We start from the raw sequence: 72089 nt of genomic DNA, 5'->3' as shown, positions 1-72089 counted from the left end.
ACCGCAACCAAAGGGCTAGTGCCTTGAACCCCAATGTACTTGGGACAACTGCTGTCTGCCCGTGCACCCCCCTCATGCCTACAATGTGCACGGGCCCTCTTGGGGACCAGGGGTATGCCTCCTTGGAAGGCGCTCCCACCCTAGTAGGCCTTTCAACTTCCTCCGCAGGCATCATGGGAAGCTGCAGCTTCAAAGATGCAGTTACCTGGTCAATAGCATCCATCCTAAGCACCAAGGCCTCCAGCAATACCTCAGTTTGCAAGTGCTTAGCATTGTTCTGCGCATTCCCAGACACGATGCCAGCCAATAGAATACAGCTCAGACCAAGCAGATCCCAAAATTGGCAGTAATATATTCCCTAAATGCAAAGCAAGCTGACTACTAGTTGGTGAAATAAAGTGAAGCTCCAAGGCCCATAAAATGTGCAATACTAAATGCCAGCCCAATCCTCTACAAAGCTCTGAGATAGTAGCGTTTGACCTTCAATCCCAAGCATTAGCCAGCAACTCTGCAAAGTGCTTCCAAAAACATACATTGCACTAATTCAGACCAAACACCGCCTAAAAATGCAAGTGCCTCAAAACACACACTACACTAATTCAGCCCTGCTTGACAGCAAAGCAAAGGATGACACCATCTCAAAATAACTGCCTTCCAATTAATGCCTTCAGCACCAGGGCCCCTCCCAGGGCTGCCACTAAGTTAAAAACTCTGGTCAGGTGAGCAGGAATGCTCTAAGCCATGCGGCCCCCAGGCAGGAGACAACTCCTAATGCAGAGCGTGAAGCGGAGCGTATCTGTATTGGAGATGAGACCTTCCGGACGCCATTGGGGGGCAGCGGTGTCTTTGTTGAGGTGCCGAGTGGGAGCAAAAGGCCCGCTCACTGCCCCATGGCCCCTATTATGGGTAGGGCCGACATGTGCACAACGTTTGTATGACCTGGAAGCACTACAAGTGCTTCTGGTGTAGCATGGGCACCCGGACCAATCGCTGTGCTTCTCACTGAAGGGTTGGAGACGAATTGTGCCTTCGCTACCCATCCTCTCGGCCCAGCGTGACCCGCCATATGTGCGACTCCCCCGATATAGACGAGCCTGGTACATAATTAGCCTTTTTTTCTACATAATTTAGTCAACACTGCTGCATAAGTCAGATGCTGCATACTTTGAGAGGCCCTTTCCGTATGCAGCCATTTAAAGAGGTGACAATGTTGCCCAGATAGTGTAAATATCCCCATCTGATGGACCAGGGATAGACATTTACCTGTAGCAAGAAACAGGTCTCAAACGTTTGAATGTAATTAAAACACAATTAAATGATTCCTTTATTGTCATTTTTTAAAACATTCACTATTAGCAGAAATACATTTTCACATCAGAGACACTGTTCTCAAAGCTGCATTTATGTCAATGCTGCACCCAGACTTTAGAAGAATTACACATCTTTTTTAAAATCCCAAGTTTTGAATCCTAAAATTCCTCCTAGTGAGACATAGAAAATTAATATGAAATGAAGTTTGTCTGGCAGAGCTTTTTTGCAGAAGAATTGAGTGTAGCATGATTGCCACATAAATTTCCTTTCCCCGCTTCGTAATTGAGTCATACCTAATTGGGTCCTCCACTGCCAAATTATTCTATCAGTACTGACCATAGTAAATGCTTTAGAGACGTCTCAAGAGTGACAGTGGGGGAATCCACAGGTATGCACTGGTCACAAGCCTTCTAGATCCCAAGGCCACAGTGGAGTGTGCAAATTCTCAAGGAAAGAATCTAGGCAGAAGGAGACAAACCAGTCAGGCAGGACCCAAATCAAGGAGACTATAACGTAATGCTAATTTCTTATGAATAACATTCAGTCTTTTACATTGAGAATTAGCATTGCCAGGCAGATTTAAGGCTTTTGTTGCAAAGGCCATCCAGGAGCGATAGAGAAAAAGCCTGACATAAACTGGCTCTCTTATATGGATATAGGGGGTCATTCTGACCCTGGCGGTCCATGACCGCCATGGCGGAGGGCGGCGGAAGCACCGCCAACAGGCTGGCGGTGCTTCCTGGGCGATTCTGACCGCGGCGGTAAAGCCGCGGTCAGAAAAGGGGAGCCGGCGGTTTCCCGCCGGTTTCCCGCTGGCCCAGGGTATCCGCCATGGCGGCGCTGCTTGCAGCACCGCCATGGGGATTCCGACTGCCTTCCCGCCAGCCTGTTTCTGGCGGTGTCCACCGCCAGAACCAGGATGGCGGGAACGGGTGCCGTGGGGCCGTGGGGCCCCTGGGGGCCCCTGCACTGCCCATGCCACTGGCATGGGCAGTGCAGGGGCCCCCCTAACAGGGCCCCACAAAGATTTTCACTGTCTGCTTTGCAGACAGTGAAAATCGCGACACCCCCACTGCACCCGTCGCACCCCTGCAACTCCGCCGGCTCCATTCCGAGCCGGCTTCATTGTTGAAGGGGCTTTCCCGCTGGGCCGGCCGGCGGTCTTCTGGCGGTCGCCCGCCGGCCCCACGGGAAAGCCAGAATGGCCGCCGCAGTCTTTTGACCGCGGAGCGGTCTTTCGGCGGGAACCGCTTGGCGGGTGGCGACCACCGACCGCCGCGGTCAGAATGACCGCCATAGTCTGTACAGGCCAATCCAAAAGTGACAGAGGAGTAGTCCACAGCATGTATTGGTTATTGGCAGCCCAATAGATGCCCTGTTATGTCTACTCCAAAGCAACAAGCGAGCACCCAACAGCATGAATTTATTATAAACAGGCAGGTTACACACTGCGTTTGAGTTTCTGCCATATTTTCATTGTGTTTATTTGGATAATGTTACATGTTCATTCAGCACTTACAGGGTTAAACAGTCTGTATGTTTCTGCATCTTTAGTTAAGAAAGAACAATGCCTTTACTTCTTTTGTAAAGTTCAAATAGTTTAGGATGCTTCTTGTCACTGCTGTGAGTAAGTTCCATGGTTTAGCTACTTGTAGAGACAACAAAATTACCTCAATGCGGTTATTGTATGGTGTGACAGACAGTTGAGGACATAGGGGGTCATTACGACCCTGGCGGTTGACGGAGAAGTGGCGGTTTTACCGCCAACAGGCTGGCGGTAAAAAAATTGGAATTATGACCATGGCGGGTACCGCCATGGTCATCTGCCACTTCTCCGATCAGACCGCCATGGCGGAGACGACCGCTGGGCTGGAGACTTGGGTCTCCAGCCCGGCGGCTGTCACAAGACTGCCGGCGGTATCATGACCAGGCTTACCGCCATGGATTTCATGGGGTTTGGAACCGCCATGAAATCCATGGCGGTAAGCACTATCAGTGCCAGGGAATTCCTTCCCTGGCACTGATAGGGGTCTCAGCCACCCCCCACCGCCTCCCCCTAGTCCGTCCCCAACAACCCTCACCCCCCTGCCACCCTCCAAAGGTGGCAGGACCCCCCCTCACCACCCCTGCCCCGAGATCACAACACAGACACACACCCGACATGCATGCAGGCACCACCAACACACATTCCCGCACACACACGAACAAACATGCCAACAGACACACACACAGTCATACACGCACACCCTCATTCAGACATACACGCACACATCCATACAGACATACATACAGACAGACACGCACACATTTCCATTCACACTACACCCTGCATGCCTACACGCACTCACCCACCCCCTCTACATACTCACACGCACAACCCCATGCACCCACACATCACACAACACCCCCCCACCCCCCTCCCCTAACGGACGATCAACTTACCTTGTCCGTTGATCTTCTGGGAGGGGACGGGATCCATGGGGGCTGCTCCGCCGCCACCACACTGTCAACAGAACTCCGCCACGCCGAATCACAGAACGTGATTTGGTGGGCGGTGTTCTGTTGACGTGGCGGTAGAGGTGGAGCAACATCCACTTCCCCGCCGCCCGCCAGTATGGCTGCTGGCTGCTGGCGGCTCTCCGTCCGGAAAAGGACAGAGGGCTGCCAGCAGTCATAATACGCTGAGCGGAAAACCGCCACCACTGGTGGTCTTCAGCACGGCGGTCCCTCTGCAGTCTTGTCAAAAGACCGCCGAGGTCGAAATGACCCCCATAGTCTAGTAAGTAAGTACAGGGGTTTTATAGAGCGCTTAAATGCCGGAGGCCTTCTTGGTGCTAGTATCCCTGACAGAACAGTAGCAAATTGTGGCAAATTAGTTAAACAACTTGGGGGAAGAGCCAAGACTTCAACCCCTTCCTAAATGTGCTAGGATTTGGTTGAGATCTTAAAGACCATGTCAGAGAGTTCCATAGCCTGGAAGCACAGAAAGAAAAACACCTGACGTCCCACCTGGATTTCTAATTTTCAGGACAGCAATTAGATTGGCCAAACCGGACCTAAGAGTATGTCTGGGTATGTACCACTTGAAGGACTTTTGAAAATATTCAGGACCAGTCTGATGGAGGACTTTGTAAACCACACAGAGGGCCTTAAAGTTGATCCTTTCCTGAACCTGGAACCAATAAAGGCTTTGTAGCAACTGCGAAACTGACCCAAATTTTTAAATCCTCAAAAGCAGTCTAGCGGCCACATTTTGAAAGGTCTGTAGTTTATGCAGTAGCCGCTGTTGACAGCCTAAAAGTAGGGCATTGCAGTAATCAATTTTGGAGGTAATCAGTGCTATAATCAGTCTTCTGAAGATCTGGAGGAATGAAAGGAAAGATATTTCTTAGGCTTTTGAGATGGTAATAACAAACTGACCTGGTTTGACTGCCTTGTTCTGAGAAGGATAGATTCCTGTCGAAAATGACTCATAGATTTATTTACCTTATTTACTGGGGTCAGGAGTGAGCCTAAATTTGATGGCCACCATGTAGTAACCCAGAAGGAAGATTTATTGCCAAAGAGCAATACCTCAGTCTTGTCTGAGTTTGATTCAAGATAATATTTCTCCATCCAGCATACAGCCTGTGCCATACAGTCCCTGAAGTTTTTGGCCGTTTTCTCCTCATTGGCAGATATTGATACCACAATTTCTGTGTCATCAGCATAAGAGATGACAAAAAAGCCGAAACCTCAAATAAGAGACAGAGATATAATCCCCAAGGGCCACTACTTGCTCTCTGTCTTGAGGAATGAAGAAAGAAGTGAGAGAGCAGAGTTTCTAAAGCCCATGTTCTCCAAACCGTTTAAAAGAAGAGAGTGAGTGATTGTATCTAAGGCAGCCGATAGGTTCAAAAGGATCAATGCCGCCTTCCCGCCCTGATCAACCACCCTTCTTATTTTTTCAGAGGCAACCAAAAGGGCCAGCTGTATGCTCTGGCTAGCCCTAAAGCAGTTTTGAGAGGAATCCAGAATGTGATTAGAGTCAATGAAAGTCAAGTCAATAATTCCTCATTAATTGCCTTTTCAAGGATCTTGGCTGGAAAAGGTAGACATGAAATGGGACAGTAACTTCTAACGTCTTGAGTCGTCATGGTCGGTTTTCTAACTAGAGGGCGAATCAATGCTTTCTTCCAAACTGCTGGGAACTTTCCTTCTAAAAATTCTTATTCAATAAATCTGTGAGAGGTACTGCTACAGTATCAGAGACCGGATGCAGAATATGAGGGGGACAGGTGTTAGAAGGGGCCCCAGATTTAGTGGATCGAATAAGGTTGGCAACCTTTGATATTGAGAGTGAAGAAAAACTTTCAAAAGTTTTAGAGTTCCCATCAGTGTATGCTTCCTGCATTATAAGAGAGGTCTCAAGCCAAGGGGGACACATGGATATCGTTGTACAGTGTGAGTGTACCATCATTGTGGTGCCAGAATTCATTTGGCAATGAATGATGACACCACAGTGACAGCTGTGTATGTGTGCAATATGCGAGTTGTGCCAGTGTGTCCCCAGCCAGGTGTGACACAATTGTCTACCCGACATATGCCTGTCACAGTGATTTTAAAAAAAATTACTGTGACATGTATAAGTCTGCAGTGGTCCTGACCTCCACTGCAGTGCCCACCCAATGTACCCTGGCAGGGCATATTTGCAACTTTTGAGTCCGGCGATGGATGGGTCCTGACTCTCCCTGGGTCAGTGGCCGCAGTGACGGTAGGTGCTGTCCAGTTGTGTCTGGTCAAAGATGGAGGTGGAATGGGGAAGAAAGGTGAGTTTTCACCCCTTCTCGCCCCAATCCCCTGACTCAAAAGTGGAGATCGGGCTGCCACTTTTTTCTTGGTAGTAAGGCACACCCAAATCTTCACGTCAGGAAGAGTGTCTGAAGTCCCTCCAGCATCCACTTTGCCCTCTCCTGCGGTTGACGCGGGCGGTGTTTCTTGGCAGAGACGGTGGTTCAAATGTGGGCTTTCGTCTATTTGATCGTCAACATCTAAATACTGTGGGCAGACGGTCACAGCGGCAGATGGGTTTTCATCCAAAAAGTCAACGGCGGAACCGTTACTGCCAACATCTAAATCAGGCCCTATGTTTCTATTAAACTGTGATGAATATTAGACCAATATTAAAGTCTAGTAAATCTTGTGGATATTTTCCAGCGTTCCCTTGAGCTTGTGTTTTTTGTTTATGATTAATGGTTCCTGAGCAGAGGATAAGAGGTTGAGTGCTACACGTAATACATAAAACAACTAAACACTTGTACAGCCATTTGAGGACAACACTGCTCTTTTGTATATGTGTTGTCATATTTTGTCAGTGTTCTGTTTAATTTTCCTGCCATTGTTGTAGAACATCTAGTTCTATTTTTAGCTTCTTCACCTTTCCATTCATCCAATTGGTCCTCTGTCTGTTCTTATGGCATGTGGATGTCTTCCCTGGTATTTGTCTGTTGAAGCCTTTGATGACCCAGTGGTAGAGCTCTTCCACTTTTGTTATTTGGTGGAGGATTGATGAGGTAGACGTCTATACCTGACAGGTTCAGTTTATTCCATTATCATTAGTTATGTTTATTCATGTGGCAGCTCTGGGTGGTAAGCTCAAAAGGAAGGTGATGAAGTGATGATCTCTCCAGATCAGGTTTCTCCAACTAGTAGCTTGTGAGCAACTGGTAGCTCTCTAGCTACCTGTAAATAGCGTTCCTATGTGCAGGTCTGCCTACTAATTTAGAAGATCTTCCTCTGTGTAATTTATAAAGGCATACCAAAAAGGAGAGTGCCTATCTGAGTCACAAATGTGTTTATTTTCAGATGTCATAAACTGATATTTGGAGAAAAATGGCACAAGATCCAAAATATATTTAATGCTGATATGTCAGTAATAACGCATGTGGCAGTGGGGGTTTTTACAAACGTTATTACCTTGGTGCAAAAGGCATTGCAGCTTTGGGTGTCATGTATTACTTGTGTAGAGGCATTCCATATTGACAAAGCCTTGTTTATATTCCTGCTGGTAACCATGCCTGATGCACTAAGATGATTGGTAGTATAATCTTGCATATGGTGGCCACTAATGAAATCTGGTGTGGTCACTATTGCAACATTTGTAGCTCCCGATGCGTTTTATGGAATAGAAGTATCTCTTAATACAGGAAGGTTGGAGACCACTCCTCCAGATTATGGGAATGTTTCCTGATATTGTGTTAAGTCTTGGCACAGTGAAAATTATGAACAAGGTGTGTCCTGTATATAATTTGGTTCAGTCAAACCAAATATTCAGGTTTTCTGATAAGCAGAAATATTTGTTGTTTGCAGTGAATTTCATAACAGCATGTAGTAAGTATCAATTTTATGTGTGTTTCTTTGGCAACAGTCTATAAACCAGTAGAAATGTGCCTGGGAATCTATGAGAGAAGAGCAATGGACAAGACGAGTTTTGCATTCAGTTTTCATAAGACAATTGCAAGCCAACGTCCTGTTGTCTTGAGTGGTTTGGGTCAGTATTCTATACCATGGTGGTATAGCATAATGGCAGACTGCTAGGCATCATTATGCAGCCATGTTTCTGTGAGGAACAAGAGGTCTAGAGTTGAGCCTGGGATCAGGGCATTGATAGCTAAAGGGTTCATGTGCTGTGATGAGAAAGTGGTACAAAATGGACTAAGGGTAGTAGTAAGGGGTGTTGAGGAGTAAGAAGGAAGGTAGCAATAAGGTAGAAATAGAAGGACAGTCTTCTTGCTATTGGAGGTATAAGAAGAAAGCTTTCACAATGTTAGAGGAGGTAGGCGAACAAGTGGAAAAATAATGATTTTATAATGAAGTCAAATTAGGAGGAATTAGATGGTGAGGAAGCAACAGTGTATCCACTGGTCAATCACTGTGTGACAAGTACTGGAAAGTAAGAAGGAGTCAAACAAAGCTAAACTATGGCCCTCATTATGACATTGGCGGTAAATGCCACTTACTGCTGTGCTGATGGCTGCCAACTTACTGCCGCGCTGGCGAATATCCGTTCACCATATTATGACACACACACCAATCCAACAGAATACAGCCACATACACAAATCCGCCAGACCAAAAGTCAGTGATAAATTGCTGGTCTCAAAATCCATGCCGCTACGGCAACAGAACAACGCCCATCACATTATGACCCACGAATCACCACGGCGGACATTCAGTGGTGGAAAGTCATTGACGGTACATACCGCCGCGCTCACAATGGACACCCATAGACAAAACAACACCACATTGGAAAATTCAAACAACACACCCCTGACACCCATACACACACCACACACACACCAACACCACTATAAAACACACACCCACAACCCTTTACGAATATAAATCACTGCCACCAGACAGACACCAAGACCACTGCGACAACTAGACACACACACCACTCACACCCATACACCCCTCACTCACTCCACATTACACACCCCAAAACATTACCCAACACACCCTCACTAACACACATCACATAACACCCATGGCACCACAAAGGCACCCCCGTTTCACTGAGGAGGAGTAGAGGGTCATGGTGGATGAAATTGTCAGGGTAGAGCCACACCTATTTGGAGCACAGGCGCAGCAGATATCAATAGCAAGGAAGATGGAGCTATGGTGGAGAATCGTGGACAGGGTCAACACCGTGGGACAGCACCCCAGGACAAGGGACATCATCAGGAAGAGGTAGAATGACCTATGGGGAAAGGTATATTCCATAGCAGCAAGACACCATCTTGCTATCCAGAGTACTGCCGGTGGACCCTCACCTTCTCCCCCACTACCCACAGAATGGGAGGAGCAGTTACTGGCAATAGTGCAGCCCAAGGGCCTGGCTAGAGTTGGAAGAGGACTGGACACTGGTGAGTCAACTTTTAACAATTATCACCCCCCATACCTGCATGCCATCACACACCCTCACTCTCACTCCCATCACTCCACTCCATCCCACACACTCCATAACATCACACTAATCCCAATGCCAAGCCCGGCATGCTGTACCAATGCATAGACAGCCTTCACAGCTTTGCATGGCCACTCATCACTAAAGCATGCACACCATAGGGAAACTAACAATCCCACAATACATCAACATACACAAACAAAAGCTGGCAGGGGAACAACAACCATAGAGGGGAAGCTAGGGAAATACAAATGACAGACACCTGAAGCATAATACATCATTAACATCCCCACAGGTACCACAGCTAATATCACCAGAGAGGAGGTGCCATCACTATCCAATCCCCCAGCAGAAGAGGCCCACAGTGATGAGAGTAATGCTGGACTTCTGGATCTGGACAATCTACCTGGCCCATCAGGGACCACTGGACAGTCGGTCACCGAAGCTCGGTCACAGACCACCACAGAGCCTCCCCTATCAGGAACAAACATCACAGCACCCACCCAGTGTACCCACACCTCTGTCCCCAGGACATGTCAATCAGCAGTGTGCCCACCTGTACAGGGAGCCCAGGCCACACCTCGCACACAAGACAGTCAGGGACCTGGGATCAGTGGCAGTGGGCACACAGTTCAGGGGACAGAGGCACTGGCCAACAGGTACACTGGGAGGACTGCTGTGCGCCAGGGGAGCAGGGAACCAACTCTCCAGGAGGCACTCTCCAAGATCCTGGGAGCCTACCAACATTCCCAGGACACAATGGGCCAGGTCCTAGATAGCGTGCAGGAGAACAGGTGGCTGCAGGAGGGACAGTATCAGGGGATCAGGGAGGACTTGCAGGCTATCAACAACACCCTGATCTCCATAGCAGGGGTGCTGGCAGACATGGCCAACATTATGAGGAAGGCAGTGTCACACTAGCGGGCCCCTACCACTAGCCAGTTATCTGAAAAGCCTTCCACTTCCTCTGCCGCTAGAGGCCAGGAAGCCCTACCACAGAACCAAAAGGCCACCAGCACCCCTCCCCCTGCAGAAGGTGAACTACCCCGCAAACGTTCCCTGCAAACCAGACAGAAGCCAGAGACTCTTGCAAAGACCACCGCCAGGAAATGAGACTCTCCTGATTGTCCCCCTTGTGTCCCACTCAGTCACCATGTCCACCTTGAAATGCCATTGCTCCCCTTCCTATGTCCCCATGGACAATGCACATGTGCTACAAACAGACTGGAACAATACCCTGGACTTTCCTCCATCATCACCCCATTCCATTGCACTTTCCCCTCTATATTTTAGCACTACAATAAACACCCTTGGATAAAAATCAACTACTAGTATTTCATGTATTCCAAATGTGTATTGATTGAAACAGCTACAACCATTGCAAATAAACTTTACATAGAATGAGCATTGAATTAATGACCAGTAGCTGGCTGTTGTAATCACACCAGGAGAATGTGACATATCTGCAAAATGAATAGCCACACAGGTAACAGTAAGTGGGCAGAGAAGTGGTAAATACCAACATGCCAATGCCACACAGAATTCAACCAAAGTCATAGAAATGTAAAGTTACACTGTCTCACCTGTGTGTCAGTGGAAGTACTGTCGCATCACCAATGTTCTGTTGTCCTCATCTTCACCCTCTGCCTCCTCATCCTCACTGTCCTCAGTGTCCACTGCTGCCACAGGGGCATCTCCAATCTCCTCCTCCTGCAGAAAATGTACATGGCACCTGAGGGCCAGGTTGTGTAACATGCAGCATGCCACTACTACCTGGCAGACCTTCTTGGGTGAGTAGCACAGGGATCCACCTGTTAGATGGAGGCACTGGAACCTGGCCTTCAGGAGGCCAAAGGTCCTTTCAATGATCCTTCTGGTTCACCCATGTGCCTCATTATAACATTCTTCGGCTGTTCTCCTGACATTCCTGGCAGGGGTCAGCAGCCATGATAGGTTTGGGTAAAAAGTGTCACCTGCAAATATTGAGGGACAACATTTAGCCACAACTATCCTATATGGCCCACACCATAGGTATACACCAACATATTCTGGGTGGGATCCAGGGATCACATATTAGCCACACCTTGTGCCTCTGTAGTTGGGACATCACATTTGGGATGCTGCTATTCCTCTGCAGAAATGCATCATGCACTGACCCTGGATACTTAGCATTGACATGTGAGATGTACTGGTCCGCCAGGCACACCATCTGCACATTCATGGAGTGTAAACTCTTACGATTTTTAAGCCCCTGTTTTTTCTGCCAGGAGGGCACAAATGCAATATGTGTTCTGTCAATCGCACCAATTATATTGGGGATATGTCCCATTGCATAGAATCTGGCCTTTAAAGTGCCCACATACTCAACCTGGGGGAATGCAATGTAGCTGCACATGTGTTTTATCAGGGTTGGCAACATTCTTGTTAGCACATTTGAGAACATTGGCTGTGACATTCCTGCTGCCAATCCCACTGTCACTTGGAAATAACCAGTTGCCAGGAAATGGAGAACTGATAGCACTTTCACAAGAGGGGGGGATCCCAGTGGGGTGACGGATAGCAGATATCAGGTCAGGCTCCAATTGGGCACACAATGCTCTGTGATTGTGGCCCTGTCCAGTCTATAGGTGAGTATTACGTGCCTGTCCTCCAGTGTAGCCAAGTCCACCAGGGGTCTATACATAGGGGTATGTCTCCATCTCCTATTCATACGCAGCAGTAGGTATCCAAGGGACACAAGAGTGAGAAGGCTGTCACAAAATGAACAATGGAGCCACAACAGCAGTCGGCAATGTGCAAACATGTTACGGTATGGTGTAATTTGTGAAGTATGTGCCTATTTATCCTGTGACGCAGCATTAATCGATAGGTGTGTTCACCCCCCCTGAAATGGTGTCCACCTGTCCTGTGTGGAGGGACAGATGGAAGTGAGGTAATGCTGCTGACTTTGTGCGCCATGGCGATAGGCGGTCGTGAACCGCTTTGCAATTCCTCATTGGTAATTATTGGGCCCCAGGGGTACAGTGGCCAATGGTGACCTACGCCGGCAGTGACTGTATGCACCGCCGTGGACATGACTGCCATTTTCTATCAGATTCCTCACTTGTTTCCTGACCTTCCGTAGGAGAGGACCTACACGGCATGTGCTGCTGTGACCTGTGTCTGGAACCTACCATGGCCCATGTGACTGGGGAAAGGGCCCCAGCCTTCACTTCTGAGGAGTTGGAGCAACTGGTGGATGGGTACCTACCCCAGTACGGATTGCTGTATGGGCCTCCGGACCAACATGTAAGTACACTATGCACGATGCATGTGGCATGAATGCATGGAGTTGTGTGTGAGGGCCTTGAGTAATAGGGGTAGGTGGATGTCCTATTGGCATTGTACATGTTGTGCGCTGGTCTATGTGGTGATGCAAACGGGTATGGTGGGCCATTTGTGTGACTGGCTGGACTGTTTGTCTAAAGATGTTCTCCTGTCTGTATTGCTTCTGCGGGTCAGCGCCCATCAAAAGAAGGCAATATGCCATGCCATTGCCAAGGATGTGTGGACCCTGGGGGTCTATGGCAGGCGGAGCATCCACTGTCGCAAATAGTGGGAGGACCTAAGACGCTGGCCATGGAAGACTGCGGAGGCTCAGCTGGGGATGGCCTCACAACGAGGAAGGGGTGCCTGTCCGACCCTAACACCCTGATGGCCCGCACACTGGCGGTGGCCTACCCCGAGCTGGATGGGCGCTTGAGGGCATCACAGCAGCCACAAGGGGGTGAGTACAGTGGCTATTATCACAACTTACGGCTGAAGGGGTGGTATCTGGGTGGTGGTTGTGTTTCAGTGGGTGCCCCTAGGCCAAGCCAGACATCGCAGTGTAGGTCCTCTGGGGGCTAAGGGTTTGAATGTGAAATACTGCTTACCCAGCTTGTTAGTATTCACTCCTGGTCAGGGCTGCGTGGGTCCTAGGTGTGCTGGAATTGGCGGTGTGTGCTCCTCCTCATACCTTGGTGACTAGCCATTTCACTGGTAGTGCTATGCATAGTGCGTAGGCCTTTTCCCTGTGTGTGAGGGTGCTGTGTTCGCCAGCGGTGGTATTGGTGGGGTCATTGACCCTGTGTATCCTTTGTTTTTCTCCCCCTTTCTTGTTTTGTCATCCTGTCCTTATGTGGATTAGCATCATCTGGTGGAGGAGCAGAGGCACCGGCGACAGAGGGAGCTGCATCCCACAGGACCCTGGAGGCAGAGCCCACCAACGCTGAGCGCATCAGTGGGACGGAGGGTGAGGGAAGCACCACGGCAGAGACTGGAGGGGATAATACAGACTCTGATACCTCCTCCGATGGGAGCTCACTGGTGATGGCAGACACCTCTGTGACCACCTCAACTACAGGTACAGCCACCACCCCCATACCAGCACCGCCCTCCTAGTAGCCCCTCAGCGAGTTACCCGTGCCCGCTCACCCAGGGGGGTGGGCATCTCCTTTGCCCCAGGCACCTCAGGCCCTGCCCCTGTGAGCCCTGCTGCCCTGAGTGAGGAGGCTATTGACCTCCTTAGATCCATCTCTGTAGGGCAAACAACCATTGTGAATGCCACCCAGGGGCTGGCAGCCCAGATGCAGCAATCAAATGCATTCTTGGAGGGCATTCAAGGCGGATTGGCAGCCCAAAAGAGATTGATTCAGGCTTTGGCCTCCTCTCTGATGGCAGCCATTATCCCTGTTTCCACCATCCCCCCTTCAACTTCACCTTCCCAGTCCCATTCTCCTCAACCCCAACCCATCCCAAGCACACACACAGACGAGCATGCACACAAGACAACACCTAAGAGTGTCACAGGCAAACACAAGCACCACACTTCATCCCACAAGCACTCACACAAACGCCATTCAGTTGCAGACACAACAACATCCACTATCTCCACTGTCTCCCCCTCCTCCTCCTCCACCTCCCACCCAGTTACATCCACACTCACACCTGCATGCACTACATCAGTATCCATTACCAGCATCATCACCACACCAAGCAGAACCTACACCTCACTGGCAGAAACCTCCCCAACATCCATGCATGCGTCCCCTTTGTCCTCTCCCACCATGTCTGTCCCTCCCTCCTACGGTACACAAACGCAAGCACTCAGACACCCAACTGCCATCCACCTCACAACAGCATACAGCCCAAGCACCTGCACACAAATTCAGCAGACAAACACCTCCAACAACCACTCCCTCATCCTCCACTCCCATTACTCCTCCCTCTTCCCGCCCCAAAGTCCCTAAAATGCTTTTCCTTGCCCAGCTTGACCTCTTCCCTACAATCCTGCACATATGGGCAGGGTAGCAAGGACCCAGCCAAGCACCTCAGCCAAACATTCCATGGGCCCAGTGGTCCAGGCCAACAATACTGAAGGAGAAGGAGCCTGCAGCAGCTGCAAAGAAGGGGAAGGAGCCTGCAGGAGCTGGAAAGAAGGAGCCTGCACCAGCTGCAAAAAAGGGGAAGGAGCCTTCACCAGCAGGCAGAGGGGGGGAGAGCACATCCACCAGTGCCAGGAAGGGTAAGGGATCCCCAACCCATGAGCAGGAGGAGAGGAGGCAATCTACGCCAGCGGAAGCTGCTAGCTAAACACCTCCACCACCACCAGCTGTCACAGGGCCCCCACTGCCAGCCGTGGTTGTGCAGCCATCAGAGAGTGCAGGGACTGAGCAGGAGCCTCCCACAACCACCACCACAGTGCAGCCATCGGAGGGTGCAGGGGCTGAGCAGGAGCCTCCCACAACCACCACACAGTGCAGCCATCTGAGGGTGCAGGAGCCTCCCGCAACCACCACCACAGTGCAGCCATCCCCGCTGACGGACGCCATATAGTCCAGCCTCCAAGGGCTGCTGTACGGCATTCCCCCACCAGAACCAGTGGGCAAGACACCCACTCTAGAGACTGTGGCCTTGCATTCCCCAGGACAAAGAGCATAGGGCATGTTGCCCCCTCCAGAACCAGTGGGGAAGACACCCACTTGAGGGACTGTGGCCTTGCACTCCCCAGGACAAAGAGCACAGGGCATGATGCCCCCTCCAGAGCCTCCCACAACCACCACCACAGTGCAGCCATCAGAAGTTGCAGGGGCTGAGCAGGAGCCTCCCACAACCACCACACAGTGCAGCCATCTGAGCGTGCAGGAGCTGAGCAGGAGCCTCACACAACCACCACCACAGTGCAGCCATCCCCGCTGACGGACGCCATATAGTCCAGCCTCCAAGGGCTGCTGTACGGCCCGCCCCCACCAGAACCAGTGGGAAAGACACCCACTCTAGAGACTGGGGCCTTGCATTCCCCAGGACAAAGAGCATAGGGAATGTTGCCCCCTCCAGAACCAGTGTGGAAGACACCCACTTGAGAGACTGTGGCCTTGCACTCCCCAGGACAAAGAGCACAGGGCATGTTGCCTCCTCCACAACCAGTGGGGAAGACACCCACTCGAGAGACTGTGGCCGTGCACTCACCAGGACAGAGAGCAATGGGCATGTTGCTCCCTCCAGAATCAGTGGGGAAGACACTCACCTGAGAGACTGTGACCTTTCACTCCCCAGTACAGAGAAATGGGCAAGTTGTCCCCTCCAGAACCAGTGGGCAAGACACCCACTCCAGAGACTGTGGCCTTCCACTCCCCAGGACAGAGAGCAATGGGCATGTTGCTCCCTCCAGAACCCATGGGGAAGACACCCACCGAGAGACTGTGGCCTTGCACTCCCCAGGACAAAGAGCAATGGGCATGTTGCCCCCTCCAGAACCAGTGGGCTTGTTCCCACATCTGGCTGAGGTGCCCCCTCCCCATGAGGTGCCTGCATATTTGCCAACTGATGCCCCTGCAGTGTTCTCTCCGGATCAGTGCAGGATTCGAGTGGGCCTTGGACTGTGTCCTGTGGCCATGTGGACTCTGTGAACTATGAACTGGGCAGTGTCCCTTTTTTATATACATGTACAGATCTGTTTAATGTGTAATTCAGATTTTTTATTTTATTGTTGGACTGATTACAATCATTTTCGTAAATTCCTGTTGCCTTTGCTTTATTCTGCAGATTTCCTTGGTCAAATTGTATTTGTAATGCATTTGGTTGTGTGTGGGGTGCCTGTGTGTGTGTGTCACTCTCGTTTTCCTCCCACCCTCCCTTGTGTGCCAGGCGGCTGTACTCACCGTCGTCGTCTTTGCCGGCGTTGGTGTTCCGGGTGGAGCATCACGTAGATCATCTGAAAGACTTGCAGTTCTGGTTTCATGGCGGCGTGGTTCTTCCCTTTGTCTCCAATGGTGAGCCCTTTCTCTTCTGTGCTCTGTTTCCGCCAGGCTTTTGATGGCGTTGGTACCACCTCGGGAAAAGGTGGCGTATTAGCAGGGTCAAAATATGGTGGGCGGAACTTTGTCTTCCGCCTTGCTGTAGGGGGCTACCGCCATGCTGACTGTTGTTTCCGCCCTGGTGGTCGGTGTGGTACATTGGCTGTCTATCAGAGATATCACTGCCAAGGTCATAATTTGGTGGTAATTACTGCAATTTTTTGGGCGGTATTACCGCCACTTTATCACCGACCGCCAGGGTCGTATTGAGGGCCTATGTCTTTACAATTGCAAATATTTCAACAGTCTGGGGAAGTTGCGGGGAAGGGTAGGGGACCTCTCAACCTGAGGGAGGACTTGGGTGGTCAGGGAGGAGGGTGGACAAGTCATAGCAACGGAAGTGGGCGAGGCGAACAACCCGCCTCACGAGGGTCATGTTTTAACACTTGTGAATTAGGGACTTGTAAAAGAGACTGCCTTAACCGAACCTCAGGTATTACCCCTCAATCACACCCTTTCGGGTTTTCTCAGGAAAGCAAGATTGAGGTCAAGTGTTGGGTGCTGTCTTCCAAGGGAGCTTGTTTACTTTTCTTTTGCTGAATTCATTGTGAGAAGATTTATGTCCCAATCTTGCTAGGTACTAGGAGTAGGAAAGAGCTTTTTCAAGCATACTACAACATATAAATGATCTGTGTATGTATTTCAGAATATGTCAGAATTATGATCGTTCAAATGATGCAATTTTTTGTTAATTCTTGACCTGTGTTGGAAACAAATAATTTAAGACGATCAAAACTAATCATTAAACTAGATGACGCAAATTTCACACATTTTCATCTGTGAATTGTATAGTTATATTAGTAACAATGTATGTCTGTGCAATGTAATCGTAAGTGTAATTGAAAATGTGTTGTCTGAAATGGCAGTGTACTACCACATCATGAATACTACACTCTGCGCCACTCCACTCTACTGTGCACCACTACAAACCATTGCATTATACTCTGCACCACTCCACTTTACACAACTCCATGCCACTGCACTCTGCACCACTCCAACCTATGCCACTGCATTCTACGTCACTTCCCGCTATGCCTCTTTACTCTGCCCAGGACCACTCTGCTTTGTGCCAATGCACTCTTCACCACTCTACTTTACACCACTGCTCTTTTCCCACTGCACTCTATGCTACTCCAGTATTGGCCACACCAATCTACTCTGAACAATTCCTCTCTATGCTACTGTACTCTACCCCACTCTGCAACACTGCATTCTATGCCAATATTCCCTATACCAATGCACTTTACTCTGCAACACTCAACTCAATGCCCCTGCACTCTGCGCCAATCCACTGTACACCACTCTAATCTACTCTGCGCCCTTGCACTATATACCACAGCACTCTACACCATTTTACTCTATACCATTATACTCTAAGCCACTCTGGGCAACTGCATTCTACCCTGGACCACTCCTCTCTACGCCACTTCATTCTACTCTGAAACAATCTCCTTTATGCCACTGCATTCGACACCACTGTACTCCACTCTGCGCCACTCCACTCTATGCTACTGCACTATACGCTGCTCTACTCTTAGCCAATGCACTCTATACAATTTCACTTTGCCACTGCACTCTACACCACTGCACTCTACTCTGTATTACTGTACTCTGTGCCAGTGCTCTCTATGTGACTCTACTCCACACCACTAGGCTTTGCCACTATACTCTGCAACACTGCACTCTATGCCACTCTACTCTGCATTACTCCACTCCACGCCACTCCACACCACTCTACTCTACTATGAGCCACTCTACTCTGCACCACCATACTCTGCAGCACTCTACTCTACACCACTGCACTCTACAATGCTGCAGTGTGCGCCAGTGAATTCAGTGTCACTACACTCAATGCTACTATACTCTGCAACACTCTATGCCACTGCACTCTATGCCACTCAACTCTACTCTGAACTCTACACCACCTGAAACTACTCTGCACCACTACCCTCTGCATCACTCAACACTACGCCACTCCACACCACTCTACTCTACTATGAGCCACTCTATTCTGCACCACCATACTCTGCAGCACTCTACTCTACACCACTGCACTCTACAATGCTGCAGTGTGCACCAGTGAATTCAGTGCCACTACACTCAATGCTACTATACTCTGCAACACTCTATGCTACTGCAATGTACACCAGTCCACTCTTCTCTATGCCACTCCAGTGTAAGACACTCTATGCTACTCCACACCATGCCACTCCAATACACGACACTCTCTGCCACTTCACTCTACAACACTGTACCACAGTCTTTGCCATTCCACTCTACGACACTCCACACCATTCTCCTCTATGTCACTAACTTTTAGTCATGTTGAACAACAGCCTGCTGGTGAACAACATGGCTAAAACACATTGGCCAAGCCAATAGCTCTTGCAAAGGTGAAATCTATGCTTGTTAGTTCAGGAAGTGTGCAAAGCTCTAGGATTTCAAGAGCATTTTCAATGTGCATATCACCCAGTGTTAGGGTAGAAAGGTGCAGCTCCACTCTAAAGAATAAGGTAGCCAAGATATATTCAGTGACACAGCTGAAATGGACTGATGCTTTACCCTTGGTACTTTGGTCAATCCGAGCCATTCCCATGCAGAGGACTAAACTGAGTCCCTGTGAGGTGGTCATGGGTCACCCCCTGATGCTCCAGCCAAACCCATGAGTTTCACCTCCTGCTGTAGACCTACAACTGAACTATGATTTACTTTCAGAGTATTGCAGGCAATTGATTACCTGTCTCTGCAGTTTCCATTCTCAGGTCCAAGCTGTCTTGCCTGATTGCCCTACGAAAGCCTACTACCACCTGCAGCTCAGACAGTGGATATTTCTGAAGGTGCAACAATGGAAGACTGATCTATATCCATGGTGGAAATGACCATTTCAAGTGCTGCCCACCACCAACACTGGTGTGAAGTATTGAGGACTCCCTGCGTGGACACATTAATCAGCGGCAGTGAGCACCAGGACATCTAAAAGCCACGTCTGCTGTGCATCTGGCCTCCTCCCCTCCTCCTTCTTCTCACTGTTACTGACTTTGTTCTCAGGGAAAGTTGGTCAACAGCTACTAGATTCCTTTGTGGTTTCGGCCATCCATTTTTGCTGCAAGCCTGTCCCCTCAATCACTGTTTGGCATTTGATTGAAGTAAAGTTGAGTTCAAAGCAACAACACACTGCCTGGTGCAGTACCAACACTCTATCTACCAGGACAACACATATTTTCATCTACTAGAGGAATACTGACAATCTTGAACCTTTCTTCTTGCTGTATCAGCATTCACTTGTCCATAGATGGTCGAGGGAGTTTGCCATTGATTTCTTTGCCCCTTGATAATGAGGTAACTTGTCTTAAACTGTACTTTCACAGGTATCACATAAAAGAAGGTGGCACTTATCCAGCACGGACACCTGTAGAACACAAAGGTCTCTGATAAAAATATCATGCCTGCTGCCATTTACCTTCTCTGGATCTGGGAGACCAATAATGGTAGCCTCTTTGTGGCCCGTAGTGAATGGGAAACTGACCTCACCTTAATTCCTGACTATGTTCTCTCATTTAGTTTTCGAGTTGCTTCGGGACTCCAAAATTTCTGCATCTGACCCAACAAGGATACAGGAATATGTTAGGTCTGTGATAGTCAGGTGTATTCCTGATTTGCCCTAGATAGGTCTGGGACTTGCTACCATGCCTATGTGATAACAGCATTCTTGATCTAGTCCTCATTCAACAGTCTATCCTTTATATCTCTGAAACAACCTGCTTTTTTGCCATCCTTTTTTTAATCTATGAGGTGGGGGTAAGCTATCTGTGAAATCTGAATTACTGCCTATGTACTAGAAGAGTTGGTCAATGCCACTGCAATTTCGTTGAATCTTGTTTCTGATCAGATCAGTTAACTGCTGAAGGGACCATCATTTTACAAAACAGAATGGCTTTGCATGTTGCTCTGGCTGTCAAGGATGTGTATGTACTATTGTGGGCTTTGAATGTTGTACTATTGTCTTCATTACATCACTCAGTACCTTACTAAGGATCTGTAAACAAACACACTGTGCTAGAGATAGAGTTAGGGAACTAAGAAAGATCCACAATGAGTTTGTCCTAGATGGAAGTAGCCTTTGGTACTGCTTGAGATGTGTTTTTGTTTTTGGGGGATGGGGAATTAAGATTTGTTTTAAATAGCCCTTGCAACATTCATTCTATTGATGACCATTTATATTTTCATACAATTATGCCTTCGGCCTTTTCATTGTCTCACAACCAACAAAGGTACTGCCCAATCATTTTGGTTGACCATTGCTAAACACTTTGAAAGCCTCCATAAGGAAAAAGAACGGAAAAATGAAATGAAAATAACTTTGAAATAGAAATGAGTTGATTAATTGAGGAAGGGTCTGCTTTAGGTTTGCATCGAGAAGGCTCCTTTATATAATGATTTAACGTTATTTTAATTTAATAAATTAATTTAATTATGCATTTGCAATATAGTATGTGTAATACACAGCAGTCATTTGGCATGCCCATGTTGGACTAATATGCATGAGTTCTCCTGCCTCTGACGTGTGGCTTTGCTTTCAAGTCTGAAGTATGAAGAAATTAGTCTCAGTTAAGCTACCGCAGCATCTGAGATCTCTGCTCTTCTGTCCTCATGGTCCTTAGTTTTTTCTTGAGAATCCCAGTCACATCTGGGCATAGTTATCTAAAGTTTCAATTTCTGGCTATGTGAGTAAAATATATAACTTTTGTGGCGATCTGGGGATGGGTGAATATTAAATGGCCATTTTCTTGGTGAGGCAAAGCTCTGTCTTGCTGAGCAGTGATATTGGTACATTTTTGCTTAATAAACATACTTTAGACTTCAAGTGGATTCAAAGCAATATTTTTCTTTCATAACCTAGTGCTCCATGCGCGTTACAGCTCTGCCAGTTTATTTTCTAAATTGTTCAAGAATTGCAGTCTTGAGAGACTTTAATTTTCCAGAAATTAAGACAGTTCACTGTTTGTTGGGTTGGTGTTTAATGTTACCATATATAGCTAGTGGTTAAGAAGTCAGATAAAGGAACAGCATGAAGTACTTTGCCACATTACAGCAGGAATGTAAACACAATCAGATTTTATCATAGGCCAGTCCATTGGAGGCCAGAGTGTTAATGGGACGCCATTTTTCCACATGGTTTACATAGTAAAGGTCCCGCTGCCATGCAACACTTGCTATACATCTTGAACACAGGAACTCAGATATTGGGCAGACTGGTTGACCGGTCACCCAAAAAAGATCTTATTAGGGGTGTTAGATGAGATGAGGGAGCATGGGGAGAGAAGACTCCAATAGGTATGGGAGTTCTGTTGGGTAAAAGAGACAGAGCTAAATATTGGAAATCAGGAAGAGTCACCCCCAGAGAAGAATAGCTTAAGGATATCGATGTACGTCTACATAAACGGGTGGCTGAAGACTGATGAGCCGATCTACAAGGCACGAGGATGCCCACATAAGCACGCCAGGATATAGGGAGATTTTCAGATAGACACATCTTGATTCATAAATATCTTGAGCGAATGCTGTGCTGAGTTTTATCTATATGTGTATATGCCAGTACATGTGTAAATGTTGACTATGAACTACCTTAAGTTGAAATTGTATATTGACCACTTTAAATGTTGATTTTACCCCAGAATAAGAAAGAGCCAGAAAAAGTATGCTGGGTAGGGTACAAGTGCTGTTAACCGTGCCGGAACAAAATGTCTGTTTTATAGCATAATTTAGGAAAAAGTCTCGAAGACTTTCAAAAATAAAAAGAACACAATGTTGTTTTTGTTTTACAATATTAAGTGCTGATTATGAGACCCAGGGCATCTCTGTGACTGTTCATAAGCAGCAGCTGGACATCTCTTTTCAGGACACATTGCGAACATTTTTGTTTAATGGATCCAGGACACATCCAGACATCGAGCTGCAGATTTTCTGGCATGTCATGCAATATTTTTTTTAATGCTATGAGATTAACCACTGATGTATGCAGAATGCATTTTCTGACCAATAGCATTCACAAAAGCAGTCAGCCACGCACTACAGGTCTGCATCCCGACACTCCAATTTTAATAATCCGTCAGGCGGTTTATCGATCTGGCAGAAAAATCAGCGGTTAGCCGGTCCACCCACCTCACATTTCTGTCCACTGTAGTGTAGCATGGCGCTTTGCTGCTTCAAGGTGAACTTTCCCCAGACGAATAAAGGCCGAGGTGTGATGAGTCACGTGACCTGGAGGAGACTGAAAGCTATCCTTCTCTCCTTTAATTAGGTAAGAGGAGACCTTGGGGACAGGGCTTCGTAAAGGGGCATCGAAACCAGCCTTAAACAAAGGCGGAAAACAGAATCCTTCACAGCCGCGGACAATAAGCGGGATTCGGAAAGGCTCATCTTGATTGGTAACCCGAGCTCGCGGGGCACGTCATGGCTTTCTACGGCGACGCCAGGTATCACCTCAGCAAGGGCCTGCTTGGATTGAAGGTGTGATTTCACTGTTCAGGTTGCTTGAAGATTAGCATATAAAACTTTGATGGTTCCGCTTGTATTTCGGTAACGGGAATCTGCCAGAAATGCTGCACCCTGGGCAGCAATCCGAGCTATAAATCTTGGCTCATTCAGAAGGTCTTTACTCAACCTTCTGCAACAGTCCTCTTCAAGAAACCGAAGATTTATAGCTGACGCGACATGGCGACCCTTCTCTGTAAAGTGTAATGACTGTGGAAAATGGAACTTCTTATACAGCTCAAATTGCCACAGCTTCTTTCTAATTTAACAACATACATCTTTATTTTATTTTGGGCCTTTTGAGAAGAACTGTTTTGGCACTGATAGAGCGTTCCGTCCTAATAAATTACCTGTATTTGGACGCTCTTGGGTCGATGAATCTTTTGACCAAGTGGGGCTCTCTTCACCCGAGATTAGTCAATTTAATCAAATCAATAACGAACATAAGCAATGCCCTGATCAACATAACACTTCACAATTAATCCAGAAAACATTTCGGCGAACCATGACCTTTCGGCCATGAATAACCACACCAGTTCATTCAAAGTTAATGAATTTATTTCCCTATATTAACAAAGCTAGCACGATGTAAATGTGTCTCAACACCAAATGATATATGTAAATGAACATTAATAGCTGTCCATAACGACGAAAAGATGCAATCTATGCAGCATTTGAATAACAATGCATTCGATAATAGCAACGCAAACCACTAAAACTATAATCTGTAATGGGCTAATTGCATACATTAGTCAGCATAACAAGGTCTCAAATTGCATCGTGCAACAAATGAATCCTCATCTAACCTCAAATTAGCATCTGCATGTGGGACTTCATGCAAAAAACAATTTAGCAACATTGATTTGGAAAACTCCTAACTAGGGCTCTTATCAAAAATCAGCAGTTGGTTACCTAAAAAGAAACACAATGCAATTGTACATTTTCCTTTCATATTTACCAAATTCAATCAGCATTCAAGGAAGTCTTTGTCTCACAGGTACCGGTTTCAATCAGCATGGGACGGGGGCAAAGGGGGCAGGGTAGACGGGGCAATTGCCTCACAGCGGCAAGATAAAAGGACAAAACTACTACTTTATGCAAAGGGGCAGATCAAAGTTAAAGTCTCTAGAGCGAGAATTACTTAAAGTCTCTTTCTCTCGATTAGAGAAAGCATCAAAGTCTCATTCAAAATGGCGTCGAACATCAATTGGCATCGTAGAAGATGGCAAAATGACGAGGTCGGCAAGATGGGCCATAATGGCTGCAATGGGCAATAATGTCCTCAATGGGTGCAGTGGGTAATGGCCGCTTTCTTCTTGTGCACCAGGTTTAAATAATCAACAGTTCAAATCCACTAGGGTCTTCCATTGGAGGGTTCATAGGTTGGCTTCAAATTGTCCAATCAAAAACAACAATTTACAAGCTTCTACCTAGGCCTACATTATCCTTGGAGTCGGGAACGTAAGTTGCAACATATTTTACCAATTAACTCACTTTCAGAGCTTCCATTGTCTGCACCTGCAGATTGACCTTGGAGCAAAGAAGAAGATGCCAGGCTGGCACGAAACCTTAAAGATAAGCATGTGAACCGATCTCACTGGAAAAGTACAGCTTCAAGCAGGAATACACGTTTTATTAGCACATTAGAAAAACACGAGCATCTAAACCGTGAGACAAGGCAACTAGGCCGAAGCCTCCACTAAAGTTATGCTAAGTTAAAACATTTCAAACAAGCAAATCATGGCACACGTTTACGGTTATGTCAGATTAGTACAATTCTAATACATCACGTTATATAAAGCACGCTTATAAATGTTGGCGAACTACTCTGAGGGCACATTTGTCCCCGTACAATCTTTATTAGTTCGGTTAAAGTCACACTTGATTATTGCGGCACTACGTTTATGCGCTAATAAATGTAAAACCTTCGTTTCTGCGTCATCAATCCCTCCTCTGATGACTATTTGTCATCACACAAAACTATTCCCACAAATTTTATTCCATTAAAATTCTGTCAGTTCTCTTTGCCTTTTAGTTCCCCTTGTTCTTGCCTTGTATTCTTCTGCCATTCTTTTCATCATTTTCTCTTCCTTCCTTCTCTTAATTCTTGCCATGATCATTAGTATTCCCCTCTTTATTCCCCAAATCCCAAAGATGCAAATTAGTACTATTAGTATTCCCTGTATTATTTTTAGTAATATTCCATTCCAAATGCCACCAAGCCAATTTCCCACTGAAGCAACTCCCTTTCCAATCTTCTCCCAAACTCCTGGTTCTTTCAATTCCTTCAAGTCTGCACTCTCTTTTGTTAGATTTGCAAGCATTGTTTTAATCTTCACACTGTTGTCTGGTATATACGTGCAACAGTGACGCGCACCAAGCATTTTGCAAACGCCGCCATCCTTTGCTAAAAGAATGTCTAGGGCAAGCCTGTTTTGAAGAGTCATAGCTCTTTCTGCTGCAAGTTCAGCATCCATCAGGATTATAGCACCTGAAAACTTTGTCAACATGTTATCCACTATAGTAGACAACTTTCTTATTTTGATGGAATTCAACACAACTCCCAATGAAGGAATCATGGCTCCAAATATATCTCCTACCACAGCAGCTGCAGTCTCTCTTTTCTGGATACGATGAGATCCAGACGTCTTTGGAATCACCGATAGGTCATCCAGTTGATAAACCTTTGGGAACACTATACCCAAATAACATCTCCCCCACCATCCCTTTGGAAGACGATAATAGGCATTATGCCCACAAATGTAATATACACCAGGTATGACAGGGTCAAGTCCGTTCAGCATGAATGTCCATTTGGCCTTAAAGATAAACGTATGTTTACATTCACTCGCTCCCACGAAAATGTTATCATAATAAGATTCACCACGATATATACAAAATTTCCCTACATGCTAAGCGTCTAAAGCTATTTTTCCTTGTGTTTTTATTGCGGCAAAAGCATAATTATCTACTGAAGTCCTCTTACTTAGCTCTTTTTCTAATTTCGCATTCATTTGTGCCCTTCTATCATCTGTGCGATCTAAAAAGCTTATTTCTACTGCAGAGAGCGAGCAGGTAAGGTTTTCCCTATGAGCGTGAGCTGTTTCAAAAGGTTGCATTGGCTCGAAAAATTCCCTCATTATTTTAGCATCCCAATCTTTAGCAATCTGGCTTAGTTGCGTTATTATAGGAACATATGCAAAGGTAACATCATAATTTGAATAAAAATACTGTATGTTAGTTTGACCATAAAATCTAGAAGTTACTAAACTACATGTAATCCCATATGTAAGAGGCATGTGGTGATAAGTCACCCCTTCCGTTACCGATGTCGGTATCTGTGTACACACATAACAATCTTTCGCATCCATAGTCTCAACATATTCTGTTAGTAGGCGATAGAAAACATTGTACGAAAGTTCCTTCTTATCATGCAAGTGTCTCTCATCTAATTCTAGTCTTTTCAATGTGGTTAGTTCAGTGACAGTAACAGGAGCAGAAGTAGAAGCATCAATTTTCTCATTCTCACCCTTACCACGCGTTGCAAGCACTATTGCCATTATTATTAGTACACATGCAGTTATCAAGCCTATACACGCATATTTACAATATTTCACTCTACTGTTTTGTGTAGCGTACTTAGTCATGATCTGTATAGAATCAGAGAGGTAGAAGCACTTATAAAGAAACGATTTAGCAATTAGTTACAAAGCTGAACGAGCGCAATGTTCACACAGTTTTCTTCAGGAGCCCAGTCACTTATCGGTCAGCAGCATTTGTCTCAATTCGGCAATAACTCAGTCTTTTATCAGTTAGCAACGTTGTCTCAAATCGGGTTTAAGAGTCAATCAGGTTATCAAAGTCTTATCAAGTTAGCAAATGTCTCATCCGGTTTAGCAATGTCTCAGCTGGTTGTATCACGTTAGATTATAGCAAGCAATGTCATTTATCACCCTTTCAATCAATAGTGTCCATAAAACTTTTCTTTTCTATTGGTATCTCTTCTTCTTCGTTCTCGAGGCTAAGAGATACAAATTCGTCGGTCCAATCGTCATTGACTACATATGCCCATTCTGGACCGGAATATCTCCTGTTTGGTATCCTTTTCCTTTTCAATTTTGCATCTCTCTTCGATTCTGCCTCACTGGTACTTTCCTCTTTGGCCAAGTCTTTTTCTTCACTTGATGTTGGTACCACGACAGACACTTCCTTTCTTTTCTCTTTCACTCTTGGCCCTTCACTGTCGTTCAACGTTTCTCTAGTTCTTAGTTTTACTGGTGATATACTTGGTCTTCTCTTTGCACTGTGTCCACTTGATGGACCTGTGATCTCTTCTGAGGAAGTTTGAACAGTTTCGTTCTGTTCTGCCTTGTCCCCTCCTTCTGGGGAGTCAATCAGGTTTTTCTTTTCTTTTTCTGTACCGTCTGCTTCTGGGAAAGCCCTCCTCTGATCAGGCTCTCCTGTTTCTTCACCTCTTTCGAGCCCTTTGTCACCGTTACTTTCTTCAGGCTCTTTGTTACCTTCAGCTGCTTCAGGCTCTTTGTTACCTTCAGCTGCTTCGTCGCTGTCTGAGGTTTCTCCTTGGTCTTCCCCAAGTGAATCGGTTGTTTCGTCCTCAGAGAATATTTCTCTCTCTTCTATTTCTGCCTGTTCGCTCCTAGTTCTGTTTTGCTCTGTCTCAGCGCTCGGCACTTTGTTATCAGGTACTGGCAGTTTCAGCGCTTCAACTTCCTCATCTGTGGGACACAACACCTTCTTTGTATGACTGGCGTGAATCCAGTTGGGAACTCCCGCACACTTCACAGCGGTAGTGGTCGTCAGGATCACTTGGAAAGGGCCTTTCCAACGGGGTTCCAGACACGACTTCCTCACGTGCTTCTTTATCACGACCCAGTCACCTGCTTTCAGTGTGTGTCCTGGACCTTGGATCGGTGACAAGGTGGTTGCTTCCACCTGGTGAGAGAAAGAGCGAACCACGTCAGCCAGACCTTTGCAGTAGTCTAACACCATATCATCTGTAATATTCAAAAGCACGTTTGCGGGAACTGCAGGAAGTCTCATGGCCCTGCCCATGAGAATTTCGTGCGGGGACAATCCAGTCTTTCTGTCAGGGGTGTTTCTCATTGACATTAACACCAAAGGCAATGCGTCAGGCCATTTCAAATTTGTCGATGCACATATTTTCGCCATTCTTGATTTCAGTGTACCATTCATCTGTTCCACCAGTCCTGAGGCTTCAGGGCGATAGCTACAATGCAGTTTTTGCTCAATGTTCAGCGCTGCGCAAAGTAACTTTATCACCTCGTTATTGAAGTGACTTCCTCTATCTGATTCTAAAGAGATCGGGAATCCGAAACGTGGTATCAACTCCCTCAACAATAGTTTTGCAACTGTAAGGCTGTCATTTCTACGTGTGGGGTATGCTTCAATCCAGTGACTAAAAATGCACACAATCACCAACACATACTTCAGACCTCCATGCACAGGCATCTCAATAAAGTCCATCTGCATTCTGCTGAACGGGCCACCCGCCCTGCCAATGTGGCTCACGTTCACAACCGTTCCCTTTCCTGGGTTCATCTGCTGACAAATGACACAACGATGGCAAACTGCTTCTGCAACTTGACGGAATCTGGGGTTAAACCAATCAGTTTTGAACAATCTTATCATGGCATCTCTCCCTAGGTGAGCCTGCCCATGATAGAACCGCGCTAGCTGCGATAAGAGACTATTTGGTAAAACAAATTTTCCTTCATTTGAAACCCATAACTCATCTGGTCTCCTTGTACATTGTGACTTAATCCAGGAAACTCTTTCATCCTCCCTGACGCTATTCTGTAATGCTTTTAGTTCATCCATTGTATCCACGACCTTCAAGGCAAATGCTTCAGCTGGTTCGAGTTCTGGTTCACTTATCAAATTCCATTCATCCCTGAGCAATATACAGTTCAAGGCACAAAATCTTGCGACTTGATCCGCATATGCATTTCCCAGGGAAACATAGTCCTGTCCTTTTGTATGAGCACTACACTTTACCACTGGAATTTCGGCTGGCATCTGAATGGCGTGTAACAATCCCCTTATTCTCTCCCCGTTTTTCACTGGGGACCCTGAAGAGGTCAGGAAACCTCTCTGTGACCATAGTTGCCCAAAGTCGTGCACAATTCCAAACCCGTACTGACTGTCAGTGTAAATGGTAACCTTCATCAATGTAGACAGTTGGCATGCTCTTGTAAGGGCTACAAGCTCTGCTACTTTTGCGGAATAGACTCCTTGGAGCCAGGACGCTTCCAAGACATCTGTTACAGTACATACAGCATATCCTGCTTTCAAAATTCCCAACCCATCTCTTAGACATGAACCATCAACAAAAATAATATGGTCATTTTCATCAAGCTTAGTATCCCTAATATCAGGTCGGGGTTTTGTGCAAAATTCAGTCACCTGAAGGCAGTCGTGCTCGACGTCTTCAGCGTTCTCAATTTCAGCATTTTCACCGGGAAGCAAGGTTGCTGGATTCAACGTAGTGCACCTTTTCAGCTGCACATTCGGTGAGCCCAGAATTATTGTTTCATACCTTGTGAGTCTTGCTCCAGTCATGTGTTGCGTTCGGGAGCGGGTCAAAAGTATCTCAACTGAGTGAGGGACCATGACTGTTAATGGGTGTCCCATCACTATTCCTTCACTCTGAGTGAGGCTGATACCAACTGCTGCTACGGCGCGCAAACACCCTGGCAGTGCTGCTGCGACCGGATCCAAAGTAGCTGAAAAATACGCTACTGGTCTGTTTATGCCACCATGGGCTTGGGTCAAGACAGACAAAGAACATGCATCACGTTCATGACAAAACAATGTGAAAGGCTTTGTGTAATCAGGCATACCTAAAGCTGGAGCCCTGCACATGCATTCTTTCAATTCAATAAAGGCATCCATCTCATCTCCTTTCAGCTCAATTTCATCCAAGGCATCCTTCTGGGTCAGTTTCAGTAAAGGCTTTGCTAGAGTTGAAAAGTTGGGAATCCACTGGCGACAGTAGCTCACCATCCCCAAAAACTTCCTCACCTCCCTCCTCGTCTTTGGTGGACTCATTTGAAGTACACTTGTTATTCTTTCCTTCATTATTCTCCGTGACCCTTTCTCTATTTGATGACCCAAGTATTTTACTTTCTTCTGACAGAACTGCAACTTTGAAGGAGACACCTTGTGTCCATTCCTTCCCAAATGGTTCAGTAGAGCAATGGTGTCGGCTGTGCAGCCACTTTCTGTCTTAGATGCAATCAGTAAGTCATCGATGTACTGTACTAGGGTTGACTCGAATGGCAATTCTAACGCTTCCAAGTCTTTCTTTAGAATCTGATTGAAAATTGACGGTGACTCCGAAAACCCTTGAGGAATTCGACACCAACTGTAAACTCTGTCTAAGAATTTGAAACAAAAGAGAAATTGGCTGTCCTCATGAAGAAGCACCGAAAAGAATGCTTGTGACAAGTCAATGACTGAGAACCACTCGGCCTCGCAAGGGACTTGAAACATTATCACAGCTGGATTCGGTACTACAGGGCAGCATTTAATTATGATGTCATTTATTTTCCTCAAGTCCTGCACGATTCGGACCTTTCCACTCGGCTTTATTAGTCCCATGATTGGTGAATTACATGGACTGCTTAACACTTCTTTCAGTACTCCCTGTTTTACAAACTCGTCAATGAGTTGGGCGACTTTCATGAGGGTGTCTTGTGCCATGTGGTATTGTGGGGTCTGGGGAAAGGTTACATTGGGTTTTACGGTCACTTTCACTGGTTCCACTCCTTTCACCAATCCCACCTCTTTTCCTGTCATATCCCACACTTCCTTTCCGACTGTTTCCCGTAATTCAGCTGGAATATCTTCTTCAGTTATCATCGGAAAAAGGTTAATCAGAGGATATTCTTCATCGACAGTTTCCATCTCATCCCCTTCTACACTGTCCTCTTCTTCCCCATCACTGCTCGTCTGAATTCTAATTCCATCGTTCGAACACATAATCGAGCATCCCAATTTGCACAATAGGTCTCTCCCTAACAGTGCTATTGGGCTTGAGTCACATACCACAAAATTATGTGACCCTTGATAGTTACCAATTCTGACTTGTACTGGATCTGTGATTGGGTTCGTCAGGTGCCTGTTTGCTACTCCCACTACTTGAACTGTTCTCCCTGAGAGTGGCAAATTTGGTACTTCAATGCTCCTAACAGTTGAACGTGTGGCTCCTGTGTCAACCAAGAATGAAACACGATGACCCATAACTCTTCCCTCCACATATGGACCCTTTTGATCAACTTCCAAGGATGCTGCAAGCACACAATTTCCCTCCTCATCTGAACTTTCACTCTCCCATACATTGTTTATTCCATTCTCACTGTGTAATGGGAACTGTTGTACGGTGCCATTTGTATTCATCACCTGACCCGAGACCTGTGGAGGAACCATCACTTGCTGCTGACTCACTGGTGCCAAAGGTATTTGCATTTGCTGATTAGGTACCATGGGAAACTGCTGTTGCATTGGCTGCATTTGCGTCATCTGCATACGGGGCATCTGCATCTGCTGCGGCTGCATGGGCTGTAATCCCTGCAGCTGATTTATGGTCTGAAAATTTGGGTTTGGACCTCTCATTTTCGGTCCCCTCATTGTCTGGAATGCATTGACATCATTGTTTTGCTGACCAACACCTGCACCTTCCTGCATCACCATCGGGCACTCGCGTTTCCAATGCCCGACGATTCCGCACACGTGACACGGCATCACCCTTTTCATTGCCTGCACACCATTCGGAATTGCAACAGTGTTCAAATCCGGACCATTTCTCCCAAAGCCTCCTCTGCCTCTGCCTCTCGCCTGTGGCTGAAACACCATATTTCCCTGCGGCTGCGGTATCTGCTTTTGGAACCCTTGCAACCCTTGCAGACCTGTCTGAGCTGCTTTAAGTTGCATCACCATCACTTTCTCTTTCAACCTTTTCTGTTTCACTTCAATTTCGTCGCTACAGTATTTCGCATAATTCAACACCTCATCAATAGGTTTCGACTGCCAACAAATCAAATGCGTCTTTATCATCTGACTTATCTCTGGTCTCAGCCCTTCCACAAATCTAAACACAAAATGAAGCATGTCCTTCGCCTCTATTGTTTCCGTGCCACTGTAGTTCTTGAACGCCTTCAACAACCTCTCATAGTAACCATGAATCGACTCTTTAGCCTCTTGGGCAGTTCGATCAATCTTCTGCCAATCCACATTTTTCGCGGCAACCTTCGTCTTCAAATGCTCAATCACCTTATAGTACAAGCTCATTACCATAGGTGATGGTGCACCCGTATCCCTGTCTCTCTCTGCTTCACTTGTCGGCTAACCTACAGCCCTTTTGCAGTCTTCCCACAAATCTGCTGGAACCACAATCTCAAAGAGGGTGTTCAGGTCTTCCCAAAGACATTTTGCAAGCTTCACAAACCTATCAGTCTGTTGATACCATTCAATCGGTTTCTCTCTCAGTTTGGGAAAATCATCCGTAAAAGACTGAATGTCGCTTCTGTGCCACGGTACATGTATTAATTTTCCCCCTGCTGTCTCCCTCATTGGTAACATGGTTATTGCATCACTACTCTGTGATCTTTTCTCGTTGTGCTCTGGGACACTGTCTTTCCTCTTTTCCTTTTTCTTTGCCCATCTGCTTTCCCATTTGTCTAAGCACCTCCACACTTGTGCACTCTGCAGCAATTCTCTAAGGTGCGTTTTCATGCCTGCTGACCTCATGTGTTCAAAGTCTGTGGTCCCGAAATCCAATCTATAGCTCCTGCTCAAGTGTTTTGTCTTGTCTATCTCAACCCCGTTTTTGTCAGCTATTTCTTGCAACCTTCTATGTACCTTGTTCACTTCTCTCGTAATCCTAGGACATAGATACCTCAGCTCTTCTTCCGAGTAGGACTCTAACCTATTTAAACCCATAGTCCCTTCCACCAATTCTTCTGCTTCCATGTTCAACCTGACCTTATTCAGATAGTCTTCTCCCTTCCCACTGGCTGAGCTTTGTGTGGAATTCAGACTGTTGAACCACTGTGTCAGCTGTTGCGCATTCAACCCCATCAGTGTAGCATTCACATCGACTGCCATTGATGGTTGCGGCAACTTTTCAGTGTTCGATGATAGCGGTATCATCAGTGGGGAACTCGACCTCACCACTGTTGACTGAGCACATATGGGACTAAACTCCATCAAGGACCCAGATCCAGTTGGCAGAGCCGCTATCGGAGTTGTCTCTGGAGTGTTTTCTATGCACCTCCTTTCCGTCCCACTCTGCACCATTGATCCTTGACCGCTCATACCTGAGTTAGGCTGAATGTACAAAGGTACCGGTGGACCTACAGTAATGGGTAGGGATATCGCATCTGGGTTCTGTCCATTCCCCAGGTTCTGAGGCATGTTCATTCCCACACTATGGGTCATCATTGCCGGCATGCCCGTCTGACTCCCCGTCATCTGAGCATGTGCGGTTCCCCCCTGCATCTGCTTTTGAGGCATCAAAAACTGGGTTGATTCAGCTTGTGCCAATGTTGGGTTGCGACCATTCTGTACTCCCATTACGGTTGGATCTAGAATCATTCCCGTACTGTTGTCACTGCTGTAGTACCTTGGGACCTGCGGCTGATAATTTTCTGCTGTTTTCAATATAGGCACATCTGGATATATTCTCCTAACCTGCGGTATCTGCGGGGTGAACAGTAAACTCGGGTCCTTAGATCCCGATGGCGTTTCTGAACTCGGAGTTTCATTATTCTGTACTGGTGCCGGAGGGGCAGAACTGGTACTTGGACCTTGTTCACTCTCTGCATAAAGTGGTGGACGGTCGTTCAGCAATTGCATGATGAACTCCTCATCCTCTGACTCGTCTTCTCTCCTTAACTTTTCCTCGTCCTCTCTATCTTTGGAACACCTCCTGTTTGTCTTACAGGTAGCTTTCTTGCCTGTTGCCTCTTCTTCCTTAGCAATTGCGGGAAACAATTTTATCCCCTGCAATATATCTGACCTCCACACCTTCTGTGCATTATCCCACCTAGCGTCCGCTAGTGTCTTTTCTACCTTTCTTATCCTGGTCTCGAACTTCTTTTGCTGTTGCTGTCTAGCTATTAGTTCCCAAATCGCTAGAGCCTCAAACTGTGCTGGCCTTGGAGGTACCTTCATGTCGTACATCGCGAATCTCAAATTCTCTAGGATCCTTTTATTGAATGTCCCATGGATCGGGAACGCTACTCTCCCATGTTTCTCTGTCAGCTTGTGCCATTGCTTTAGCCAAAGGCACGGAGCTACCCCCCTTTCCTCCATTACAATGTAAGCTGGTACACCTTCGGGTGGCGTCTCCTCTCCTACGCTCGCTTTAATGTAAGACTCCCCCTTCATCGCACTCTTTAATGCTTTAAAAAATTTCATTTTCTCGTCTTTTATTTCACAAAGTTTGTAATCAATAAGTGACTTTAATTCCCGGAATACTCTTCGCTTGCCTTTCCCCTTCCAATCGAGCCCCACGGACTGCGTCCAATCCGTGCGTGGCCCTTCTTTGCAACCAACCTATCCCAGCGCGGCTCCTAGTGACGTCACACTCACACACACTGCGGCTGACAAAGCCTCGCGGCTTGTCCTCCTTCACTCCGCTCCTCTCGTAACAACTTCTGGCATGTATCGCGAGCAACCAAATAATAATAAAACAGATCTGTCGGTTTACTACAGGAAGGGTAACACAATCGCTTCAGGACCTTAGGGATTTTTCACTAGCCTCGGCAGTTATTCCATCTTTCTCGGTCCCCACTTTCACAAGCAAATCCTGACCCGCAGACTCTGCTCTCAACTTGTCAATGACCTATTCTAGTGCACTTAGAATTTGTCAAAGCCCGAAGTCGAAGTTTTCTTTCACTCCCTTAACACACGTACCGACTCGTTGACCACGCCCGGTCAACCTATTAAACCGTCCAGACCACAACATAAAACAAGTGTCTCATACACTTTTCAACATACTCCGGAGTCTCTTGACCTCGCAGGGCCCGTCTCAACAACAACAACCACGTGGACCTTTTTCTGCACAAAGCGCCACATGCACATGAAGTTCGACGACTTCCCTACTCTCACACTCGGAGTCGCAACTCCGCTATTCTCTAAAATCCTCGCAACCTTTTCAAACAATCTGCGGCAATAAGCTGTGCAAGCGCAAAACCCTGACTTCACTCATACCGTCACTAGTACCGCCAACGCCGATTTCACACCTCCATTCTCTCCATTCGCAAGCTCCGAGATCCCGGGAAAGTCGCGGGGGACTTAGGGCATCATCATTCTCTCAATCTGTTTTACCCAAGAAAAATCTAATTCAACACCATATACCTCTCGAGTGGGGTCTTAAAGAGCGCAACCGTTACCTCTCGAGCGGGGTCTCAAAGGGCGAAACCATTACCTCTCGAGCGGGGTCCCAAAGTGCGAAACCGTTACCTCTCGAGTGGGGTCCCAAAGGGCGAAACCGTTACCTCTCGAGCGGGGTCCCAAAGGGCGAAACCGTTACCTCTCGAGTGGGGTCCCAAAGGGCGAAACCGTCCTCTGCTACCATCTACTGATAGAGCGTTCCGTCCTAATAAATTACCTGTATTTGGACGCTCTTGGGTCGATGAATCTTTTGACCAAGTGGGGCTCTCTTCACCCGAGATTAGTCAATTTAATCAAATCGATAATCAATAACGAACATAAGCAATGCCCTGATCAACATAACACTTCACAATTAATCCAGAAAACATTTCGGCGAACCATGACCTTTCGGCCATGAATAACCACACCAGTTCATTCAAAGTTAATGAATTTATTTCCCTATATTAACAAAGCTAGCACGATATAAATGTGTCTCAACACCAAATGATATATGTAAATGAACATTAATAGCTGTCCATAACGACGAAAAGATGCAATCTATGCAGCATTTGAATAACAATGCATTCGATAATAGCAACGCAAACCACTAAAACTATAATCTGTAATGGGCTAATTGCATACATTAGTCAGCATAACAAGGTCTCAAATTGCATCGTGCAACAAATGAATCCTCATCTAACCTCAAATTAGCATCTGCATGTGGGACTTCATGCAAAAAACAATTTAGCAACATTGATTTGGAAAACTCCTAACTAGGGCTCTTATAAAAAATCAGCAGTTGGTTACCTAAAAAGAAACACAATGCAATTGTACATTTTCCTTTCATATTTACCAAATTCAATCAGCATTCAAGGAAGTCTTCGTCTCACAGGTACCGGTTTCGATCAGCATGGGACGGGGGCAAAGGGGGCAAGGTAGACGGGGCAATTGCCTCACAGCGGCAAGATAAAAGGACAAAACTACTACTTTATGCAAAGGGGCAGATCAAAGTTTAAGTCTCTAGAGCGAGAATTACTTAAAGTCTCTTTCTCTCGATTAGAGAAAGCATCAAAGTCTCATTCAAAATGGCGTCGAACATCAATTGGCATCGTAGAAGATGGCAAAATGACGAGGTCGGCAAGATGGGCCATAATGGCTGCAATGGGCAATAATGTCCTCAATGGGTGCAGTGGGTAATGGCCGCTATCTTCTTGTGCACCAGGTTTAAATAATCAACAGTTCAAATCCACTAGGGTCTTCCATTGGAGGGTTCATAGGTTGGCTTCAAATTGTCCAATCAAAAACAACAATTTACAAGCTTCTACCTAGGCCTACATTATCCTTGGAGTCGGGAACGTAAGTTGCAACATATTTTACCAATTAACTCACTTTCAGAGCTTCCATTGTCTGCACCTGCAGATTGACCTTGGAGCAAAGAAGAAGATGCCAGGCTGGCACGAAACCTTAAAGATAAGCATGTGAACCGATCTCACTGGAAAAGTACAGCTTCAAGCAGGAATACACGTTTTATTAGCACATTAGAAAAACACGAGCATCTAAACCGTGAGACAAGGCAACTAGGCCGAAGCCTCCACTAAAGTTATGCTAAGTTAAAACATTTCAAACAAGCAAATCATGGCACACGTTTACGGTTATGTCAGATTAGTACAATTCTAATACATCACGTTATATAAAGCACGCTTATAAATGTTGGCGAACTACTCTGAGGGCACATTTGTCCCCGTACAATCTTTATTAGTTCGGTTAAAGTCACACTTGATTATTGCGGCACTACGTTTATGCGCTAATAAATGTAAAACCTTTGTTTCTGCGTCATCAGCACTTAGGGAAAGAAGAAGAGGGGGGTGGGGAGAAGTGATGTGTTTAGTAGGTAGTGAGGGTGATATAGGCCCTAATGCAAGCAAGGAATGTGAGCCCCTATCTCCCCAGCCTACTGAAAGCCATATTTGAAGTCCAGAGGTCGTCTCACAGCAACCAACCCCTGCATCAGCTGCACTATATATAGCCATACCTCTGTATATGGCTAAGATTACACAATTAGACCTAGCTTGTCAAATAGGGGGTAGAAATCAACACCTGCTGCTATAGAGTCAAACATGTAATACTTCTCATTTACCAGGCTTACGGGTGGCTGTGCAAGGTATGCCTCCTTAGGCAAAGTGAACTTTGCTGCTGTCCTCACCGAACAATAGGTGGCATTTACTTTGTGTACTGGCTGGGCATTAGAGGGCACCGTATGTGTTCAATTCACGGTTTTATATTGTTTTTTTCTTCAGTGATTTCAGAACACTGGGTTGTTCAATTAGATGTGTCTGACAGCAAGGCAGGAGGACAGAATTCAAATTAGTGTGGTTCTTTGGTGTGATTTGATGTTCATAAATGGCTATTATTGCCTAAATGGGGCCTTAGGGAACACCAGTTTGAACAATGCTATTTTCAGGAGTTTTCTAAAGCACTTGTACCTGAGTTTCTCCTCAGGATCTGTTTATGGAACTTTAGAGTCTGTCTTTGACCACGGTCTCCACAGGACCTGGCTCTGTGGTTTTTGGTAATTAAAAGCTTGTTGAGTGATTAAGTGTGCAAAACCTAATGCAGATTCTTGGCTGGTAATTTGCTGGCTGCCTGTTTCTGCATGTCCCCTAGTATTTTGCCCTATATGTCTTACGGACAGTTTAGAGTTTTGAATTTGATACTCCACCAGGAGGCCATTCAACTCATTAAAGATCTGTTTTGCATAATCACTTTTTTCCCTAAGGTGCTCACAGCTTCTGCAACCCTTTGGGGAGTATTTTTTGGTGGTGCCAAGTATACATTGCATTTCTATAATACAGGCAAACTCTTTGGAGCCTTGTATTGCTTTTCTCTAAAGCTATTTTTGCGTGGACAATTGCCATGACTTTGCCATGACTTTGAGGGGCTTATCTCCGATTGCCAGGGATGAGTGTTGGACCGTCATGCCCCTAATTACTCATCGGAGAAGAGGACACACACTCCCGACCTTTAATCTACTCATTTACCAGATGTCATTGCATTTGCTGGCTGTGTACTTAAATATGTTCGAGCCAATGTTAACATCCAGCCATATGGTGCTGCTTTCATTTTTCCTTGATAATTCTGGGCTCCTATTTTTCTAAGGATAGCCCCATGAAAAATATCAATAAATATGCAATGACTTCTTTCCTTACTTATTTTTCTTTTGTAAAAAAAAAAAAGGTCTATATTTGTTTGGAATTGCATGCACAGTGCAGTTCAGGTAATTTAAAGAGTATCACTTCTCCTCTTCAGTCTGTACGTTTTCGATTGCATTAAACATTTATTGCTCAGCATAATAGGTATTATTTTGCATTTACTTGTATTACATGCACCTTTTGTAATGAAATCGTATAGCTTTTGCGCATTCCTTTCTCTTTTAATGTGACAATTCTTTTAATAACAGTAGCTCTTTATAAGTCTGGCTTTCATATTCTAGTTTCATAGCATTGGAAGAAATGAATGCTAGTGTTGAACAACTTCAAGCTTCTCATTTTCGTTATTTGGGGGAAGAATAAAGGGTGAGTCAATTTCACATTACTTTGCTTAAGGAGGTAACATTTCTAACAGATTTTCTCTTGAGGAAACATCTTCTACAAACTTATTTGTGCAGGATAATCCTCCTGTCAAACGTGTTCTTTTTGAGCAGGGTTGTTCCACACAGTTTCACTTAGCTTGTTTTCTAAACATTCAATTGTCGAAAATACTGTGATTTTTTTGGCATTGGTCGAAGTTTTAATATGATTTTTCATTGCGGTTTTAGCAGATTTTACAGACATTCTCTGCATAGATTTAATAATTTGTCTGCAGATGTTGGCAATTTTTGCAGATTTGCACTGAGTCTAGTCACTTATGCTTGTGTGACAGCTGTAAACTGATGTGTGAAGGACATGTATGGGTTAAACCAGATTCCAAAGATTCCAGGTTTGCCTGCAGGACAAGAGTTTCCTATGGCCGCGAATAGAAAGGAGTATGCCCTGCAGGGACAATAACTACCAATAGTCTGACTTTAGTGCTGTTCAAACCAGCAAACTGTCCTTCATCCAGTTAAGTATATCCCTCAAGCATCTGTTTTTCTTAAGTTGCTGTTTTAGATTTATTCTCAGCTGTTCCCTGCTTAACGTACTGTTCTAGATTGTTTTCCAGATGGATGTAAAGACGGTTATCATCTACATATATTTGATGATGTAGCTGACTCCATATGATGATCTGACCTAGCAGTGGCATGTAGATTTTAGAGAAGGAATAGTTTCTTACCTATAACTCCAGTTCTCTCATATGGGTATTTCCATGATAGTCATAAGCAACCCTCCCTCCTTCCCAGTAGAGTAGACCAAATAATATCTCAGGTATACCATAACTCTCATCGATGACTGCCTACAAAAATAACTAAGGTAACTGCCTCACTCTAGGCATGATAGGATACTGGAGGTTTGTCTGTTCTTAAAGACACAGGCCCTCATTCCGACTTCGGCGGGCGGCGGGCACCGCCCGCCGGTTGGAAACCGCCGAAAGACCGCACCGCGGTCATAAGACCGTGGGGGTCATTTTGACTTTCCCGCTGGGCCGGCGGACGATCGCCAGAAGATCGCCCGCCGGCCCAGCGGGAAAGCCCCTGCAACGAGGAAGCCGGCTCCGAATGGAGCCGGTGGAGTTGCAGGGGTGCGACGGGTGCAGTGGCACCCGTCGCAATTTTCACTGTCTGCAAAGCAGACAGTGAAAATCTGTATGGGGCCCTGTTAGGGGGCCCCTGCACTGCCCACTCCCCAGGGGCCCCACGACACCCGTTCCCGCCATCCTGGTTCTGGCGGTGAAAACCGCCAGAAACAGGCTGGCGGGAAGGGGGTCGGAATCCCCATGGCCTGGGCCAGGGGAAAACCGGCGGGAAACCTCCGGTTCCCCTTTTCTGACCGCGGCTTTACCGTCGCGGTCAGAATAGCCCTGGAAGCACCGCCAGCCTGTTGGCGGTGCTTCTGCTGCCCTCCGCCCTGGCGGTCAGAGACCGCCAGGGTTGGAATGAGGGCCACAGTCCCCTTTTTCTTCATTTATAATGGCAGTCTATGGGCTACTCTGCCCTGCACTTCTTTATCCTTATTCTGCATTACAAAAAGGTTTGTGAAGGATTTTTTCACCAAAAATGTTCAACGCTTTCATGCTTGTGAATGCATGTGCCTTAGTATATGGCCCTTTTTGAAAGCAGACGAGATGAAGAATTTTGGACTCTGTAGCCTTTTCCTTTAGGCTGCATGTTGACATTCTTAAGTGACTTTGCAGGCCTTACTGAGGTGAGGCGAACATCAACACTTAAGAAGATATTTTGAAAAAGTCCTCTGGGGTCCCCACAGGCGGGCAGAACTATTCAACGCTTATGACTATACATGGAAATCCCCTACGAGAGAACAATAGTAACATGGAAGACCCATAAAGTACTAAATTTCATGCGTTTGAACAATGATAGATGTTTCAATTATGATTTGTTGGTTCTTTGACTAAAAGGAGTCAACATTATGAAGCAAAATTTCAGAGTTTTTATGATGGCAGTACATGGAATTATTCTATCAGTTTCACAGAACTGGCCCTTTATGAGTAAGGCACCCAGAGCAGTGGGCTTCATCCTCAAAAACCTCTCATAAAGGTTCTTGAAACATCTGAGGGGCTGACATTTTCTTGTTTAGGGACCACTATGGATGTATATACCTTACAATATTTAAAACTATCCTGGGTACCATGCATGCTTTTGAAGCAGGTTTGGTTGTTTTTTTCACAAAGGGTTGTTGGTGTTACAGGCATGCTGACGTCACAGATTCCTCACCAGAGCGGCAAAAGCAGCAAGGTGAGTGTTCCCTTCTGCTCCGGTGGGGAAAAAACCCCAAAAAGGACTCCCAACATTTCAGGGAGGCCTCATTGGAAAGGGGATATTCTTCCCTTTCCAAAGAGTCCTTCCTGAAATATTTCCTGGCTGTGGATTGTGATCGCCCCACCATCCACAGCCATGAAGCCCACTAGACAATCAGGGAAATTGATTGGGAGGGGAGGGCCCTTCTTGTTGAATGGGCCGATCCCGATTGAGGGCTTCCTAAAAAAGAAAAAAAGAAAAGAAAAAGTGGTTTGTCCACTGGGGAAGTAAAGAATATATTTTTGTTTTTTAAAAATTAAAAAATTGTGAAATTGCTTAGGGGGGGTCAGCCCTTATGGTAAATGGACTGATCCTTGGAATACCAAAAAATTAAAAAGTAAAGTGTTTTTTCCTTGGGGGGGAGGGGGGGGGGCGGGGTGGAGGAGTGTAATCACACTTCCAGAGGAAGTAAAATGATTTTTTTTTTTAAAAGAGAAATTATCAGGGGAGTCAGCGTTCTTGACATACAGCTGACCCACTGTTGGGTCCCTTTTTTTAAAAATTTGTGTTTTCCCTGAAGACCGATTGTGCGGAGGACGCAAAGAGTAGCCTGTGTGACAAAAACTTTAAGTCTTGATTAATTTTTTAACTGCTTTTTAGGAGACGTAAGTATACAACATGAGGAACACCCTTATTGTCCACGAGAACAAAAGTAAGTGTAGTAAGTCAAACAAATGTCCAATGGGATTCATTCACCAACACGTCTACTTTTAAATTCAATTAGTAACCTGTATCATAGTCAATGTTACTGAAAAAGGATACATGACACAATATTATGCATGATGATGATTTTTACAGTATATGTTTCAGAATGTATCAAAATTAGTGCAGACAACACTTTACTCACACAGTAAACTAACAACAACTACAACATAGAACAAAACACCAAACAGATTCCAAGGGGGTGAATGATTTTATATCAAACATAGGAGATCCTTTCTGTGCATACATGGTATATCCTAGCAACCCATAACATGTTTTGAAAACAACTTAGGAGGTGATGTCAATGTTGTGACCTTTAGTTACTTTATGGATTTAATCAGGACAAATGCCACCTATCTAAAGTTCCCTAGAAACCATGGAAGTTTTCAAAACATGTTATGATTCGTCAGGAGATACCATATATGAACAGACAGGATCTCTGCATACGTTTGTTTCCTATAAAATCCTCTGCAACCCTGGGATCTGTTCAGTGTCTTGTTCAATGTACTAGTCTGTTTTAGATGTTCTGATACTGCTAAATTCAGTTTTCACTCTTACTATGCCTATGTCTCTGCGAGCACGCCACGAGATCCAAATTTTATTAATATCATATAAGGGATCCTGCGCTAGAGGACGATGGATTGAAGTGACATAGGTTTGAGGGGATGTCACCAATGGGAATTGTGAGTACTAATAATCCAATTACAAATCAACAATATTCAATATCATAAAGCTTCAGTCAATAATCACACCAGTTTAGTAACAAGGATACATACGTTTATTTCCCTATATTAACAATGCTAAGGTCACGAAGAGAACTCTCAAACACAAATGATAAGCAGAAAGAATCAATAGCGGCTCATTGGAATGGCATATGTATCTCAATTTGATTAATACAGTTAAACAAATAATCTCCAATAGAATCACACTTATTAATATTACAAAAACAAATAATGATGATACAGAAGGCATTGGCTCAGCATTAAAATGATTTCAGACCAGATTATAAGCGAAAGATGATTATTTCTCTGACTAATGACAAATTAGCATTACATGTTGGGCTTCATGTGAAAAGATTTTAGAAACACAAATTTAGAAAAACTCTTATCTCAATTATATCAAATTTATAAAAATTAATAATGTGCAGCAATATAATCATTAGTTGCAGTTGGGACCAGGAAAGCAATAGAGACACAATTTACATTTAGTAACATACATTACCACAATAGTAGTAACAGCAGAAGATCAGCTTCCACTTGAGAACATCTTCAACAGCTTTGGGCCTTACGACAGCTAATCTTGACACTCGACTGCTCTCAAGGAACAATGAACCCACGGTCCTAGAATTTAATTCCAAAAATCTTCCTAAGCTGCTCCCAATTAGTCTACACAGCTTATTATACTAAAATCTAATCAACTCTTGATTGATCAGTCTATGGGGTGTTTTCATTTCAACCAATCAACAGCTAATTTGATGATCTAAACTTGACAAACCTACGCTTAACTATAACATTTACTTTTCAGTAGATACACTCTATTTCCATCTCGTCTGTAACTCCATTGTCTCATCCACCTGTTGCATATCTTGTTCTCAGGAAGAAACTCTCTCAGGACATTTTACTTCCATCCTTGAGGAAAGACCAGATATTAGTAACATTCCTAAACAATAAAACATTTCAATTTATGCAATGCTTGGTTAATATATGACATTGTAGGACATGTCACTGCAACCCGCTAGAGATAGCTGTGGATACGTCTACACAAGCTTGAAAACATTTATTATTATTGAAGCTTTGAATCATGGAAAATAACTACAGCATCTGAATATAGTTTTGCTCAGTTAAGTAAAAGTTTTCTCGTTTTACACGTTAATTAATCACTCATTGTTAAAACGAAAATCATTAAAAGCATATTTGTAAATTCATATCTCATAATCCCTCCTCTGATGACTATTCATGTCATCACATCGTCTTTAATAAATTTGATTTATTATGATCTGATTTAAAACTTTGTTTCATCAATTTCAAAATTTTCTCTTTTTCTCTTCTTAATTTCTCTGTAAAATGTATTCATTTCCATTTCAAAATTTCGTTTATTCCTTTCTAATTTCCTCCTCTTAACACACTTTATTATTTTAAATGTTCCCCAAATTCCAATTAAACAAAACACAATTATTGACACCCATTTTGCAATTTTCAGAATTACATTTCTTCCCACATTACTAAACCAATTTCCCACAGCTTCAATTCCCTTTTCAGCCTTCTCCCAAATTGTGATTTCTTTCAGCTCTTTCAAATCTTTATCATTAGTGTTAGTCGCATTAGTGATTAATTCTTTAACCTTTCCTGAATTATCAGGAATGAACGAGCAACAATGATTAGAACCAATTAATTTACAAACTCCCCCCTCTTTCACCAAAAGAATGTCTAATGCAAGGTGATTCTGTTGTGCCACAGCTTTCGTAGCAGCTAATTCAGTATCCAGAAGAATGATAGCTCCGGAATATCTTGTCAACATATTATCCACTATTGTGGACAGTTTCTGAATCTTAATCGAGTTTAGGACCACTCCCACTGATGGAATAATAGCCCCAAATATGTCTCTCACAATGCTAGAAATTGATTCTCGCTTGTGTCTGGTTTGTGATTTCATAGAATCAGGAATCTTACTCAAGTCTTCCAATCGATAGCTTTTCGGAAAGACTACTCCCAGATAACATGTTCCATACCATCCTCTAGGAAGAAGGTAATATGCACTTCTTACACAAATATAATAAATACCAGGAATCAGAGGATCTTGTCCATTCATCATAAAATCCCACTTACTCTTAAACATAAAAACATGCCTGCATTTACTCTTTCCCACAAACAATCTATCATTCCTACTCCAAGGTCTTTGTATACAAAGTTTCCCCACATGCTCAGCATCTATGATTAGTTTACCCTGCTTAGTAATGTCAGTATAAGCATCATCTATTTCAGGTTTTCTACTTATTTTTCCTTTATCCAGTTTTGCCTTGATTTCTCTCCTTCTATCTTCTGTATTATCTAGAAATTTCTTCTCTACTGGCGTCAATAGACAAGTCAAATTATTCCTGTGTGCAAAAGCAGTTCCAAAGGTTAGAGTTGGCTCAAAGAAATCTCTCATAATCACTATGTTGTTTTCTTTGGCTATTTTATTCAAATATCCTCTGACAGGTACAAAAGACAATACCATGTCATAATTCGAATAAAAGGATTGAATATACTCTTTTTATAGAAGCGTGTCAGCAAAAGACTACAATTTATAGCGTAAGTCACGGGCAGACTATGATATGTAGTTCCTCCTTCTACTGAAGCCGGAATCTGCGTACATACATAACAATCAGTCGCATCCATCACCTCAACATACTCATGTAATAAGCCAGTGGTTACCAAACCTGTGGTCCGGGGACCCCTGGGGGTCCGCGAAGCATTCTCAGGGGGTCCGCGAGAGCCTTGAAAATGACAAAATATTGACAAATTAGGTCCCCAGCTTCCAGTAATGTCGCAGGCGGGGGTCCCTGGATTCCCATGATGATTCAGTGGGGGTCCCTGGGTTCCATTAATGTTAAAGTGGGGGTCCACAGATATCAAAAGGTTGGGAAGCACTGCAATAAGCGATAGAAAACATTAGAAGAAAGCTCTTTTTCCCCATGCAAATATTTTACATCTATTCTCAAATTCTCTTTAGTCAATGATTTATCAGCCAAATCTAAAGAATTTATTTCTACAGTCTGATTTACTCCATTAATCTCATAAACAGACACTCCCACAAACAACAATAAACATATCAACAACTCATTACTGCTAATCCAAGTCCAAGTACTTTACAACAAATAATCCTACAGTTTTGGTCATGCGAGTTACTCATTTTCTATCTTGGGAATAATGAAAAAATATCAAAAATATCAAAAACCCCTCCTAACTTTTTTTTATTTTTATTTTTTTATAATGAATTCATTCACTCTTGGACAGATTCCTTGTCAAATTCAGTATAGCAGCTTGTCTAAACCATTTTTATTAGTCTTTTCCAGCAATTTACAATATTTGTCTTTTCAGCAGGAGTTTAGTACTCAATTCTCTCACTTATCTTTAACCCAATGCCTCTTTCATGAATTCTTTTCACGTTCCGAAATCAGAATTTTCTAAGTCTCTGTCAAAACAATATCTAAAAAATTATTTATGCCAGTCACTCAAATTCAAATATGCCCTTTCAGGTCCAGCATATCTCTTACTCGCAACTCTTCTTTCTCGGTCGCCGTCCACTTTCACTATCTTCTCTACTCGTTTTTTCTTCACCAGGCAACTTTTTCTCCTCTCGTATTGATGATATCACATCAACTTTTCCCTTTACTACAGTTTTCTCTGGCCAATTGTCTCCTTTCAATGTTCCTTTTGTCAATAATCTCCTCAATATTGAGTCTTCACGTGCCTTTGGACCCTTCTCTTTAGATGTTCCTGCAATTGGTTCTGGAAGAGTATAATCTACTGGGAAGGGACTATTCTCGATTCCTTTCCCAACGGGGTCTGTCTCATATTCGGTTTGGTTGGACAAACCACCTGCTTCTGAGGTTTCCCTTCTCTGATCAGATTTTTCTTTTGTGGTTTCCTCTTTGTCGTTCTCTCTTGAGGACACCCTTTTTCACGTTTTGTTCTCTTTCATCTGTTATAGGAGTAGGTACATCTCTTTCAATTTAGTTATTTTGCTCACTGTTTTCTCCTTGGTTTACAGTATTGGCAACTTTTCTCATATGGCGTGCCTGCACCCAGTTCGGCAAACCAGCACACTTCACTGCAGTTGTGATTATGAGTACAAATTGATACGGGCCCTTTCAACGTGGTTCAAGGCAAGACTTTCGCACATGCTTCCTTATGAGCACCCAGTCTCCCGCTCTCAGACTGTGTCCTTGACCTTGTATTTGCTGGGCTGTTTCAACTTCCACCTGATGAGAAAAAGACCAAACTACTTCAGCCAGGCTTTTGCAGTAATCTAGCGCCATCTCATCTGTAATATTCACAAGTGTGTTTGCAGGTATTGCTGGTAATCTCATTGCTCTCCCCATCAGTATCTCATGAGGAAATAGCCCATTCTTTTTGTCAGGTGTACTTCTCATTGACATTAACACTAGAGGTAGAGCAAATGGCCATTTTAGATTTGTTGATGCACACACTTTTGCTAATCTGGATTTCAGTGTCCAATTCATTTGTTCCCTAAACTTGAAGCTTCTGGGCGATAACTGCAATGTAGTCTTTGCTGAATGCTTGATGCAGAGAAAAGTAATTTTATCACCTCATTATTGAAATGTGTACCCCTGTCTGATTCAATCAAGACCGGAAAACCAAAACGTGGAATTAGTTCTAGCAAAAAAGAAATTTAGCCACACATAGACTGTCATTTATACGTATCGGTTAAGCCTCAGTCCAATGACTGAAAATGCACACAATCACCAACACATATTTCAAACCAGCACATGCAGGCATTTCAATGAAATCCATCTGCATTCTACTGAATGGACCTCGTGCCATCCCTGTGTGCCCCATGTTGACAATTGTTTCTTTGCCGACATTCATCTGTTGGCAAATTATGCACCTATGGCACACAAGCTCCGCCACTTGCCTGAATTTTGGATTGTACCAGTACTGTTTGAAGCTTCTAATCATTCCATCCTTTCCAATGTGTGTTTGGCCATGGTAGTATCTAGCCATTTACGTCAGTTCTTCACTTGGAACATTGTTCTGTACTGCTTTCAATTCATCTAATGTCTCCACTATCTGTATAGTAAAGTTTGCAAAAATCTCTTCATTTTCAGACATCAAGACCCAATTTCCTTTGAATGATATTCCATTTAGAGCACAAAACTTTGCAACCTGGTCTGCATAAGCATTTCCCAATGTTACATATTCTTGCCCTCTCTGGTGTGCACTGCATTTGACCACGGCAATTTTCTCAGGTTTCTGCACTGCTTGCAGGAAGTCATGTATTCTTTCCCTATTCCTTACAGGTGATCCTGAGGAAGTCAGGAACCCTCTTTGTGACCAAATTTGCCCAAAATCATGCACAAATCCATATTGAATATCGGTGTAGATTGTGACTTTCATTTGTTCAGATAGCTGGCATGCTCTAGCAAGAGCCACTAATTCTGAAACTTGGGTGGATATTACTCCTTTGAGCCATGAAGCCTCTAGTATGCCTGTGCCTGTGCACACCACATACCCCACTCTCAATGCACCCCTGTTGTCTCGTAAGCAAGATCCATCACCAAAAATAATTTGATCATTATCTTCCAAACAAGTATCTTTAATGTCTTCCCTGGATTTTGTGCAAAGTTCTGTCACCTCCAAACAATCATGTTCAACATCATCTATGTTAGACAGATCCTCTCCCTCATTCAGTAACAACATTGCTGGGTTAAGCACTGTGCACCTTTTTATTGTCACATTTGGTGCCCCAGGAATAACTGTTTCATAGTGCGTTAATCTGGCATTTGTCAAATATTGTGTCTTTGATCTGGTCAGTAGAATTTCAATTGAATGAAATACCGTTACTGTCAGAGGATAACCCATCACGATGTTTTCACTTTGAGTTATACTCTGTTCCACTGCTGTGACAGCTTGCAGACATCCAGGTAGGGTTGCTGCAACATTATCTAAAGTAGCTGAAAAATATGCTACTGGGCGATTAACACCACCATGTTTTTGTGTTAAGACAGACAAGGAACATCCATCTCTCTCGTGACAAAACAATAGGAAAGGTTTTGTGTAGTCAGGCATACCTAAAGCTGGTGCTTGACACAAACTTTCTCTCAGCTCAACAAAAGCCTTCACGCACTCTTCATCCATCATTATTGGATCTGAAACATCCATATGTGTCAACCTTTGCAATGGCTTTCAAACTGCCGAAAAATTTGGGATCCACTGACGACAATAACCTACCATTCCCAAAAACATTCTCAACTCTTTTTGGGAACTCAGCATTTTTATTTTTATTATTGCCACCACTCTCTCTCTGGAAATTCTCCTTGACCCTTTCTCAATCAGATGTCCCAAATACTTCACCTCTTGCTGACAATATTGCAACTTAGCTGGAGAAACCTTATGACCCTTGTCTCCCGGAAATTCAACAATCGTATCTTCCCCACAGCCTTCCTTTGTCTTTGACGCTATCAATAAGTCATCAAAGTACTGCACTAAGGACGACTTGTAAGGCATCACCAGCATCTCCAGATTCTTTTTCAAAATCTGATTGAAAATTGATGGCGACTCTGAAAACCCCTGAGGAATCCTGCACCAACAGTAGACTCTAGTCAGGAATTTGAAACAAAAGAGATATCTGCTGTCTTCATGAAGAGACACTGAAAAAAGGGCTTGGCACAAATCAATGACTGTAAACCATTCTGCATTACACGTAATCTGAAACATTATTACTGCTGGATTAGGTACCAGTGGACAACATTTTGCCACAATCTCATTTATTTTCCTCAAGTCTTGAACCAAATGTATTTTCCCATTCGGCTTCTTCAAACCCATGATCGGTGAATTACATGGACTGCCCATCACCTCTTTTAAGACTCCTTGTTCCAAAAACTGCTCTATCCGTGGTCTTATCCCTTCATTGATCTAATTTGTCATTGGGTATTGAGCTGTTTGTGGAAACATCACATTCTCTTTCACTGCCACCCTGACTCCTTCAGCTCCCTTGATTAAGCCAATGTCCTTTCCTGTCAAATCCCAAACTTTTGGTTTAACCCTTTCGTGCAGATCACTTGGCAAGTCTTTCTTTTCAAACACTGGAAAAACAATCATCAGGTCTTCCAGATCATGTTCCTCATTTGTCTCATCTTCATTCACTAACTGATCTTCTCTCACATTTAACAAAGCTTGTTCACAACGTCTCAATCTTTTGCCCTCAACCACTGGCAACTCCTCTCCATCAGTGCTAATAGTCTCCATGGTAATTCCATTTCTGGAGCTCATGATTGAATAATTTATTTTGCACAGCAAATCTCTTCCCAACAATGATACTGGACTGGAATCACAAACAACGAAACTATGGTAGTCTCTGAAATTTCCAATCTTCACAAGAACTGGTTCTGTAAGGGCATTAACCAACTGCCTGTTTGCGACCGCTACTATCTGTACTGTCCTTTCAGATACAAGTATGTCTGGTACCTCAACTGTCCTTATTGTCAAGCGTGTTGCCCCTGTGTCAACCAACAAACTAACTTCATGGCCATGTACTCCACCCTGCACATAAGAACACCTCTGATCGACATCTAATGATGCACCCATCATGAGATCCTCTTCATCTGAACTGCTCAATGGCCATTCAGCATTTATTTCACTCTCACTCTGTAAAGGAAATTGTTCAACTGTGTTTACACCTTTGTTTTTACACTGTTTTGTGACCACCTGTGAAAACATAACCTGCTGCTGCTCCACTGGGCTCTGTACTAATTGAACCTGTCTCGTTAATTGTATTTGCTGTACAGGTACTATCTGCACCTGTGGCTGCATTTGCTGTATTTGTGGCATTTGTACCTGCTGTACTTGAGGTTGCACATTTTGCATTTGTTGCACTGGCTGTAAAGGCTGAAAACTTTTCATGTTATTCACATTATTCTGAAAATTTAGATTTTGACTTCCCATTCTAGATCCTCTCATGCCTTGAACCATTCCTCCTCCCTGATTCAACATCGGACACTGTCTTTTCCAATGTCCCAGCAATCTCCAAATGTGGCAAGGTAATACTTTTTGCCGCAGCTGTTCATCCTGCATTACCACTGTGCTCAAGTCTACATTTCTATTCACCACTGGAATCATCATTCCTCTTCATCTACCATGACCTTGGCTCGGAAACAATCGATTTCCCTGTGGTAGCTGCTGTAAATTGCCCTGCATCCCTGTCTTTGCTGCCTTAATCTGCATTACCATCACCTTTTCTTTCAGCTTCTTCTGTTTCAACTCAATCTTGTCATTACAATATTTAGCATATTGCAGGACCTCATCAATCGGCTTTGCTCGCCAACATATCATGTGATTCTTAATCATTTGACTCACTTCTGGTTTCAACCCGTCAACAAACCTGAACACCAAATGATTCATGTTTTCTTTTTCAATTGTCTCTGCATCACTAAACTGTTTCAATGCCTTTAACAACCTCCCATAGCACGCATGAATTGATTCTTTCCCTTCTTGTGTTGTTCTGTCAGTGCGTTGCCAATCAGCACTTTTCGGCGAAACTCTCGTTTTCAGAAATTCAGTGACCTAATAGTAATATTTCATTACCCCAGATGATGGCGCACCACTCTTCAAATCTCTTTGCAGCTCACTCGTCGGCCAATCAACACTTCTTTTGCATTCAACCCACAAATATGCCGGAACCACAATGTCAAGAGCGTATTCAAGTCTTCACAAAGACTATCTGCCTGCTGATACCACTCCATTGTCTTCTCTCTCAGTCTCGGATAAGCCTTTGTAAAACTTATGATGTTGCTTCTACTCCAAGGTACATGAAGAAAATTCCCTCCTGGTGTTTCTCTCCGTGGTAAAACTTTTACTGCGTCTCCTGCCCCATCATCTTTCTTTGGTCTTTCTCTTTTTCTGTCCCATTTACTCTCCCATTTATCTAATGCCCTCCAGATCTGCACCTTCTCAAATAATTCTTTGAGATGTGTTCTCATCCCTGCAGATCTCATGTGAGCAAAATCGTCTTCCTCCTAACTCTGTCGATAACTCCTTTTTAATGTTTTCCTTTTTGTTAAATCAATATCGTATTCATCTGCAACATCTTGCATCTGCAAAATCTGCAACATCTTGCAACCCTATTTGCTCCTTTCGCAGTGACCTTACATAAGTATCTCAATTGCCCCTCAGGGCAAGATTCAAGTCTGTTTCTCCCCCATTCTCGCTCCTAATGTTTGCTCTGTTCTCATGGTCTGCATTTGTGGAATCTGTATACGTACAGGCTCTCGTAACCTTGTCCCTTAACAACCCTATGACAAAACTCTTTGGGGGTTATTCTAACTTTGGAGGAGTGTTAATCCGTCCCAAAAGTGACGGTAAAGTGACGGATATACCACCAGCCGTATTACGAGTTCCATAGGATATAATGGACTCGTAATACGGCTGGTGGTAAATCCGTCACTTTTCCGTCACTTTTGGGACGGATTAACACCTCCTCCAAAGTTAGAATAACCCCCTTTGTCTTTGTCCTCACTGTCTGAGCTTCTGGCTGAACCTCAGGAATGCTCATGGTAATCTGTTGTCTATTGTTCGACAAGTCATTAAAACTACTCTGCATCTGTACTCTCTCATGACTCAGGTCAACCCTCGCCGATTCGGATGCCAATGGTGCAGTAGGAATTGCACTACTCATACCGCTCCCATTCGCTCCACTCATGTTCTGCTGTCTCATATTAGGCGGGAGATATGTCTCTACGACATGTTTAAGGACTTCATCTTCCTCCGTGTCATCATCATTAAACATAACCCTTTTCGGCTCTTTTGTGTCCTGTTCTAATGAAATCTTCTTTTTCATTTTCTTTCCGTCTTTTGTTTTCACTTCATCTTCACCTGTTCTTGCTGGGAATAACCTAACCCTGTGTAATATACCTAATCTGCACTCTCTAGGTTTCTCGTCCCACAATGTTTCAGTCAACGATTTCCCTACCCTTATCATTCTCTTTTCGCATTTTAAGGCTTCCTGTTCCTTCGTTACCAGCTCCCATATAGCTAAAGCTTCATACTGTGCTGGCCTCGGTGGAGGTTTGAGACTGTACATCTTTGTTCTCAAGTTATTCAGAACCCTCAAATTAAATGTACCATGTTCGGGAAAAGCTAGACAGCCCTCTTTCTTTGCGATTTTAACCCAATGCTTCAACCAAAGGCATGCCACTGCACCTCTCTCCTCAAACACAATGTATGCTGGAGTATTTTCTGGCGGAGAAATCTCAACTTCCCGTACCTGAATGTACTCATCACCCCTCAATGCACATTTCAAAGCTTTGAAAAACTTCATTTTGATTCAATTTATTCTAACACAATATTCTCAGAAAAGTTAAACTTCAAAACAACTCAAAATTCAGTAAATAAGTTCAAAGAAAGTACAACTAATCATGTGAAGTGACTATTGTCCCACAATTCTTTTCAACCCCCCTTGCGTTCCAATTGCGTTATGTTATTATCGGACTGATTGACGAATCCGTGCGCATCGCCTTTCTGTCAACCTAACAATCCCAGCGTGGCACCACTATGTCACGCTCAACACATTCACTCCCCTCAGCATCCTCGCTGAGACACTGACAAAGTCTATCGTACTATCCTTTTCACAACTCACACATACTACAACCAACACAATATTAATTTGCGAGGTAACTAAAAAATAAGAAAACAAATTCGCTCATTTCCTACAGGTAGGGTAACACAAATGCTTCAGAACCTTCCAAAGAAACCTTCAGCTTTCACCTACTCCTTTTTCATAGTTCCCACAATCGCGAGTAAACTTTGACCAGCAAATCTTACTACTCCACTGTTCCTTGGACTATTGTCTAGTGCACTTAGTACTCACCAAATCTTCAGTATATTTCATTCACACATTTTTCTCACAAACTCGAGTTACCAATCCCGGTAGATTGGCCTACTAAATGAAAGAATTACATATATATCAAGTGTCTCTACATTTGTCAGTATACTCCGGAGTCCCAGACCTCTCTCTCTAGGTCTGTCATCAACAACCAAACATGTAGATAATTTTTCCAGCAACAAGCGCCACACTCAAATGAAGAACGTCACTTCTCTACTCTCATACCTATAGGAGTACGCCCACTCCATCTAATTACTAATTTGAGTATTCCTACTCCTCTAATCTCATATTCAACACAATCATCTGCAAATTAGCTAAAGCTGTGCAAGCACAAACACTTTATACACCTCATTCAAATACTGTCAAACACTGCTGAGAACATATCCATCAACCTAGGGGGTTTCCAAGAACTGGCAAATAGCCACTCATTATGTTAATCTGCTCAACAATTTAGAAAAAACAAGAAAGAAAGAAGGAACCACTTTGACACGATCGAACCTCACAGTCCCATTATGACATCATCAAAACAAAGACGTAACCGTAATCTGCTACCAAAAAACTGCGAGCTCTCCACAAGATCCAAATTTTATTAATATCATATAAGGGATCCTACGCTAGATGACAATGGATCGAAGCGACATAGGTTTGAGGGGATGGCACCAATGGGAATTGTGAGTACTAATAATCCAATAACAAATCAACAATATTCAATATCATAAAGCTTCAGTCAATAATCATACTAGTTTAGTAACAAGGATACATACGTTTATTTCCCTATATTAACGATGCTAAGTTCGCAAAGATAACTCTCAAACACAAATGATAAGCATAAAGAATCAATAGCGGCTCATTGGAGCGGCATATGTATCTCAATTTGATTAATACAGTTAAACAAATAATCGCCAATAGAATCACACTTATTAATATTAATATAAAAACCGGTAATGATGATACAGAAGGCATTGGCTCAGCATTAAAATGATTTCAAACCAGATCATAAGCGAAAGATGATTATTTCTCTGACTAGCCACAAATTAGCATTACATGTTGGGCTTCATGTGAAAAGAATTTAGAAACACAAATTTAGAAAAACTCTTGTCTCAATTATATAAAATTTAGAAAAATTAATAATGTGCAGCGATATAATCATTAGTTGCAGTTGATACCTGGAAAGCAAGAGAGACACAATTCACATTTAATAACATACATTACCACAATAGTAGTAACAGCAAAAGATCAGCTTCCACTTGAGGACACCTTCAACAGCTTTGGGCCTTACGACAGCTAATCTCGACCCTTGACTGCTCTCAAGGAACAACGAATCCACGGTCCTAGAATTCAATTCCAAAAATATTCCTAAGGTGCTCCCAATTAGTCTTCACGGATTATTATACTAAAATCGAATCAACTCCTGATTGGCCAGTCTATGGGGTGTTTTCATTTCAACCAATCGACAACTAATTTGATTACCTAAACTTGACAAACCATCGCTAACTATAGCATTTACTTTTCAGTAGATACGCTCTCTTTCCATCTCATCCGCCTCTTGTATATCCTGTTCTCAGGAAGATACTCTCTCAGCAACATCTTACTTCCCTCGAGGAAAGACCAGATATAAGTAACATTCTCAAACAATAGAACATTTCAACGTATGCAATGCTCGGTTAATATATGACCTTGTAGGACATGTCACCGAAACCCGCTAGGGATAGCTGTGGATACGTCTACAAAAGCTTGAAAACATTTATTATTATTGAAGCTTTGAATCATGGAAAATAACTACAGCATCTGAATATAGTTTTGCTCAGTTAAGTAAAAGTTTTCTTGTTTTACACGTTAATTAATCACTCATTATTAATACAATAATAAACATATTTGAGCATTCCCCCTCTCACTACAAAATCCTCTGCAACCCTGGGATCTGTTCAGTGTCTTGTTCAATGTAGTGGTGTGTTTTAGATGATCTCATAGTGAAATACTGCTATATTCAGTTTTCACTCTTACCATGCCTGTGTCTCCCATAGGTTAACATGGGGATTGCCTTGAAATATCTTTCAAGTGTAATTTCCCATTGGGACCATGTAGAGATGTGGAGTTTGGGGTCTCTGAACTCACAATTCAAAAATACATCTTTTGTGAAGTGTAAGGAAAAAGTTATGTTTATTACCAGCGTTTGATATTTGCAAAGGCTTCTGGGTAAATTAACCTGGTAAGAGCCACACAAGTCATGCAACCCTGGACTCTTCTGGTTGCCTAGTTTTTAAAAATGTGCATGCTTGCTAGGTTTGCCTAGGTGCTGGCTGATCTAGTGCCCAAAATCCACAGCAACATACATTGCAAAAAAGGGTCAGTTTTCAGTGTAAAAAGGTGATGTATCTATGTTGGGTTGAAGGCCCTTTCCTGTTGCAGGCACTAGGCTTACCCACATAAGTGAGGGAGACATAGGCCCTCATTACAACCCTGGCGGTCAATGATAAAGCGGCGGTAATACCGCCAATAGGCCGGCGGTAAAAAAAAGATGGAATTGTGACCACTGCGGAAACCGCCAACACAGACAGCCAATTTAACACTCCGACCGCCACAGCGGTAGCAGCAAGCACCGCGGTAGTAACTGCCAACAGCCAGGCGGAAGACAATATACCGCCCACAATATTACAACTGGCCTATCCGCCACCTTTTCTGGGGCGTTACCAACAACATCAAAAGCACAGCGGAAACAGTACACAGAAGGCAAAGGACTCACCTCTGGAGACTCAGGGAAGAACCACAACGCCATGGAGCCCGAACTGCAGGTGTTTCCTATGCTGGTCTGTCTCCTCCTACACCAGGAATACCAATGCCGGTGACGACGACCAGGGTGAGTATTGCCGCCTAGCACACAGGGGAGAGGAGAGCAAAAAGAGAGTGACACACACATTCAACATTCAACACCCACCCCCCCACCCCGAACACCATACACACAAACAGATGCAGTAACATTACATATTCACCCATTACCCCTCAGGAATAATGCAAGGACAAAATTATTTGAAGAAAGTGAGTGTAATAAGATGAAATACTATAAATGCGTCCACAAAAATCAAAACAGTATTTATAGATATACAAATGTAAGGACACTAGCCAGTCCATAATGTCCATGGGACACAGGACCATATCACATAGGCTAAGGCCCCACTTGACTCCTGCCTCAATACGGAGAGAACACTGCTGGGGCATCAGGTCGAAAAATACACAGGCACCTCACGGGGAAGCAGAAAGGGGGGCACACCACTGCCCTGGAGGGTACTACATGCCCTCTGCGATGTCCTGGGGAGGGCAAGGCCACAGTCTCTCAAGTGGGTGGTTTGCCCACTGCTTGGTCTTGGGGAGTGCAAGGCCAGAGTCTCTCAAGAGGGTGGTTTGCCCACTGCTTGGTCCTGGGGAGTGCAAAGCCAGTCTCTCAAGTGGGTGGTAAGCCCACTGCTTGGTCCTGGGGAGTGCAAGGCGACAGTCTCTAAAGTCGGTGGTTTGCCCACTGCTTGGTGCTGGGGAGTGAAAAGCCACAGTCTCTCAAGTGTGTGGTTTGCCCACTGCTTGGTCCTAGGGAGTGTAAAGCCACAGTGTTTCAAGTGGGTGGTTTGCCCACTGGTTCTAGAGGGGGCCTTGTGCTCAGTGTGCTTCATCCTGGCAAGGAGGGGGTGAGTGGATGCTTTCTTTCACTGGTCCTGGAGGGGGACTTGTGCCCAGTGTGCTTCATTCTGGCAAGGATGCAGTGAGTGGATGCCTTCTTCTACTGGTTCTGGAGGAGGCATTGTGCCCTGTGATGCAGCACATGGGGAGTGCAAAGTAACAGTCTCTCACCTGGGTGTCATACCCAAGAGATTTGCAGTGGGCAGGATGCATGACACTCCATGGAGACAGAACTACAGTCCAACTGCCGGCAACGACGGCTGCACAGTGGTGACAGTGCCAGTGCTGGTGGCAGTGCTGCCAGTGATGGGGGGAGGCTCCAGCCCTTCCCCTGCAGCCTCGGACGGCTGACCACTGGGGCTGCTGCTGCTGGCAGTGGTGCTGGTGGCAGTGCTGGTGACAGTGCTGGTGGTGGTGCTGCCAGTGGTGGGGAAGGCTCCAGCCCTTTCCCTGCAGAATTGGACGGCTGAAGCTCCATGGTTGTTGGTGGGGGCTCAGATCCTGTCACAGCACCAGTCCTCCTGTCCCTCCTGCCTGCAGGGGTAGGCCCTTTGCCCTTTCCCTTGGCAGCTGGTGGTGCCTCCTTGCCCTTGGCAGCTGGTGGCCCCTTCTTGCCCTTGGCAGCTGGTGGTGCATCCTTGCCCTTTGCAGCTGGTGGTGCTCCCTTGCTCTTGGCAGCTGGTGGTTGTTCCTTGCCCTTGGAAGCTGGTGCAGGCAAACTGCCAGTGCTGATGGGTGTCTCATTGGAGCCTCTCACACTTGCAGTTGACTGGGTTGCTGAGGTGCTGGCCTGGGTACTGCCCACCCTGGCCCGAAATGAAGGACGGGGGTAGGGGTAGGGAAGAGGTCAAGGGTGGAGAGGAAAGGCTTCTTAGGGACACTGGGGCGGGAAGAGGGTGAAGGCTTGGAAGTGGAGGAAGAGGGAGTGGTTGTAGGAGGTGTCTGCTGTGTTTGGGTGCAGGTGCATGGGCTGGCTGCTGTTGTGAGGTGGATGGCTGTTGAGTATCTGAGTGCTTGCGTTTGTGTACTTTGGGAAGAGGGGGCACAGACACAGTGGGAGAGGACACAGGGGATGTGTGCATTGACGTGGGGGTGGTGACTGCCAGCGTGGGGCATGTATTGATAGGTGTGATGGTGATGGAGACAGTGGGTGTGGATGTAGTGCATGCAGGTGTGAGTGAAGACGCTACTGGGAGGGAGGTGGACAAGGAGGAGGAGGGGGACACAGTGGAGGCAGTGGATGTTGGTATGTCTGCTTCTGGATGGTGTTTGTGTGAGTGCCTGTGGGATGATGTGTGGTGCTTGTGTTTGCCTGAGCCACTCCTGTGTGTTGTCTTTAGTGCATGCTGGTCTGATTGTGTGCTTGGGATAGGTTGGGGTTCAGGGTAATGGGACTGGGTAGAGGATTTTGGAGGGGGGAGGCTAGAGACAGGGACAATGGCTGCCATCAGGGAGGAGGCCAGAGCCTGGAATGATCTCTGTTGGGCCGCCACGCCAGAGGGAGTGCCCTCCAGGAATGCATTTGTATGTTGCCAATGCCCTGCCAGCCCCTGGATGGCATTCACTATGGTTGACTGCCCAAAAGAGATGGATCGCAGGAGGTCAATAGCCTCCTCACCCAGGGCAGCAGGGCTGACTGGGGCAGGGCCTGAGGTGCCTGGGGCGAAGGAGATGCCCACCCTCCTGGGTGAGCAGGTACGAGAAACACGCTGAGGGGCTGATGGGAGGGGGTGCTGGTACAGGGGTGGCGGCTGTACCTGTAGTTAGGGTGGGCACAGAGGTGTCCGCCACCACCAGGGAGCTTCTATCGGAGGAGGTATCACTGTCCGAACTGTCCCCTCCCAGACTCCGCTGCGGTGCTCCCCTCACCCTCCGTCCCACTGGTGCCCTCACGGTCAGTGGATTAGGCCTCCAGGGCTATGAGGGATGCAGCTCCCCCCGTCACCGGTGCCTTTGCTGCTAATGCACATAAGGACGGGGTGACAAAACAAAAAGGGGGGGAAGAGACAGAGGATACACTAGGCCAATGCCAGCAACAACACCACCTTTGGCATTCACAACACACAGGGGACAGCCCTATGCACTAGGCGATGCACTACCAGTCACAATGATAGTCACCAGGCCATGGACAGTAATATTCAACGCCAATAGCAGCATACCTGAGACCCACAGATCTCTGCCCAGTAGTAGATACCCACTAACATGTTTGGGGGTGGGGTGCATCAGCCCCTGCCCAACATGGAACCTACCCTGCAATGTCTGGCCTGGCCTAGGGGCACACACAGGCGCACATCCCCACCCAGAGACCACCCCACCCTGCGCAGTTTGCAGAATTAGAAACTGTACTCACCCCCTTGTGGCTGCTGTGATCCTGTCAAACGCCCATCCGGCTCCAAATAGGCCACCGCCAGTATGCATAACATCAGAGGGGTCAGGGTTCGATGAGCACCCCTTCCTCGTTGGGAGGCCAACTCCAGCTGGGCCTCTGCCGTCTTCCTTGCTCAGCATCTCAGGTCCTCCCACCGTTTGCGACAGTGGGTGCTCCGCCTGCCGTAGACCCCAGGGTCCGCACGTCCTTGGCGATGGCACGCCATATACCCTTTTTCTGATGGGCGCTGACCTGCAGAAAAATGAATATAGAAAAAGGGATCAGTCATACCGTCTGGCCTGTTACACCGATGGCCCACCATATCCATACCAACCCCATACGCACATGCATTGCCCACCATACATGCAACACGCTGCCTACACAAGGCCTTCACACACAGAACTCCATGCATTCATGCCCCATGCATCATGCACACAGTGTACTCACCTGTTGGTCTGGAGGCCCATAAAGCAATCGGTACTAGGGTAGGACCCCATCCACCAGTCTCTCCAACTCCTCAGTGCTGGAGGCAGGGGCCCTTTCTCCAGTGACTCGAGCCATGGTCACTTCCAGACACAGGTCACAGCAGCACTTGCAGTGTAGGTGCTCTCCTGTTGAAGGTCAGGTAGCAAGTGAGTGAACAGATAGAAAATGGCGGTCACGTGCGTTGCAGTGCGTACCATCACCGCCTGCGTACATCACCATTGGCTACTGTAACCCATAGGGCCCTATGATAACCAATGAGGAGATGAACGGCGGTCCTCGACCGCCTCCCGCAACGGCGCACAACGTCAGCGGCATTACCTCATTTCTACCTGACCCTACACACAGGACAGTCGTCTGCCATTTCAGGGGGGGGCAGGCCATGGCACCTAACTGCATCAAAGCAGACATAAGCACATTGTGGGACTACACATCAACATACTGTTTCTGTCACAACTTCCAATGCATTGTACTTTGAGGAACTGTTGACAACTGACCAGATGCTCATCGTTTTGCCCCCGAGATTACAACCGCTGAGGATGATTAGGAGATAGAGACATCCCCCCATGTACAGGCCCCTGGTGGACTTGGCTACAATGGAGGACAGGCACATTATCCTCACCTACGGACTTGATACAGGCCACAATCCAAGAGCTGTGTGTCCAATTGGAGCCAGACCTGATCTCAGCTATCCGTCAGCCCACTGGGATCCCCCCTCTTGTGCAAGTCCTATCTGTGCTCCATTTCTTGGCAAGTGGCTCCTTCCAAGTGACAGTGGCCATGGCAGCAGGAATGTCCCAGCCAATGTTCTCAATAGTGCTGACCAGATTGTTGTCTGCCCTGATGAAACACATGCACAGCTACATCGTATTCCCCCAGGTGGAGGATCTGGCCACAGTGAAAGCTGACTTCTATACAATGGGACATATCCCCAACATGGTTGGGGCAATTGATGGTACACATATTGCCTTTGTCCCCCCAGGAGAAATGAACAGGTGTTCAGAAATCGAAAGAGCTTTCACTCGATGAATGTTCAGATAGTGTGCCTGGCGAACCAGTACATCTTCCATGTGAATGCAAAGTATCTTGGGTCTGTGCATGATGCCTATATCCTGAGGAATAGCAGCATCCCACATGTGATGGCTCAACTCCAGAGGTACAGGGTGTGGCTAATAGGTGAGCCCATGGTCTCCACCTAGTGTATGTTGATATATGGGTGTGGGGTTGGCCCTAAGGGTGAGTGTCTGGCTAATAGGTATCCCTCAATATTTGCAGCCTCTCATGGCTACTTACCCCAGTGAGGAATGCCAGGACAAGGGCAGAGGCACATGGGTGAACAAGTCCAATTATACAGCAAATCTTTGGCTTCCTGAAGACCAGGTTTCGGTGCCTCCATCTAACAGGTAGTTCCCTGTTCTACTCACCCAAGAAGGTGTGCAAGATGATGCACAACCTTGCCTTGAGACTCCATGTGCCTTTTCTGCAGGAGAATGAGACTGGAGTTAGGCGTGTGGCAGCATTGGAGCCTGTGGACAGTGGTGAAGAGGAGGCAGAGGATGAGGATGTGGACAACAGAACATCTATCATTCAACAGTACTTCCTGTGACACACAGGTAAGACACTGTAACTTCCCCTTCCATTGCAGTTTTATGTAGTAAATTTTCTCTGGCAGGCTGCTGTTCCCACTGCTATGGCCACTTACTGTACCCTTTGACATGTCTATTCACAGATATTTGTGCCCTACTCTGGCTCCTGGTGTATTGACTGCAGCACAATGCAGCTCATACCTATGTATACATTACTGTACAGTCTACTTGCAATCTCTACAGATTGGTAAAGGAATACATACTTAAATCATTTGACATACTACATACTTGTATTTTTTCAAAGGGTGTTTATTTAAATGCTGAAAATGTAATGGGGATGTGCAGTAGGCTTGGGTGATGGTCGAGAACAGTCCAGGATAGAGTCCAGTCTATTTGTATCACAGGTGCATTGTCCAAGGGGCCATAGGAAGGGGAGCAATGGCAGTTCAAGGTGGACAGGGTGACAGAGTGGGACACAAGGGTGACAATCAGGAGAGTGTTATTTCCTGGCAGGGGTCTTGGCAATGTTCTCTGGCTTCTGCCTGGATCGCAGGGACCGTTTGCGGGGTGGTTCTCCTTCTACAGGGGGTGGGGTGCTGGTGGCCTTTTTTTCCTGTGGCGGGCCTCCTGTCCACTAGCGTCAGCGGAGGTGAAGGGCTGGTCGTCGATGTGTCTAGTGTCAGGGGCCCGTTGGTGTGCCACTGCCTCCCTCATGGTGTTGGCCATGTCTGCCAGCGCCCCTGCAATGGTGACCAGAGTGGTGTTGATGTCCCTGAGGTCCATCCCCAGGTACTGTCCCTCCTGCAGCCGCTGGGTCTCCTGCAACTTGGCCAGTATCTGGCCCATCGTCTCCTGGGAATGGTGGTATGCTCCCAGGATGTTGGTGAGTGCCTCGTGGAGAGTCGATTGGCTGGGCCTGTCTTCCCCGTCGCACAGCAGTCCTTGTCCCCTGAACCGTGTGCCCACTGCCACTGACCCCAGGTCCCTGATCGTCCTCTGTTTGTGGGGTTGCCTGGGGTCCCTGTAGTGGGGGACATACAGCTGATTGACGTGTCCTGGGGACAGAGGTATGGGCCCGGTGGGTGGGTGCTGTGCTGGTGTTTCCTGAGGGGGGAGGCTTTGTGGTGGTATGGGACTGTGGCTGGGTAACCAACTGTCCGGAGGTCCCTGATGGGCCAGGCTGGTCATCCAGATCCAGGCGAGCAGAGCTGGTGTCATCACTGTGGACCTCTTTGGGGGGGGGACTGGTTGTTGCTTGCACCTCCTCTCCAGTGACGTTGGGTGTGGGACCTCTGGGGATGTAAATGTTGTGTTCTTGTTTCTGCGTGTGATTTCTTGTGCATGGGTGTGTTGCCCTGTATGGTTGTGAGTGCCCGGTCATCTTTGCCTTGTGTGAGTAGTTATTTTGTGGGCTGGGTGGCTCTCTCTAGTGTGCATGCTGTAGTGATGGGTGTCCATGCAGAGCTGTGAGTGATGTCCATGCATTGGTGGTGCCTACAGTGCTGGGTACTGGGATGGGTGGACTGTGATGGTGGGGTGTATGTGAGGTGGTGGGGTGATGGGGGTGAGGGTAAGGGTGGGGGTATGTGATGGAACGCAGGTAGTGGGGGTGAAAGTAGCAAAGAGTTAACTTACCAGAGTCCAGTCCTCCTGCTACTCCTGCCAGGCCCTCAGTATGCATGATTGCCAAGACTTGCTCCTCCCATGTCGTTAGTTGTGGCGGAGGAGGTGCGGTGTCCACCGGCAGTCCTCTGTACAGCTATCTGGTGTCCTGCAACCATGGAACGCACCTTCCCCTGTAGTTCGTTCCACCTATTCCTAAGGGCACCCCTTGTTCTGGGGTGCTGTCCCACGACATTTACCCTGTCCACAATTCTCCACCATAGCTCCATCTTCCTAGCAATGGATGTCTGCTGCACCTGTGATACGAATAGCTGTGGCTCTACCCGGATGATTTCCTCCACCATGACCCTAGCTACTCCTCTGAGAACCTGGGGTGTCTTTGTGGTACCATGTGTGTAGTGTGAGTGCTGTGTGTGAGGGTGTGTGGGGTGATGTGTTGGGGTGTGTGCTGTGAGGTGCTTGGATGGTGTATGGGTTATGGTGTTATGTGGCTCTGGTTCTGTGGGTGCTCTTGGTGTGTCTCTCTGTGAGTTGTCAATGTCTTTGTGTAGTAATGGGTTGTGGGTAATGTGGGTGTGTGTTTTATAGTGTTGTGGGTGTGTGGATGTGGTGTGTGTATGAGTGTCAGGTGTGTAGTTTGAATTGTCCAATGTGGTGGTGTTTTGTATGTGTGTGTATTTTGAGCGCAGTGGTATGTTCCGCCAATTGTTTACCGCTTTTGAATGTCCACCACGGTGATTCGTGGATCATAATGCTGTGGGCGTAGTTCTGTTGGCGTAACTGTGTGGGTTTTGGTACTGCGGTTTTATCACTGACCTTTGGGCTGGCAGACTTGTGTTTGTGTCTGTATAGTGTCGGATTACTATGTGTGGATCATAATATGAGTAGCGGTATACCGCTGCGTTACCGGTATCTTGGCAACCCTCTGCATAGTGGTAAGGGGGACTTACTGCCAATGTCATAATGAGGGCCATAGGGGAATGCTGGGTGTAAGAAAGATTGTGGCACCCTGCATATCCCAGAACTTTCCATCACAGAAATGTGTGGAAATTTGTTTTTTTAAACAAATCTAAGTTTGAGGTTTGCAAGAGATTCTGGGTAAAAAAAAAACTGCTGAGAGCCATGCAATTCACCCCACAGTGTATTTTCCCAGGTATCGCGTTTTAAAAAATGTGCATGTGTGCTAGGTTAACCTAAGTGCCTGCTGAGCTAGGGCCCAAAACCAACAGCTGCACAGTTTGAAATAAAAGGATCAGTTTTGAGTGGAAACGTGATATAGCCATGTTCCGTTTTGGGCCTTTTCCTGCTGTGGGCACTGTGCATACACAGACAAGTAAGGTACCATTTTATCAGGAGACTTGAGGGAATACTGGGTGGAAGGACGTAGATTCCAGAATTTTACCTCATAGAAGTGTGAGAAAAAAATTGCTTTTTTAGTTTGCAAGGAACTCTGGGTAAAAAAATGTACTTGGTGAGAGCCACTTAAGTCCTCCCCGGTTTCCTTAGGTAGCAACATAGCTAGGGTCCAAATTCCACAGCTACCTACACTGGAAAAAAAGGACCCATTTTCAGTAGAAAAATGAGATGAGTCCATGTTTTGACCCATTTGCTATCTTGGGCACTAGGCCTACCCACAAAAGTGAGGTACCGTTTTTACTGGAAGACATGTGGGAACCCAGAAAAGTAGAACAATTGTTTTTACCAATTGGATTTTACTGCATTTGTGCCTTCCAGATATAAGCCAGTGTATAAGAAAGAAGTCATTTTGAAAAATACCCTTTAAATCTTATCCTAGTATAGGAAACGATATATTAAGAGATGTACAAATAACCACTGCTTCTGAACTCCATATCTTGTGCCCATTTCAGAGATACATAGATTTCCTAGATGCCTGTTAGACCTGACATCTTTTGGGGTGATTTCCCCTTAGTTTTTGCTTTATGACCTACTGTTTTGACTGTGGTCTGAACTTCGTTTTTGCTGTCTTTAGGACTCTGTGCACTTTTTCACTGCTGACCAGAGCTAAAGAGCATGTCCTCTGTGTCTAAAATATGGCAACATTGGCTTTTCCATGATTGGCATATTTGATTTACTAGTAAGTCCCTAGTAAGGTGCACTGTGAGTGCCTAGGACCAGTAAGTCAAATGCTACTAGTGGGCCTGCAGCACCGGTTGTGTCACCCACCACAGTAGCCTTTCAACCATATCTCAGTCCTGTGACTGCAGAACTAGTGTATGCAATTTTACACTGCCATCTTGACCTTGCAATTGTACCCACTTGCCAGGCCCAAATCTTCATTTTCATTAAATGTATATCACCCCCTAGATGGGCTCTAGTTAGCCCCAAGGGCAGGAAGCAGCGTATTTAAAAAGTTGGACATGTACTTTTAAGTTTAACATGTCCAGATAGTGAAAAACCTTTAACTTCATTTTTCACTATTGCAAGGACTATCTCTCCCATAGCCTAACATTGGTGTAATTCCATCTTTTAATTCCCAATTTGGGAAAGATAGTGTTAGAAATTGGGTCTCTAGTTGGCAGTCGGTTTGAACCCTGTCCAAGAAGGGACCCTCACTCTAGTCAGGATAAGGGAGATACCCACTAAGATAACCCCTGCTCACCCCCTTGGTAGCTTGGCACAAGCAGCCCGGCTTATCTCAGAAGCAATGTGTAAAGCATTTGCACATAACACACAGTAATAGGTGAAAACACTACAAAGGAACACCACTCCATTTTTAGAAAATAACCGGTATTTATCGATAAAAAACAAGACCAAATACGATAAAAATCCAACATACAGTAATAAAAAAATGAATTCTGCAAGATTTACTCGAAAATACAGTTCCTTGAAGTCGATAGCTCCACCTGGGGCTATCATGGTGTCGTGACAAACAAAACCAACAGTTCAGGCCAGCCGCGGCGTTGCGGGCCAGCTACAGTGGTGGGAAGACCTACAAACAGTACCTTGGGTGTTGTGATCCTCGCGGTGAGCTCCGGAGAGCAGCGTTGCTGATGTCACGGTGTCGATTCCGGAGTCGGTGCAGGAGTTTTCGGGCCTTTGAGGTCACACGCATTGCAGATCGAACTCCAGGCTGATGAAGTCAGGTGCGCCTGCGTGTATGGCATCGGGGCTGCGGTGCGAAGCGGGACGATGCGACGTGCGGTACCCACAGGTCACGGTGCAAGCAGCAGCTCGTGACAGCACCCAGCGGCGTCGGTGAGACCAGGGCTGTGGTGTGAAGTGGGGCTGTGCAATGTGCGGTGTCATCAGGTCACGGTGAAGGCAGCGTCGTCGTCGTTGCTGAAGCGCTGTCGGCAGTAGGCCCAAGCCAGCAGTGCGGGACAGGAGGGTGCTTCGTGACCCTCATGAGCGGTGTCCACAGGCCACGGTGCAGGCAGGATGCCTGGTGATGACACAGGAGTCGATGGTGCTGTTGCCGGTGTCAGCAGGAGCGTCGTCGTCAGGGATGTCCAGGCTGCGGTGTGAGCAGGCAATGCCGGAGTGCGGGGCCCACAGGTCGCGGTGCGAGCAGTGGCTTGGTGAAGTTGTCCGATGACAACATTGGGGAGACCAGGGTTGCAGTGCGGAGCAGGGCAGTGTGACTCCATGTGGCATCGGCAGGTCGCGGTGCAGGCCAGCGGCGTCACTGGCGGCATCGCAGTGGTTTCTCCTCTTGAACAGCACAAAACACACAGTTCCCAGTGCTGCAAGTCGAGGAAACTGAAGTCTTTGGTGTCCCTGAGACTTCCAACAGGAGGCAAGCTCTACTCCAGGCCCTTGGAGAATTTTCTCAAGCAGGACATACAGCAAATTTCACCCTTTGCACTCTTTTCAGGCAGAAGCATCAACTGCAGGCCAGTCCAGCAAAGCAACACAGCAAAGGGACAGTACTCGTTCTTCAGCTCTTCTCCTGGGCAGAGGTTCCTCTTGGTTCCATAAAGATTCTAAAAGTCTGGGGTTTTGGGTCTTCTTCTTACACCCAGTTCTGCTTTTGAAGGTTGCAAACTTCAAAGCAAAGTCTCAAGTGTTTGCAAGATCCTTCCTTGTCCAGGTCAGGCCCCAGACACCAGGGGTCGGAGACGGCATTGTGTGAGGGCAGGCACAGTCCTTTCAGGTGTGAGTGACCACTCCTCCCCTCCCCTCCAGCACAGATGGCCAATCAAGATATGCAGGCTACACGCCAGCCCACCTTGTTTCACTGTCTACAGGAGAAGTGTGAACAGCCCAACTGTCAAACTGACCCAGATGGGGAATCCACAAGCAGGCAGGGTCACAGACTGGATTAAGCAAGAAAATGCTCACTTTCTAAAAGTGGCATTTTCAAACCAACAATATAAAAACCAACCCCACTAAAAGATGTATTTTTAAATTGTGAGCTCAGAGACCCTAAGGTCCACATTTTTATCAGCTGTCAAAGAGAACTTGCGCTTTAAGGATATTCAAAGGCAGCCCCCATGTTAACCTATAACAGAGATAGGCCTTGCACAGAGAAAACCAAATTTGGCAGTATTTCACTGTTAAGACATATAAAACACTCTAGTATATGTCCTACCTTAAACATACACTGCACCCTGCCCATGGGGCTACCTAGGGCCTAACTTAGGGGTAACTTACATGTAGTAAAGGGGAAGGTTGAGGCCTGGCAAGTGGGTACACTTGCCAAGTCGAATTGGCAGTTTAAAACTGCACACACAGACACTGCAATGGCAGGTCTGAGTCATGTTTACTGGACTACTAATGTGGGTGGCACAACCAGTGCAGCAGGCCCACTAGTACCATTTGATACACAGGCCCTGGGCACCTCTAGGGCACGTTACTAGAGACTTATTAGTAACTCAAATATGCCAATTATGGGTAAACCGATCCACAGTACAATTTATATGGGGAGCACTTGCACTTCAGCACTGATTAGCAGTTGTAAAGTGCGCAGACGATAAACCAGCAAAAACAAAGTCCAAAACCAGGAGGTCAGAAGGCAAAAATACTGGGGAGACACGCTAGAAAGCTGCCAGGTCTAACACATAGAAGAATGGAGTTTGGTATCTCTGGACTCATAATTTAAAAACACATCTTTTGGTAAAGTTGTTTTTTAAATTGCCGGTCTGAAAATGCCACTTTAAGAAGTTTGGGATTTTCTTACTTTGACCATTCTGTGCCTTAGCCTGTCTCTGAATGCAGATCTGGGTTTAGGTGACAGCTACACTTGGCGTTCTCTTGAGACGGCCACAACACAGGAAGGTATGGGTGTGACAGGAGATATATCTGCATTCATCTGCATACTGATAGTCTTCCTGGGCAGGGTGAGGTAGTTCACACATATCTGAATAAGTTGTGTCCTGCCCTCACACAAAGGGTGGATTTAACTCTTACCTGTAGTCTGTAGCCAGGGCTGGGTTGAAAGGGACCCTTGTGCACTTCAGACAGTTTTTTTGAAGTCCTGCCTATATCAGAGGCCCTTTTGGGTATAAGTATTGGACCTCTGACAGGATATACTCAGAAAGAAGGGATGCTGTGCTGCCAGGAGGGACTGCCACTTTGCTGTTTGCTTTGTTGTGTTAGCCTGCTGCCTCTGATCCGGAAGTGAGAGGACTGGACTTAACTCTCCACATCCTGCAATCTAAAGTTTCTCCAAGGTCCTGACTGAGCGTGCCTCCTGTTTCTGAAGTCTCAGGGCATCAAAGGCTACACCTGCATCTTGCTGCCATCACTTGGGCTCCTCTGCTGTGAGTCCTGCTCTGCCAAGTGGTAAAATCCAGTCCTGGGCCCTTGGAGGTGAGTGTGGTGCTGAAACCCAAGACGCCAACATGTCGACACCGGCACATCAATTGGTGCTGCAACCCAAGAAACCAAAGACACATTTGCAAGGCAAATATTCCCCTTTTTTCTCAATTGAGCAAACTCACATGGTATCGGGGTGCCCTCTGCCCCGGGTCTCCCACAACACCCTGTGGTTAGATGCCTATTTAGTCACAGGGATAGAGACCACATCCTTCAAGTCACTCAGACATGGGGCCCCTGGACAGTGGGCAACGGGCAGGTTAATATTTTTCCTGATTATACCATGGATGTCCAGCATCAATGTTCTTCCTTTTTACTAGTCGAGTGATGCCTCCATGATAATAATATCAAGGGGCATATTTATACTTTGATTGCGCCGAATGTGCGTAAAAACAAAAACTTTGACGCACATTCGGCGCAAACCTTGCCTCATATTTAAACTTTGACGACTGACCCGCGGACTTCAAAATTCCACTGTGTGCATCATTTTTTGGAAGGGGGAAACTGCCTTGCGTTAATGATATGCAAGGTAGGCGTTCCCTTCCAAAAAATGACTTTAAGGCCTGTGCGCCTTATTTAAACCCCAGCGTCATTTTGACGCACAGGAGGGGGTGGGCCTTAAAAAACGGCGCACAGCCTGATGTGCGCCTTTTTTTATGCCTGGGTCAGGGCAGGCGTTAAGGGATCTGTGGGCTCGGAAGGAGTCCAGAGGTGCCCTCCCCTGACCCCAGGGACACCCCCTGCCACCCTCGCCCACCCCTGGAGGACACCCATTGATGGGGGGACCCATTCCAGGTAAGTAAATGTAAGTTCAGGTAAGTATTTTTTAAAGTTTTTTTTAAGTGGCATGGGGGGCCTAATTTGGGCCCCCCTACATGCCACTATGCCCAATGGCCATGCCCAAGGGACAGAAGTCCCCTGGGCATGGCCATTGGGCAAGGGGGCATGACTCCTGTCTTTGCTAAGACAGGAGTCATGTCAATGGGGGTTGTGCGTCAAAAGAAATGGCGCAAGTCCGGTTTGAGGCCTGATTTTTGCCTCAGACCTGACTTGTGCCATTTTTTGACGCACAAACCCCATTGTCCCCTACGACGGCGCTGCCTGGTGTGAGTCATTTTTATTTACTCAGACCAGTCCGCAGCGCCGGCTAACGTCATTCCTTAAATGAGGTGTCTGCATGGCGTGTTCGAATGGCGTTAGCCAGCGATAAACTTTTTGACGTACAGCGCAGTTGTGCATCAGAAAGTATAAATATGGCCCCAAGTATGCTCTCCAAGAATAAACAAGGAGGTACTACTACTTTCTGTGCAACACCAGCAGAGGCCTGGAACTGGCAATAGAGAAAAGGAAAAGACACTCCCTACAAAACACCAAAGACTCCTCATCCACATGGTCAGTGAGGCAAACCACACCCCAGGATGGCCCTCTCAAAGAACAAGAAGATATTGAATGGGCACAGGTCGTGGCGGAGGTGGAACATAGAACATCGCCATCATCTGAAACCCGCTTCGACCTGGCTAAGTTTCCGCTGACCCATGTGGAACTGGTTGATGAACTACTGGGAGGTGCCCCATGGGTCACTCTGCAATCATCTGACAAGGTGATGTAGAAATAGGGGAGTCTAATATCATAAATACTCCTGTTGATGTACCCCAATATGGACTAAAAAGGCTAAAGAGAAACTGGTGGGATATCCACCCCAACTGTTCAGGCTGAGGGTGCGGACACCTGCCCTGTTGCTGTACACTTTGTTCTGTTGATCATAGCCCCAACAGGGTATGTGATCACAATTATTGACTATTTCATATATGGCCCATTAGGGCTATTGGCTAGACACACATTGGTGTACCGGCCTGGGACGGGGAGTTAAGAACCAGTTATGCAGACACGCCCTCCTCGATGAAAGACCTTTCGCACTACACTGGAGGAGCGCATCACCGCATACTTTAATGAAAATGAAGGCACAGCGTCTAAACCCGGTATCGAGTGGGATGCTTTTAAAGTGGTCCTGGGGGGACATTGGATCAAAATTACATATAGTGCCAAGAGGATGCTTCATAGAGAGTTATATAAACTAGAAGGGGACATTTGCAAATACGAACTAAGGGCCTTACATGATTGCTTGGCTGCCGATGACTTGGCAAAGACACGTCTGGCACATAGAGATGCATCAGCCCAGCTGGGCAAACTATTACAGAGGATATTTAGCCCAAAAGCATATAGAGGGCGATAAAGTGGGCAAAATGCTGGTGTGGCTTCTCCGCCCTAAATCACAAAGAGGCCCTATCACTACAATTTGTGGGGCACTAGGCCATATTCTTAACACCCAGGTGGATATAAAGGAAGTATTCTGCACTTATTATGGAGATTTATATGGAATATTGATCTTGTGGTGTCATTTTGTGATACTTTACATCTCCCATAGCTTCAGGTCTCTCAGTGTGACGATCTTGAGACTCCACTGTCTATGTCGGAGATCAGAGACGCAATTAAACAAACGGCGAGGGGCAAGACGGCTGGCTAAAATAATTCTATTCCGCCTATAGTTCCACACTTGCCCCTCATTTACTGAAGATGTATGCCTATTTGAGCGGTATACTGCCCCACTCTCTTCGAGAAGCAATCCTGACTGTTCTTCCGAAGCCGGGCAGGGATGTATTGTTGAGAGACTCATACTGTCCACTGTCATTATTGAACTTAGACTACAAAACTTAAGGAAAGGTGCTGGCTAACCGATTGAGTCCAAT

The sequence above is a fragment of the Pleurodeles waltl genome, chromosome 5 (genome assembly GCF_031143425.1).
Source record: "Pleurodeles waltl isolate 20211129_DDA chromosome 5, aPleWal1.hap1.20221129, whole genome shotgun sequence".
In the NCBI taxonomy this organism is placed as follows: domain Eukaryota; kingdom Metazoa; phylum Chordata; class Amphibia; order Caudata; family Salamandridae; genus Pleurodeles; species Pleurodeles waltl.
The sequence above is the reverse complement of the archived record's forward strand: the minus strand, read 5'-3'. Positions refer to the sequence as shown.